The following is a 72,089-nucleotide window of genomic DNA, read 5'->3' as shown; positions in this document are numbered from 1 at the left end:
TTCTCACGATTAATCTTTTTAACACGGTTTTCAAAATTGCGGATATCCTGCATTCTTGAATAAAACGTATTGAAATTTGTCGCAATGATGGCAATAGGCATTGTAAATATTACAACTCCACAAACGGCACAACATGCTCCAACACATTTGCCAAGTACTGACTTCGGGTAATGATCTCCATAACCAACTGGTGTCATAGTAATAACAGACCACCATATTCCCTCAAAAGATGACGGAAAGGTTTTTGACTCGGACATTTCAGCGAAAAATATTATGTTAGCGAAAAACATTGCTAACATTAAAAAAATGTAAAGAATAACACAACCAATTCTTTGATGCTCTCTCTGATGGTCGTAAGTAGTATTTTCAGTCCATCAAATTGCTTCGAAAGACGTGTTATTCCAAACATACGGAATGATATTGACGCAAAACATAATTGGTTTATTGCAAGTAGTGTGTTATTTTTATTTAATAAAATTGTAAAACCAAACTGTCGGACGACGAATCTAAACCACTTTGAAACATCCAATACGACATCCAGTATATTAAACCCTTTCTTTAGAAATGTTAGTTTTGACGGAGAAGCTGCAAATCTTGTACAAAATTCGAGTGTGAAAAAAAACGAGCAGGCAGTCATCAATTATATACCACCAAAGTTCAACTTCTGTCGTTAGAAAACATACAGCCTTTGGGTTATTCATATCTCACAAGAGTCCAATATTATGCACCAAGGTAACATTGTTCGTGCTTTCCAAGGGAATTATAAAATATGGACGGGTGAACAGTAGTTCCATAAAAACAGATAGGATCACGAGACAGTAAGCAAAATTGTACCACTGAAAATTAAACCGGAGTAATGCTTAAAATAGCATGTATGAAATAAAAAAAATCAATTAAACTTAAGGACCAATCAATCAATCGTTCTTACTCATCTGAACTGAATGTTCATCTTCCTCCCAATTTGTCTTTATGCTTATTCAAATTCATAAAGACCACCAGTGGTTGTTGTGGATTATCATATGTACTGTAAATAAAATAGGATTGAATCGTACAACAAGGTGTTTTACAACCACTGGGTCGATTCCACTGCTGGTGGAGATTTATTTTCCTGGGGGTATCACCAGCCCAGTAGTCAGTACTTTAAGGCTTTTCTACCTCAGACATGATTACCTTAGATGTATTTGGCAAAACTTTTAGTGATTTTGGTCCTCAATGGTCATCAACTTCGTACTTTATTTGGCCTTTTTAACTTTTTTGGAATCGAGCGTCACTGATGAGTCTTTTGTAGACAAACGCGCGTCTATATACCAAATTTAGTCCGGGTACCTATGATGAGTTTATTTATACCACATTCAAAATGATTTTTTGAAATCTTTTACTTTAAACATACACGATATCAGTCTATATGTATTACATATTAATAAATTATTAAAATATATATTTAAAATACACCTTTTACTTGCATCCCACACCATTTGCACAAACTAGTAATTCATGAATGAGACAGAAACCCACTGACACATTTAAAAAAATGACTCACAGTAGTGTATCCTCCCGGAATACTTGAGTTCAACTTCGATTGTTCAGAGAACCATGTTGATAAATCTTTAGTGTTCTGTGTTTTGGGTTCTGTTGTTTGTCTCTATCTTCCTTTTAAAAGTATTTTATTTTGAGAAACAATTAATAGATATAGGAAGATGTAATGAGTGCCAATGAGACAAGTCTCCATTCAAATAACAATTTATTCCAGTAAAAAAATGTAGGTCAAGGTACGACCTTCAACACAGAGCCTTGGCTCACAGCGAACAACAAGCTATAAAGAGCTCCCAAATTACTAGGTTTAAAACCATTCAAACGGGGAAAAACACGGTCTAAACCATATAAAAAACTACTTGACAGGTGCAAACATTTGCAGCGGGATTAAACGTTTTAATGGTTCCAAACCTTCTCCCTTTTATGAAACAATAGTATTACATCACAACATAGAAAAACACACTCTTAAATATCAATTGGAAGGCTTAACTCCATCAATTAAGTCTAGATAAAAAAAAGTTTTTATGCAATGCAGAACTACGAAAGACGAAAAGTCCTCTTTTGATCGAAGATCTAAGGAACATATAATATCGGATGGAATAAGAAAAACAAATTAGTACAGTAACTGTTGTTTTTTTTTTTCCGACAGCGAAAGGTATCAATAACCAAAAATAGACCCCGAAAGATAACAAAATGCAGTTTTATTGACGGATCAAACAGGCTTTTAGTCTTCGTAAAATAGAAGTTGAATGAAAGCCATGCACATCAAATAAGAGGACAGTTAAGGCAGAACACCAAGTAGCCATTTATCTGTATATAGACAAACAAAAATAAAATGGATAAGTTAAAAAAAAAATTGATGTTATATGACGTGTTTTCCTCAAATGTTGGAACTACATCAGGAATATTTCAAGAAGGTTATCAAAGTACCGTAAAAACTAGATGTATCAGAATTGAAAGTTCATGTACGCTCACAAAGGGAATGAAAAATATATTAATGGAAGATATTTTTTAAGCAACACATTACTGGTCTACTTCATTTAAAATCAAGCCTTATATTGGAATGAAGCATGCAGTGATCTAACTTATCAAATAATGAGTTCAAATGTTGTTACTCCCGAGTAATTAGTAGGTTTTTGTGGTACGATTTTGGCTTATCGAATTTCGAAACTCAAATAAGAAGATATATGGCCGTAGAAATGCAACAGTATCACATCAAGTCAAAAACAACAAAGACATGATGTTTATCCAAACTGCTCAATCAGAGTTTAACAACAAGACCTTACATATTTTGAAACAGGGCATATAGAAATAGATTAATAACCGAAAATGCTAAAGAATATAGCATTTTTCCTCATGCCGGTCTGTCACATATTATGGGTTTTGCAAGATTGTCTCTGATCACCTAAACAAATTATGATTTAGGAATGTACTGTTTCAGTAGTTTAGTAAGCCTTCCTATACTCACAAAGGATGAGAAAATTTACCGAATAATGTACCATGCTTATTTCTTTTTTTATCAACCGTTGTAGACAAAAGTACTATATATTAGTTGGGTGTATTCGTTAAACTCAACCAAAACATTCTACCTTAGAAATGTTGCGAGAAGCCTTGCACGATGGGTGTGTAGACAGATTGTATATTCAGTTGATAAAAAGTGGGACTATTGTTTATTGAAGAAGTGAATATAGATTTCTTCACGGAAGAGGATTCTGATATCAGATCTTTCAAAAAAAATTATATATATTATGTAGCAAATAGTATCTTACAGACAGTGATGAGTGAGTTGGAAGAATAACTGTACGAAAGTTATTTGAAAATTACCTAGACACAAGAGATATTCCGCTGTTCTGGTGGATAAGATACACAAATTATACACATCTAAAATAAGTGACTTACTAAACTCACTACTTATAGACCTGACAAGAAATTACAAGAATAAATCTAGGGAACTGTAATATTGGATGGAATAAAAAAAGCAGATACAATGCTTTGTATATATTTTTCGATGGAACAAGGTCACGAAGGTGTTCATAGTCAAATCAAACAAACAAAAGAGATCGTATCCGAGATGAAGAAGAATGCAAGTTTGAAGATTGGATTAACAATTACAAGTAGTACAGTCTTTTAATATTTGTGAAACACAAGATAACCAAACCAATATACGTGGTCAGTTAAGACAGAGAACCAGATAGGATTTACTATATATATGAAAACACATGCAAACATAACCCACATAAGTTTAAAGTATAATCACTTGATATTAAAATGACTACACGTTTTTTTACTTCTAATTATGGAAACACAACATGAACATTTCAACAAATTTCAAGACAATCAAGAAAAAACTAATAAAAGCAGAATTGGAAAGTTTATGTATGCTCGCAAAGGATATAAAAGATAAACTATAGGAGGAAATGATTTCAGGCCACATTGAAAGTCTACAATATTTCAAAATCAAACAATATATATTCGGATAAAATATGCCGTATTCTAAGTATGATGGGTTTATTTATCAAAAAGTGTCCTAAGAGTTCAAAACTTTATTTCGAGTAATTAAAACGGTTTTGTGGTAAAATTTTGGCTTTTTGCGCATATCAAATAAGAAGATATATGGCCGTGCAAATGTATCTACACCAAATTAAGTAAACAGCGACATGAGCATGGTGTTCATCCAATCAGAGCTTAACAACAAAAGTCTTACACATATCTTGCATATAGATCTGGACAAGTAACCGGTGCTGCTGAAGATAATGGAAATTTTCCTCATTCCATCCGTCACATAGTTTGGGTTAATGTCGCAAGATTGTTTATGATTACTTCAAACAAATTATGATTTTGGAATGTACTGTTTCAGTATTTTGGTAAATTTTGCTACACTCACAAATGTAGTGAACAGATTACGAATAAGGTACCATATGCATGAACCATGTGTATCACTTTCTCTCATCCACCGTTGTCGACAAAAACTGCTAAATTAAATGAAGTTCATTGATAACATTCAACCAAACAACTGTACTCTTGAAACAGACAGTACATCATGTGTTTCTAGACAGCTTGTATAAAGTTGATAAGAAAGTAGTAGAATTGTTTTATGAAACAATAAACCCCGAATTTTTGAGATAAACGGATTTTGATGTCAGATCTTTAAAATATTTTTTTGTAGCAAATAATATCTAACATACAATGGAGGCGAGTTTGAATAATCATAGTTATTTGAAAATTGACATAGAAACAAAAAATATTCACCCGTTCTTGTAAATACACAAGTTATACATACATGTATCTCCAATACCGTTATGAATAAACTTACTACTTGGAGACGTGGCAAGAACAATGGAGAAATGAAAAGGCAAAGATTTATGTAAAATCGTATCCCTCATATGTTGCGTTAAATAAAAAAACTGAGATATGGAATACGATTGCAAGACATGGCAAGACTACTTAGCATTTGAACAAAATATTGGAACAACTTTAAATCATATAATTGCTGTTCAAGAACTTGCCGCTTTTGGCATATATTAAAAAACATATAAATAGATATAAATAGAAAAAAGTACAAACGATTTTAAAGAGAATGATTTTTTTTATTTAATTAAATGGGGTCTCATTAAAATGTAGCTGCTGGCATCATTGAAATATAAAAGGATTTTCACCATACGAGATTAACGACAAAACGTGCACAAGTATAATTACTCTGTCAAAGGAGGTGATATTCCACATGTTATAGTCAACTACGATTTTGAGATTTTTGGCACATTTGGTTGTATACATCTACATAAACGTTGGCTGCTTAAAGTGGATTCCCGCTTGTGTCTGGTCAAATGAAGTTTCAGTATTTGGTTTATTCAAGCACATTTTATAATTAGTGGGGTTTAAAATTGTGATCAATTGAAGTGGATGAACCATTAAGACCATATACATGTTAAAGCAGAAAACCAAGGATTACTGTTAGATCATAACAAATGTGTATTGATGTTCATTACCACGCTTAAACACACACATTATTAAAAGTATAACTGATAACTAAAAATATCTGCTACGAATGTCATATATCAAACACAGATACAATATTACGTAAAAAAATTACAAAAACCATGTTTGTTTAGTTTAGTTTTTTGTCATTATGTAAATGACGTATTGAAAGCGTGTCGCAATTATTGTAATTCTGTATTTAGGTCAACATTCGGTTGGCCTTACTGATTTTTCTATGTGGAAATCACCACAATACTCGATTTGTATATTTACCATTTGATAAATTGTTGACTAAGTAAATATGAAATGCAGTATCATCAAACAACTTCTATTATAAAATGCAATACCTGGAAACCATTTTACCTGTTTTATCTTTCATTTGTTTATTCTCAGTCATTAAAAATACATCCCAGAACTAAGACTGAAAACTCTAATGGGAAACTCATTCTGAGGTCATCATTTTCTATTTGTGGATTTAATCAAAAATGTTATTAGTAGGTCCCTTTAGATGATATTATCAATACATTCCAGTTTGTTTTAAGTGTGAGAACACTTTAAAAAACTGGAGGGATTTGAAAGGATATAATGACATTTTATAACAGTCTGACATTTGTTTTAAATCGGATGTGTAAAGGTATGTGACACTTTTTTCATTAGTTTTAATATACTATTGTTATTCACCTTCCAAGCTTCTATAAATATAATGTAAACTATACATTCCCGTTGTTGTACCTTTTAATACGTAAAGGTTCTATGGATAAAAGGAAAGAAATGGACCAAAATGACAATCCTGCCATGTAACAGTCAAATTTGATGTCGCGGCCATAGGTCCTATAGTAATTTTTCAATTATTTCATTTAAATTTTGGTATGTACCATTGTCAATTTTTTTAATAATTTCGCGCTCTTAAATATGTACAATCGCGCCACATTTTGCAAGTTCCTGTACTTTTAGGCAGGAGCTTGTAATCTCATTGGTTATTGTCTGTCAAAACTGACTTTATTTCGATTGTCGTATCTATAATACTAAAATTACGAGGTCCAATTTGTCAGCCGTCATCACGTAAAAACGACGAATCAAAGAATTCAACTTTATATATAACTAATATAGTACAAAGATGTAGATTAAAAATTACACCACTCCAGTCCCTTTTGTTTTCCACATAATTAATATTGCCAATAATTAAGAAGTTCCGGGTCGAGTCCGATACCGATACCAATAGTATATTCACCTATTACCTTATCTGTACGTTCCGCACTTGACAGGCGCACCACCAAACGGTGTATTCAGGATTAATATGCTATATACACGGGTCATAATCACATTGACACTACTAAATTGTCAAATTGTTACCAACTGTAGTATTTTAATCAGTAATTTAGTAATTTCTAAGATAACAATACGAATAATCTGGACTTAAAATAAGGCGCATAGGTACAGTTTTCAATTTGTTAGCGGGAATGACATAACACAGCGAATCAAAGAATTCAACTTTATTTATAACTGATATAGGACAATGCTGTTGATTAAAAAATACTCCATTCCAGCTCCAGTTCGACGGGTTCAAACAGAAAGACTTGAAAACAGAGAAAACTGTGTATTCTTATAATCGGCATGACTTTATCAGATGACAATACTAATACTAAAATAAGGCTTGCACATAATTATATACTTTAATTCAGTCACGGACCCGCGATATCACGGGTATGTTCTAGTATATATATTAAATTCAGACCTTGCACCAAAAAATATAAATATTTTATAGCCGCTTTAAACCGGGTTGATATAAAGGATCAAATAACGGGGGAAATGATTTAAGGATTTCTCTAACACAAAGCAGAGCTACGACATGGTAAAAATAAGCATTATCATATAAGAATGAATATACTGTGTTCTAAATCACCGCAAAAATAAGTTTAAATAGCATTACTAGAAGATTGTTTGTTTTAATCCCTTTGCAGCAATCCAATATTTAAATGATTTCATTAATTGGTTTTCTACAATTTCGAAAGACCGATAAGAATATAAATGGTCGTGCAAATGCATCTGTACCACATCAATTCAACTGGAAAAAAAACAATGGCGTTTGTCCAAGCTCCTCACTCAATGTTTACAAACGAAAACCTTCACACAACTTGAAACAGGGTATATAGTTACATGTTATCCGTTGCTGCTAAAGACGATGGAATATTTCCTATTGTCGGTCTGTCACATGTTGTGTTTTATATTTTCACGACTTTCCATAAGAACAGATATATGATTTTGGACATTGCGGGATCCAGGTCCAACGGAACATTACAGACTGGTGTAAAATAAATTGCAACTTTTCGTATTTATTCCTTGGCAAGTTCTCACTGCAACGTTATTCTTTCAAATGGTATTATATGATTCATAGAGAAATAGATATATCAAATTATTTAACTGAACAACGGGTTACTTGATGATGCAGAGTTGATGGAAAACATGTATGCAGTGGTTTCTTTCTTTCGTATAAAGTTAAATAAATAATATACTAAACTTGATTATAAAATTAACAATATGGTAGGATTACTTAGATTATTTTCTCTTTTGTTCTCACATTGTTTCTGTACCTCGATAGAACTGTCATAAATGTTGCTGCTTTTACACACAAGCAGGCTTCCGAGAAGAGCCATATTTTTAATTCAGGTAAAACATAGTTATGTATATTTGATTTAAAACTCATTCATGTTTAATAAATAACTTCTCGCAAGTATTGGCAATTCAAGATTGAAACAAACTAGATTCAAGTAAACATTATTTCTGCATAACCTTATTGATTGTTAATGCGGTAATCGGCATAATATATATATATATTTGATTTGTATGTTTATCTTATAAATAATTAATGACGACAAAGTAAATGGTAAATGCAACAAGGTGGCAGAAACCAGTTATTTTACAATAAAACTTTAGAATTTCATGGATTTATGATTTTATTTTCTTGAAAATTCATTCAAGCCTATATACAAATAATATGTATGGTTTCAAGGAACTAAGGCGTGTGCGTGGTTATGTAAATATATAGAAAACCTTTATATCTGGGTGTCTCTCCAGCATGGAGATTTAAAAATTTATAATTGCATTGCAAATAAGGCAAAACATATGATGCTCTGATACCAATCTAATGCTCACCTGCAGAATCCTGCAAAAAGCCGACAAGAATTTTAGGCAAAATTCAAGAGATATTTAGTGAATTAGAGCCTTGTCCGAACCTATCCTTACCATCAAAATTTTGTTTACAAAAAAATGAATGTTTTCCCCACTTTGATTGGATGCCGTCAAGTGAGGAGACCACAATTTTGACATCTGATTGGACCCATGTGTGAAGGAAATCCCCAACCTGTGTATGCAACTACTTACTTGTGTAGTACACTAGCCTAGGACTTACATTTCATTTTTTTAGTCCACATGATGCAATTTTATACCTCAATGCTTTACTATAACAAAATTTCTGCGTGGGACACATGTTCTGGTACACCAAAACTGGTACCTGCCACCTAATCATAAAACAGTTTATATAGGGGAATGTACTACCTGAAATCCATTGTGTGTATTTTTTAATGATGTGTTTCATCTGCGTCATTATAAATAAATTCCAAAAATAATACTGCACCTCTAAAAACTCCGAAGGGAATGTTATTTTGACATCGTTAATTTTAGTTTAATAGGAAATAATTGAAATGTACTTTAGGATAATAGTATCGCTTTCGATTTCATCATCAATTTTATTCAACTAAAAACTTAAAACATGTTAAAAAGAGGGATTCGAAAACATACATTGGAAGATTATAAAAATGGGTGAACATTGATTTTTTACCGATTTTTTTGGGAAGTGATAGATTTACTAGTATTTTTGCCGCAAGTACGTTTTTATATACTATTACTATGTTGTATGATGTTTGCATATTTGCATGTGGCACCCGTTGACGTCCTATCACCGTGTTCTATTCCCTATGATTGGATCCTAATAGTGGAGCAGCGTAGATTTTAGAAATGTACATACTAATACCTAAATATCTTATGGAATTTTAATGTCGTTAATTGTCTCTCTAACTTTTCAGACAGGAAATGAGTTAATGTATAGATAACCGACTCCAATATATACTTGAAATATACCCATTTATTTCTGATAAAACTGTTGGCCGTACATTTCTTCTACTCGTCTGCACTATCTACGCCATTTGATGGAGATAGTTTTCACGGATTTGATGACAACTTCTCACCAACAACGTTTGGGATGTTTCAGCAGCTGTATCAGCTTCCAGTTGTTACTAGTAATTGAATGAATTTACACAAGCAATCGAGGGATAGAAATACGTTTTGAAAGCTCAAACAAAGAATTAATAGGTGGGTAAAGGAGCTGTTAAATAGTTTATAAATGCGTCACTGCAAATGCAGCATGAGCAATCAGAATGGACTTCATGTCATCAATGAGTACCATTCAGATGGTATATGTCAAAAACCGCGAATATCATTTTAAGATTTTATCATCTGAAAAAAGAACATTAAACGTTAATCATTGTTAATTGGTCTATCTCTTTATCAACCATTTTGTGAATTATACGTCAATTGATGTATACTGACCGTCTTTAGAAACGCAACACCTATTTTCTAAAAAAAAAAATCGAAAACAGTAAAAAAATATATGTTTTTTTGTTATTTACGCCCGTCATAACATTTATTTGGTTTGTAAAAATCAATCATTGTCTTACCTGAGCGAGCCAGGTAATTACGACCGGAGCATGAAATGCGTGACGCAGGACGGCGGGTAGCTGAATAAATTTTAAACCGGTTGTTCTTGTCTAAAATGTTCGTTACATTCTTTGCCTTCTTTTAACCAATTTTACTTCTTTGGATTTCGCAATGCCGCGACTCAATAATGGCAATCGTTAAGCTATCGGAATGTTACAGGCAGGAATGAGTCAATGTGCTATTTCAAGACATTTCAATGTAAGTAAATCAGTCGTTTATGTCAACGCCACAGATTAACAGGAACAGTAGAAAAATCGTCCGAGACCTGGCCAACCACAATTAACAACGTAACGCCAACAAAATGCCATCAGACTATGTCATTTGCGGAATCGATTAACGACGGCGACGTCAACTGCAAACGATTTAATTGGACGCCATGGCAGAGCAATAAATCCTAAAACAGTATCCCGTATCCTTAGACGTCGTCAAATTCAATGAAGGAGACCCTATAAAGGGATGATTTTGACTCAACGTCATTGATTAGATCGACAGCAATGGGCCAGGCAACAGCTACAGCAGCGGAGAAACTAGACTCACGTTGTGTTTTCCGATGAATCACGGTTCAATGTCAGTTTTGCAGACGAGAGAACAAGAATATACAGAAGAGAAAATGCAGATAACCCTGTGCTTGAACGTGACAGATTTGGTGGCGGAGGTGTAATGGTATGGGGCGCTATTAACAAAAAAATTCAGACGCGGTTGGTAATTGTCAATAGCACATTAACAGCTAGACGCTATATTGATGAAATTTTGCAGCCAGTTGTCGTTTCGAGCTACGACGTCATAGACAGTTAAATCAGTTGACTTTCCAACATGATAATGCACGTGCGCATACCGCTAGATTGATTTGAATGGAGTAGATGTTGTCGAATGGCCTGCTCTTTCACCAGACTTAAATCCCATTGAACACATGTGGGATGATTTGGGCAGACGCGTTCGTTCTCGTCCGAATCAGCCGACTACCCCGGCTGAACTTGGTATCGCATTACAACAGGAATGGCAAAACATCCCCCGCATAACAGTAAGACACCTTTGTCCATCAATGCGAACAAGATTAGAAGCTTTCCTACGGAACAACGATAGCCTCAACTGATATCGATTATTTAAAAACAGACTGTTAGTGTATACCTCATTACTTTGACACGAAACATTACGTCATTTGTTTCTCGATTGACAGTAAATTTTGTCTGTAACGTTGAAAGATTAATTTAATATTCGTATATACCATGAACGTGTGTAATATATCATTTATTTATATTTGTAAACGTCTGATTTATTTAGGTGTTGCGTTTCTAAAGTCTTTCAGTATATATATAATCCACCCATTGGTGGTTATTCCTGACCTGTTCAATACGGGTACAACGATATGTATGGAAACTTAATTTAAAATTCCTTCATGATTATCATTGATAATGTAGATTCCCTGTTCAAAACTTGTCCCAACTATTGCAATTCCAGATTTAGATAAACTGAATTTGAGTAAACATTATTTTTGCGTTACCTTATTGATTGTTAATGTGGTAATCGGCATAATATTTGATTTGTATATTTACCTTATAAATAATTACTGCTGAAGTAAATCGTAAATGCAATAATCATAAAACAGTTTATATAAGGAAATGTAATACCTGAAATCCATTGTGAGTATTTTTTAATGATGTGTTTCATCTGCGTCATTACAAATATATTCCAAAAGTAGTACAGCACCTCTGAATACTCCGAAGGGAATGTTATTTTGAAGTTATAAATTTCAGTTTAAAAAGAAATAATTGAAATATTGAAATTGATTAGGATAATCGTTTCGATTTCGATTTCATCATCAGTTCTATTTAATAAAAAGTGAGAACAATTAAAAAAAACAATAGTAAAGGAGGGACTCGAAAAAATTGTTTGATAGATTCTAAAATTATGTGACATGTGTAAAAGTGGGACTCAAAATCTAACATTGGCAGATTATAAAAATACGAGATATGACAATTGATTTTAAACCGAACGTGTAAAGGTAGGCTACATTTTGAGTGCATGTCTTTCTAACTAAAATTTTGTAAACTTAGTGTGGCGTTTGTTGCTGTTTTCTTGACGCTATAAAACTAGAAACAAATACATCGGTTAAAAAGTCTTCACTGACCCTGTTTGTACTTTCAATAATGCATGCACATGTTGTTGGTAAACAGACTTTTTACAAACGTAGAAAAATATATCGTTTAATCAGGTTGAATATATAAACATGTAGCGTTTTTACTATAAAAAAAAAACGATGATCGAAAAACTGAATACGCACCAGTAGCGAGTGCATAGTTTGTCAAAGTGTATGTAATAAAATCAACGGTACCAATTTTGTTGCACCAGATGCGCATTTCGACAATACATGTCTCTTCAGTGATGCTCGTGGCCAAAATATTTGAAATCCAAAGCATATATAAAAGATGAAGAGCTATAATCCAAAAGGTCCAAAAAGTATTACCAAATTCGTGAAAGGAATCAGAGCTTTGCGTGAGGGAGATACATTCCTTAATTTATAATAATTTTATATATTTTGTAACAGCAAATTTTAATAACACAAAAAATCCGTATTTTCATGCCAGTACCGAAGTAAACTTTGCAAACGTATGTTAGAAACAAATGATCAAACCATGTGCTCGCTTATCCGTTTGCATCGTTTGTGTTAGAAAAAGATGCACTCTTTATATTAGTTTTGGCATATTTTTGTAAAACAAGCTTACAGTGACTACATTTCAGTCCATTTATATTATAAATGAGTGGATCACAATGACAAAACTTAAATGTAACGAGTGGTATCAGTTGGTACCAGTCACTTTTTCGTAGCAATGGGACTACTAGCCTTTTTTTCAGTAACTGTTCGCATTTCTTATTTTCCCCATTCTCCTAGATATTGATAATTTAGCACTCAAAAAACATGAAATTGTAAAATTAAATTTCTGTTTTGAAATGCATGTTTAATTTGAACTTGACTTTCATTTAAAATGGAGATGTGGTATAGTTGGCAATGAGACCTCTCTCAACCAGAAAATAAATTACTTGGAATTTTGTTCCCGAAAATCAAATCGTTTCATTGCGTGTATGTGGTAAACTTTGTTGTAGTGTTTGAGCAAGACTATTACAAAATATGTTGGCATGTTAATACGAGGGGAATAGATAACAATCTCGCTGGTCATAATTTTCGCTTTGATACTGAGGTTCAATTGCTTAGATAAAATAACACGAGACGCATTATACATATGTTGAGTGGTTTAACAAAGTTGTTAATTAAAAAACCCACTAATGGCTTACTTTTTTTCTCTCTTAGGCTACAATGGATGATAAAATTTGTATAAACGTTGGTGGAACAGTTTTCACTGCAAAGATGTCGTCACTTCGAAAATATCCCAATACGCTTCTTGGATCAATTACCTTTGAATCCGATTGCTACATCAATGAGGATAAATCATTCTATTTTGACAGGAACCCAGAACTTTTTAATACAATGTTGGACTATTACAGAAATGGTTGTATTCATCTTCCAAAACACCTCTGTGGATGGTTATGGGAAGCTGAACTGAAATTTTGGAAAATACCTCTAACTGAAGTTTCCGAATGTTGTCATAAGACAATGTCATCATTTAAGAAAAGGCAAGACATTTCAAATGTGTTGCGTGCAGTGTTTTCAACACAGAACCAATCAGAATGCACTTCAACCTCGGTCATTGCAAAAATTTGTCAAAGACTATGGCTGTTCCTTGATGAACCGTCTTCGTCTATTTGGGCCAGAGTAAGTTATTTTGTAAAGTTTAAAGAAGATCTTTTCTAGAAAACAGTCCCTTACATTCATAGGACCATTGATAAAACTCTTTCATCACTCGTAAATATAAATCAACGGGCAGACATGTTTTACATTATTCACGTTCTATTTTTTTTTATATTGCGTTTCTTTACGGAACATTAAAATGCCGTCTTCAAATTCAAAGCACACAAAACTTTTCAAAAGACTTATTAATGGGTAAATAACTACGATACTGTTGTAAAGTCATTAAAAATGGGTTTTGTTTGTACCACTATTGATTCAACTTCAAGGTGTTTTCATCGGAAATAAATTTATTTCAAAACATGTTTGAATGATGCTTTGACTTTAACATGACTAAAGTTTGTTTATTCACGGTTTATTCAAACGTTTAGAATTATAGCTGATAACAATACAAAAAGTTTAAGGCGTATGAAAGAAAACCATGTTTGGTTAGAAATTCAAAATTTCAACGCCTTTGAGTGAGATCTGATTTGAAGGACAGAACTTTTTCCCGTATGAACTATATGTAACAAACAAATCTTAGAATTAAAAAGGGCATTGCTAGATTTTTTAAAGTATAAATATGTATGATATTTTGATTTTTGGAAGAAAGCATACAGTATCTTTGTGAAAATTTGATTTAAATGTTCTTTCGTTTTTGTATTTCTTTCAGGTTTTCAGTTTCGTATATTTAAGCATAGTTTTAATTTCTGCAAGTTTACCGTGCTTGATAACACATCCGGGAATTCGAATACAACACACAGACACCGATGCATTTTTGAAGAAGGCTGAGTTTATAAACTTGACATTTTGGATGAACACAGATAATCCAAAAGAGATGCATTTGGCAACCAGTGAACAGCCTAATTGGCTTCATAGAACGAATTTAGCTGTAAATTTCTTCTTTTCAATGGAGACAGTATTTCGCTTTCTGGCATGTCCCGTCAAGAAACGGTTTTTGAAAGAATGGCTCAATATTTTAGATATTTACTTGTTTGTTATTATGTGGATACGGTATGAAGTAATAGAAAACTATGATAAGGACTTGATAACTAACATACGTTTGGCTTACTTTCTTTGCTTTTGTGAAGTAGTATCTGTGTTGCGTCTCTTTAGATTTTTTCGACTGGCAAAACAATACAGTAGCCTACGGATATTGTTTATAACAATAAAAGACAGTGTCAAGGAGCTGTTGTTGCTTCTGATTACATTTTTGGTCTTTGGTTGGATGTTTGCAAACTTGATATATTACACAGAAATAAGAGAACCAGATTCGTTCCCAAATATGTTAGTCGGGTTTTGGTGGTCAGTTGTAACCATGACAACTGTCGGTTATGGAGATGTTTATCCTGTTGGTCCACTAGGAAAGGTAGTTGGAGTTTTATGTAGTTTGTGTGGATTATTAGTTCTTGCTATGCCTATAGCAATCATCGCGGGCAATTTTAATAACCTATGTAGGCAAAATGAAGAACGAGAGGCTTACGCTACTGTGCAAATGAGCAGGAAACAGAACATATCAAAAACTGCATGCAATATATCAAGTATAAACCCAGCTAATACATGATCAATGGATTTAGAAAAAAAAACATATTAATAAATGGCATACAAATATCCAGTTTAGGGTATTCAAATAATGTAACCATTTGCAAGGTGAAACTTTCGATGTTCTTTCATTCTGTGCATACATTTGTTATTATTGCATTGTGAATTATTTCAATAGTCTGAAGCAAGACGGATTATATTTCTTAAAAGTAAAAAAGTAAAAGAGCTACCATTTGAAGTTTATGAGGGGGTAGGTAGGGTCTAGGATTATGCTGATTTTTGTTTGCATGAACTGTCATCCTGACTGTTATTTAGTTAAGTTAGGGGACGACCATTTGATATTCTGGGGGGGGGGGGGGGCAGGAGGATTTTGAAAATAAATAACTCAGCCTTGATAATCACAAAAAATAAATGGTTTGTTCTGTGGTAGTTTGAAAATAAATAACCTGACTTGCAATGTATTGAAAATAAATAACTCGGCATGTCTATAGCTTCTTGGGCCCTCAGCGGTTCCAAAACCCTTCCAAAAATTTTTTGCATCGCTCCGCTCGGCAAAATATGTTGGACAATACTTTTCAAAGAGGCTAGGTAAAACTAGCTCAACTTTATTACTATGTATGTATGACATACATGTATATTGCTTGGGAACATAAATGATACATTATTTATTATGTGAAGAAAATTATAAAATACTTAAATAAAATCTAATTATACAATTGTCTTTTATAATATTATTATTACTATGTATTTGTTTCGTTCTTCCTGTATCGCTATGTATTATCGTAAAATGTTTGTATATTATATTGTCCTCTTCTACACATGCAAGTATGTGTCCGAGGTTATCATGGTTATGAATGATTTCTTGAGTCTTAAAATTCCTGCAGGGGATAATGATCTTTTCTGATTAAATGGTACATTATGACTTGACTATACATGTATTATTCATACATGTAACTAACAAATATATAAAAAAATGTATTTTTTCGAATAATTAATATTGTTGTGAAAATGAATAATCAGTCCCTTTCCTTAATGAAAATGAAAAATCTTGCTTCAATAGTGCAGAAAATGAATAATCTGTCCTCTCAGGTTACAAAAATAAATAACCGATCAAAAACAAATCCTCCTGGCCCCCCCCCCCCCCCCCCAGAATATCAAATGGTCGTCCCCTTATTCATCCTGCCTTGTTTCAAATTTCATCCTCTCCTCCCCATAAATATCAAATGGTAGCTCCCTAAATGGGTTAGTTTTTGAAAAAATCTTCATATATGATCTTGTACATCTCTTTAAAAATCGAAGCACACAATAAAATAAATAAAAAAACTTATTTATTTACAGAAGTGTATATAGTTAATAAAACAATCAATCCACTCTGTGGACTTCTAATCTACGTAGAAGAATACACAATTTTCAAGAAATTTTAAAACCTGCCTTCAAAATGATCCTTGTAAACTTTATTGTAGCTTGTTTAACTTGGCAATTTTTAAAGAGTCATTCTCTGTAAGCATCAAAGGATTTCAAAGAAAATGAGAAATGCATACTCATGGATATCCTTCATTTTCAGATCATGGGTTAGTAATGATGCACTGACAACAAAAATAATACTCATTTAAAAATTTGAAGTGTTGGTTGCCATGGAAACACGTTGCTCTGATTTTGGTTGAAAAACGCCAAAAATGCTCGATGAAAACTCTATTTTTACCCTTTTTACCGCTTTTTTTCCCAATACACTGGACACATCTATCCCCAATTTTTTTTTGCTATTCAGCTATTATATATTAGTGTTTTAAAATACATTTGAAAGTTTCGAAAGTTTTTTCATCTAAAGTAAAAAATTTGAAATTTAAAATTTGATGTTTTTCAAAAAATCAAGATTTGCAAAAAAACACAAAATAACCCAATTTTATGGCTTCAAAATTTTTTTTTCCAGATTTTTTGGCATAAACGAAGATGATCATTATAAAATATTGCATATGATGCATTCTTGACAAAAATATCTCAGAGGGTATATTTTTTAATTTTTTTAAAATTTTGTTTGAAAAAAGGTCACTTTTGAATTTTTGGATTTTTTAAAATTTATTTTAGGGAAAAAAATCCAGGCATAACTGTTATTATTGCAATCCTTATCATATCAGATGATTAGTTATGATCAAATAATAACATGAAAATAAACTACACACATTCTGATACCTTACATACATGTAGTCAATGAAAAAATTTAAAATGAGATATAAATATCATGTTTTTTATACGAAAAAGGACCAAAAAAATCCTTCTAATGATATTGTCTTAACTTTTTTCATACATTCCCTGATTAGACAATTGATATCTACATTTTGCATGCCATTTGTTGGAAACTGGTAACTTTATAATGAACGACTGAATTGCAAGCTTTCAATTATCTGCCTTTTCTTTTAACATAGTATGTGTCGCTATTGTTTTCATAACCATACTAAACTATTGCTATCAAAACTTATGTTTCGATAACTTGACGTGATTGAATTAACTTGCATTATTTAGTGTGCTATTGATCATGACAACTGATCTCTGTCAAATAATGCATACATTTGTTGATCCAAATACTATAATAGGTTTAAATCCAACATAGTAAGATTAAGCTATTGTAGTTTTTATTCAGAGAAATATTTTTAATTTCTACAAAATTAGTACAGCAATGATTATAGTAAGATAAAAAGTAAATGAAGCAAAGAATGAATAACGAGTAAGCTAAGTTGTTATAACGAGTGAAATTAGCTAAGTCGTTATAACAAGTAAGCTAAGTCGTTATAACAAGTAAGCTAAGTTGTTATAACGAGTGAAATTAGCTAAGTCGTTATAACAAGTAAGCTAAGTCGTTATAACAAGTAAGCTAAGTTGTTTAAACAAGTTAACTAAGTTGTTTAAACAAGTAAGCTAAGTCGTTAAAACAAGTTAGCTAAGTTGTTATAACCAGATAAATATGCTGAGTCGTTGAAACAACTTAGCTAAGTTGTTAAAACAAGTAAGCTAAGTAGTTAAAACAAGTTAGCTAAGTTGTTAAAACAAGATAAATATGCTTGTCCGTCATAACAACTTAGCTAAGTTGTTTAAACAAGTAAGCTAAGTCGTTAAACAAGTTAGCTAAGTTGTTATAACAAGATAAATATGCTAACTCATTATAACAACTTAGCTAAGTTGTTTAAACAAGTAAGCTAGGTCGTTAAAACAAGTTAGCTAAGTTGTTATAACAAGATAAATATGATAAGTAGTTATAACGACTTAGCTTACTTGTTTAAACGACTTAGCTTAGTTGTGATAACGACTTACCATATTTATCTTGTTATAACAACTTAGCCAACTCGTTTAAACAAGTTAGCTAAGTTGTTATAACAAGATAAATATGCTAAGTCGTTATAACAACTTAGCTAAGTCGTTTAAACAAGTTAGCTTAGTTTAAAAATAAAACTCTACCCTGACACTTACCGGCTTCCCTAGATTTGTTTACCCTAAATCAGACACATTTTCCCTCGGACACTAACTTCGGGGGAAACATGGTGAACAAACTAACATATCTCCCTTGGGCCAGGGAACCAATTGTAATTTGTATAATATTTAATGTTGATTCTGGTCGGTTGAGAACTAATATTCAGGACATCTAATTGCATCCAAAACATCTCGAAATATCACAATATTGCTGAAAGCGGCATACAAACCATCTATCATTGTTAACCTAGTTAATTTTATAATGCTTTAAATGAAAGATTGATCTTTCAACCTTTTCAAAAATTAACAGTGGGCAAATTATACATTTAATCTTCAGTAAAACTATAAATTAAATCTACAGATATGAATATAGAATACAAATTCATCACCGGGCTCCGTCCAAATATGGCGATTTTTAGGAAATTTTTTACCGCAAAGTGAAACATGAAAGCAATGGGTTTTTTCCGTTATTTAAATAAATTCCATTGGACACATATAATGACCTCGCTTGCATAAAGTTATAATAAGACATAATTCAGGGCAGTTGAAAGTGATGCAATGTGTACTTGGTCCGATTGTGTGGCAATAAGTATTGAGTATACAATTCATAACATTTTGTTTAGATCACTGAACTAGTATATATTTGTTTAGGGGCCAGCTGAAGGACGCCTCCGGGTGCGGGAATTTCTCGCTACATTGAAGACCTGTTGGTGACCTTCTGTTGTTGTGTTTTTCTATTTTGGTCGGGTTGTTGTCTCTTTGACACATTCCCCATTTCCATTCTCAATTTTATTTTTTACAGAGTTTGTCTTTAGTGCCGTGTGGAGGCAGTAGAGTGCCTCCCCGTGCTTCAGGTTTATGCTCTTATAATATACTAGATTATGGAGTGTGTGTCCGAGCGAGAACTGCTCTAGTTCATTACTTTAGGAATGTTTATCAAAAAGTAGTATTTCAATATTCAGCCCCATTCTACTAATTGGTCAGCCATCAGTCATACCCTTATATACACTATCTTTTTTCGGGTAATTAATACTGATAGCGTTCGACATTTTCAGCCGAACAAATTTATCACTTTTACTTAACTTAATTATTGTATGCTGGTTCATATTCTGGACGCCAATCTTTGCTCCTTTATTATGTAATTCACTAACAAACCAATTATGAAACTAAGAAACGGAAAAATACTAAATACTAAACTTGTTCAAAGGGTATCTACACGTCTCAATTTTCAAAATCGGTTATCTAAAAATACTACCATCGCTAACATTTTTAACAATAAAAATCGTGGTTACCCTTCTATCGATAAGTGTCATGCCAAAAAATGACTTACATGTCCCCGTCTTTCCACCAACAATACGGTAAGGTCCACGTTTAATGGTCGCACATTTTCTTTAAATTTTGAAACTGATATTACTTGAAAAACAAACAGTATTATTTATTTACTCACATGAAACAAACCGGGATGTGGTATTCAGTACGTAGGAGAAACTGGAAGATATTTATCAAAACGCACTCAAGAACATCTGTATCGTTTTAAAAGACCTAATAAATTCAAAAGTATCATTTACCAACACCTTAAGAAGCACAACCATCCTTTTAAATATTTAGCAGTTCAACCTTTAGAAGTAGTAAATAAGCAGCCTGGTGAATCGCATTCAAAGTTTGTACGATCACGGAAAATAATTGAATTAAATTGGATTAAAAAATTACAGACAGTTTACCCTCTCGGTCTAAATGATAATATCATGGGAATTGGTAATATATCTAGAACCAATTCCGTTAACATTTTGGATATTGTTTCTAAAACTGTTCGTAAAAACCGTTCTCACGGTTGTAGAACAAATCGCAATCAAAGAAAATTTCGGGCCAATCATACCAATATTTCGGACCTAATTTCTATTTCAAAAAACAACGGCAGACATTATCTGTTAACAAAACTCTGTTCGTTACCGGTTAATAAGTTAAATAAAATTTTGGAGGATTGCAACACAATTTCATATAGCAGTCCTAAGTATGAAATTGTTCAAATTATTATGGCATATTGTTATTCTAAATTATTTCCCAAAATTGATCGCCCTGAAGATCATAAAAAACATTTTATTAAAATTAAGTATGTCAATAAAGGCTTTGATTTTGTAAATATTGCCGGTATATTTAACGACCATTCTGTTAAAGAACACAAATTCCTGGATATTTTGACAATACTGAGCTACCTCTTATTTGTTATATTTACAAGAAATCTACCCGGAAATTTGTGTTTAATTATAGTCAATTGTGTAAAGATGTTAATATCAGTGAAAATACACCTACTTCATGTAATTGCAGTAATTCCGAATATATTTATGGACCCATTTCCCATGTTATAACAGGAGATCTTAACATCGTTCAAGACCGAGAGTTAAAATCATTTCTCAGTAAAGGACCTAAATATCGTCCCCCGTCAATTATTAATTGGAATGAGTGTCGTAATATCATCCACGACTCACTCCATACTTACTGTATGAAATGGATAAAACGGGAAAAAGCTGACAAAAAATCTTTGGACTCTTTTTTTAATTCAGTAATGAAGATAGTTGATATACGTATTCAACATTTTAAAGAACATTTTACTATTAACAATAACCACAATAAACCTATTTCTCGTATCAAACATAAACTAAAAGAACTAGCCAAGGAATTTGTTTTTGTCCGGGCGATAAAGCTGCTAATAATATTAATATTGTTTGACGTAAATTTTACATCGAGGTTCTGAAAAAGGAAATCACCAATTCACCAACATTCCAACTGACTCCATTTTCAGAAAACGAAATCTGTAACAAACATAAACTTTTAGCCTCCGCTTTACAAGCAGAGCCAAATACAATGAAAGTTCCAACTATGTATTGGCTTCCGAAGCTACACAAAACCCCTTACAAATATAGATTTATTTCGTCTTCAAGTCATTGTTCAACTACTAAATTGTCTATTATTCTTACCAGCACACTTGGTACAATTAAAAACCTTATAATAAATTGTTCAAATAAGGCCTTCGAAAATAGTGGAATAAATTACTTTTGGAGTGTCAAGAACTCGTTGGAAGTACTTGATAAATTGCATGCTTATATTGGTGATTTTGAATCTGTTCAAAGTTTTGATTTTTCTACCCTGTATACCACATTGCCTCACATTCTCATTAAGAAAAAATTCACACACCTAATTAAATGGGCATTCAAAAAATCAGAATGTGAATATATATGTTCAAACTCTTTTAGGTCATTTTTTAGTAGCAATAAACAAAAAACTATGTTAATTGGACATGCTTTGATACTATATATGCCCTTGAATTTTTACTAGATAACATTTTTGTTCGCTTTGGGGATTCCGTATATCGTCAGATTATCGGAATTCCAATGGGGACTAATTGTGCACCACTTATTGCGGACCTCTTTTTGTATTGTTACGAGTTACAATTTATGACAAAAATAAGCAAAGACCCATCAAAACAACATCTGATAAACAAATTTAATAATACTTTTAGATATTTGGATGATATTTTGGCTCTCAATAATGACGACTTCAGTATGTATATTAATGAAATTTATCCTGGTGAACTCACTTTAAATAAAGCTAATACTAACAATGACCACTGCCCTTTCCTCGATCTTGATATCTATATCACTAACGGAAAGCTGAATACTAAAATTTATGATAAAAGGGATGATTTTTCATTTCCTATCGTTAATTATCCGTTTTTAGATGGTGACGTTCCCTTGTCACCATCTTACGGTGTTTATATATCTCAACTTGTACGATTCGCTCGTGTATGTAACAATGTTTTAGATTTTAACGAGAGAAATTTATGTATTACTGAAAAATTATTACACCAGGGTTTTCGATATCACAAACTAGTCAAAACATTTACTAAATTTTATCATCGGTATAAAGACATCATTCGTAAATATAGCTCAACATGCAGACTTTTTATACGTTCAGGTATTTCATATCCAATTTTTTATGGAAATATTCTTTATAAAGCACAAAGGTGTCAGTATTCACCTCATAAACTTACAAAACCTTTGAATAGACTTATTAAGAAGGGATATAATTACGATACTGTTGTCAAGTCATTAAAGATTGCATATTTTGGCGTTAATATTGAGTCACTGATAAGGTCTTTGCGTCGGAACTAAACACATTTATTCTAAAAACAGTTGTTGGCATGACACGGGTTATGTTCTTCTCATATATGTTATGATGGTATGATACTAAACCCCTTACGGGAAGGATTGTGCCTGATGTTCATATGATGAAATCATAATCTTTCAGTCAGTTTAATTGAAGTCTGGAGCTGGCATGTCAGTTAACTGCTAGTAGTCTGTTGTTATTTATGTATTATTGTCATTTTGTTTATTTTCTTTGGTTACATCTTCTGACATCAGACTCGGACTTCTCTTGAACTGAATTTTAATGTGCGTATTGTTATGCTTTTACTTTTCTACACTGGTTAGAGGTATAGGGGGAGGGTTGAGATCTCACAAACATGTTTAACCCCGCCGCATTTTTGCGCCTGTCCCAAGTCAGGAGCCTCTGGCCTTTGTTAGTCTTGTATTATTTAAATTTTAGTTTCTTGTGTACAACTTGGAAATTAGTATGGCGTTCATTATCACTGAACTAGAATATATTTGTTTACGGGCCAGCTGAAGGACGCCTCCGGGTGCGGGAATTTCTCGCTACATTGAAGACCTGTTGGTGACCTTCTGTTGTTGTGTTTTTCTATTTTGGTCGGGTTGTTGTCTCTTTGACATATTCCCCATTTCCATTCTCAATTTTATTACATATAAGTTGGAGAACTAAATTGAAAAATTTAGAAATTCTTCTATATGTTAAAGGACATATAACTCGCAGTCTGTGCACTAAACTACAAGTAAAATTCTTCTTTTCCAACTAAACTTTTTAAATAATTATTCTTCCGGCTTGTAGTCGAAAAGGTTTAGCATACAGACAAACTCTTGAATAGTTAAAGTGACATCACAAAAATTCAAACTTGATCTGTATTTTGTAGTAATTATCATTTTGATTAAGTTTTATCACATTTGGTTGAGGTTAACTTTAGAGAATGGAAATACATGTCCTGACCACATGATACGCTCGTCACGTTTTCAAAGCATAAAGGTCAATAACAGCTGTTTAGTCAACAACAGAATTGTGCTACTTTTTATACGCCTGTTTACAGGATGTATTTTGGTATACTGCATTGTTCTTTGGTTTATGAGAATAAAGATACATATTGACGACCCATTGCTGGCCATCAGCTTTTGTCTACTCTATGGTTGGGTTGTTGTCTCTTTGACACATTTTCAGTCTCAATTTCATTGTCCGTCCGTCATCAACATTTGGGACATTTAACTCAAAAACGCTTTTATCAAGTACTATATATACCATGGTTTTTACGAGTTAACATATTTAAACAAACGAATCCGAAGGATGAGTTTGTTTAAATATGTTAATGAGTAAGACACATGGTATATAAAATTTGTAATATAAATAAAATGATTGACAGCTTCAAGACCTTCAACTAATATTGAAAACTGATTACTTACAGTTTTATCCAATGAAATGGAAGCTCGCGCAAGTCATCTTTGCGCCTCGTGTATGATCTTCTGTGTATTTCATGTAATAGTTCCCCTGATTTTGTAAAAATGGAGAGAAAATGTCGGATTTTCACGATTTTTATTTAGTTTTGTGCCCCGTGTATGAATGTTTGCGCAGGTAATTTCAAAATGTCATCAGATTGAGGTAAATAAAAATATTGGATTCCAGCGACAAGGATTAAATAATTATTCTAATGACAGTAAGAATTGTTTTGTTTGTTTGTTTTCAATGTATAATACAATTAAATTAATCATATTTTACAGAATTTTCATCTCATTGAAAAATGCATATTTACACATTTCTAGTTTTCTTACAAACTGCTTTTCTTCCGTTATTTTATTCATTCGATTATGAGTTTATTTTTAAAACACAAGTTTAATGATAACACACTGTATTTAAACAGTAGCGGATCCAGGGAGCGTAGAAAGTGTACGTTCCCCTAATTGATCGGGGGGGGGGGGGGGGGGGGGAATGTTTTTTTTTCACAGATATTTGTAGCCGATATTTATTCCCTTTTCTATAGGTACCCCCTTTTTTAAATCGAAATTTAATTGGATCTTTACAAAGGGAACGATAGTTTCACATTTCATTTTTTCACAACTTAAAGAAAAACATTTAGTAATTGTTTCAAAATTAGGGGAATTCGTAACAGTCCTATATAGTTTAAAAAAAGTTTCTTAAGATTTGGGTACACATAATTTTTTGCTTTTTGTTATGAAATGAAAACAAATGGAGATCTTGACCTTTTAGTACGTTTAACAGTTTCCTAAATATTCAAGAGGCGGATACATTTTAAACTGAAGAGGTGGAGCTTCAGCCATGGAATAACATGAACATGAATATGTTATACCATGGCTGGAGCTCCGCCTTTTTCCTTTTGAATTCTAGTTGAGTTGCATATTTAATTAGCAAAGTATGGTACAACATTAATTTGCATATAATATACCATGGTTTTCCCTCACCACACTTTTTAAGCAAATTATTTCATAAAAACATCAAAGGAAAAAATCCAATTTATGTTACAATTTGCATTAAACTTTGGTGAATTGTTTATATTTATTGACCTGAGCTCCCTTTTGTTTTTAAATTTTTTAGATTTTACCTTTCTAAGTTTATAGGGTTTTATTCATTAAAAAAGGATAATTTTCCAGTTTTCGGACAAAAATCAAAAATGCTTTAACCAACTTGCAAATAATTTTAGTGAATTGTTTATATCTTTTGACATGGACTCCTTTTTGTTTTTTAATTCTAGATTTTACATTTCCAGTATCATACCTGTTTAGGCTGTTAACTTTTCAAAATGCCCATGTCAGTTTAGCGTGCAATATTGCTTTTACAGTCTTACAAAACCTTCAAGGGGGCCTTAATATATATTTTAATGTTGTTTTTAGGCTTCTTCATTCTGTTACAATCCTATAGCCCTTGTAAAATCAAATGTTTTGTTTAAAATTGTGAACAAAATTGCTCTTTCAAAATTTCCATTTCGGAGCCTTCATGGGGGAAATCCCCCGCAAATAATGACAGTTGGCAGGTATGCAGTATACAGGATTTTATTCATAAAACTAGAGGCTCCAAAGAGCACGTGTCGCTCACCTTGGTATATGTGCATGTTAAACAAAGGACATAGATGAATTCATGACAAAATAGTGTTTTGGTGATGGTAACGTGTTTGTAGATCTTACGTTAATGAACATTATTGTTGCTTACAATTATCTCTATCTATAATGAACTTGGCCTAGTAGTTACAGTGGGAAATACTATTAAAATATTTTTAAAAAATGTATACAATTCATGAAAGTTATTTAAAAGTGAATATTAAGGGCAATAAATCCTTAAGGGGTCAATTGACCATCTTGGGTATGTTGACTTATTTTTAGGTCTTACTTTGCTGTTCATTATTGCTGATAACAGTTTATCTCTTTCTATAATAATATTCAAGATAATAACAAAAAGCTGTAAAATTTTCTTAAAATTACCAATTAAGGGGCTGCAACCCAACAACGGGTCGTCCAATTCATATGAAAATTTCAGTGTAGATAGAACTTGACCTGATTAACAATCCCCCCCTCCCAGGTCGATTTGCTCTAAATGCTTTGGTTTCAGAGATATAAGCAAAAATCTACAGTTTACCCCTATGTTGTATTTTTAGTCATGGCGGCCATCATGGTTGGCGGGCCGGGTCACCGGACACATTTTTTTTAAATTGATACCCCAATGATGATTGTGGACAAGTTTGGTAAAATTTGGCCCATTAGTTCAGAGGAGAAGATTTTTTTTTAAAGTTAACGACGGCAGGCGACGGACGCCGGACCAAAGTGATGAGGAATGCTCACTTGGCCCTTCGGGTCAGGTGAGTCAAAAACGGGGATTTTCCACTTTTCAGACAATATCTCAAAAATGCTTTCAGCAATTCTTATGAAACTTTGATGAATTATTTATATCTATTGATGTAAGCTTCCTTTATAATTTTACAAATTTTACAATTTACACTTCCAAGTCATAAGGTTTTATTCATAAGATAGGGGGATTTATAAGTGGTTTTTTTAATAATAACTCAAAAATGCTTTCGGCAATATCATCAAACTTTGGTGAATTGTTTATATCTATTGATGCAAGTTAACTTTTGATTTTCATACATTAGCTAATATGACATTGAGAAGTAATTGAACTTTATTCTTTGAAAATATGACGGACGTATCATGCACTCATGGCGCAGCTGTTTGATAGACAGGTAGATACTGCTATAAATGGTGATCTTGGCTTGAAGTCCCGTTCCTTGTACCAACCCCCACATCAATAATTTCATACAGTTAAAGATTTGATATTGTTTTAGTTACACAAGTATGTCTCTTTCTGGAAGAACATTTCCTCTTGTCATCAGATTCACGGCAATTCCTGCTAGCCCCAATCTCTTCTTTTTCTTGTCTACATGTTTGGTGTTTTCCAATTTCACTCAACACCAGGCACAGAGTTTTCCTTTTCCTTTCTCCATTAAATGGCATTTTGCATGAGCAATTGTTGGGAATGTGTTAAACATTACAAAAAAAACCATTTGTAAAATTTCAACTTAAATAATTTAGCACAATAACCAATTGATGGAATGATTTCATTTTCACAAGTTCAGTAAAGCACCAGGAATGTTTTCAACAGTCTTATTTGTGATTAAACCGAGAGCGGTAAACAAAACACATTCTATTGTGTTTATGATAGTACTTTAAATACATTTGTCATCGTCCTACAATTGGAATTGTTTTCTGTAGACAAACAAAAACGTTTGTATATAAAAAAAGAAGAAGATCTGGTATGATTGCCAATGAGACAACTATCCACAAAAGACCAAAATGTCACAAACATTAACAATTATAGGTCACCGTACGGCCTTCGACAATGAGCAAAGCCCATACCGCATATAGTCAGCTATAAAAGGCCCCGATAAGACAATGTAAAACAATTCAAGCGAGAAAACTAACAGCCTTATTTATATAAAAAAATTGAACGAAAAACAAATAGGTAACACATAAACAAACGACAACCACTGAATTACATGCTACTGACTTGGGACAGGCACATACATAAATAATGTGGCGAGGTTAAACATGTTAGCAGGATCCCAACCCTCCCCCTAACCTGGGACAGTGGTATAACAGTACAACATAAGAACGAACTATAAAAATCAGTAGAAAAAGGCTTAACTCATCAGATAGACAAACAATAAAAGTGTCTTCTTGTCTGAAGAGTGATTCAGGAGAAACTACTCCTGATACACAGGAATAACTAAAAGGGGCTTTAAGTTGAGCTTTTAGGGTTCAGCAGTTGTTATATTTAATTTTGATAACATGTATTTTTTCTGAGATCAAGATTATGTATTTGCAGACATTTAAAGCATTTTTGTCAATTTCAATATTATATTAATTTTGTAACAATATGAAAAACAGCAATTTCGAAAAACCATGTTTTCAAAAAATTGAATTTAGCAAAATTTTCAAATATACCCCTCCCAATTTTTTGTATTTTGATTAAGCAATGGTTAATCTATTCAAAAATTATTTTAACCATATTGGGAAAATCTGGGTTGAAAATTTTCGATGCTTTCAAAACAGGGTAAAATTGGATTTTCAATACACATGGAATTTGACCCTTTTTGGGGCTAGGTTCTTGAGATACATGCTTTTAAATATATTTTTTTAAATGCAATTTTTAAATATGTCGTTACCATACTTATTCATAATAGCAAACAAAATTTTCTTTTTTATTCTCTTGAAGGTCGTATTTAACTAACTAAAATTGCACATTTTTAGCCTTTTTTCCTTGCCAAAATTGACCAAAAAGTGTTCAAGCCGTTACCATAGCAACCACAAATTTGTTCACGAAACTGGTTGTATTTTTCAGTATATCTCAACTGTTAGATCATTTTTACAAATTTTGAACTAATTCTGTGACATGTCATTTCCACATGATTTTGATGCTTACAGAGAATGACTCAAAATATTTTGGCCATTTAGAAGAGATAATTCATAGATAAACATTATAAAAGTAAAGGTCCTAGTATGGAACCCTGCGGAACTCGTGACTGGACTTCTCTAAAATGAGATTCAATATACCATGATGAAATCTTCTCTTCTCTTTTAACTGTTGTAAGAATTACCCCTTATCACAAACGTATCAGCCTTTATATTATGTGATAGACGATCATATAGATATAGGAAGATGTGGTGTGAGTACCAATGAGACAACTCTCCATCAATATACACATATATTTTTATTTGAACTTTGCTTTATCCGAAATCATTCAAAGGAGATTATATGACAATTTAAAACATTAAAATGAAATGCCAGTCGCAGACAGTACCATCCATCTTCTCTACGACACATGTGTATGGCTTTCCAAATATATTAAACCTGACATAATTTGCCAAATTCTTATTACAGCAGGAGTTGAAATTTGAAGATGAAATACAAAAAAGGTTTTACACTAGTAATGTTGGTGCCCTTTACAGCTTGTTGTTCGGTGTGAGCCAAGGCTCCGTGTTGAAGGCCGTACATTAAAAAGCAATACATAACACATTGATTAAAACAAATTACACAATGTAAAAGCCATTCATATAGAATTATGAGAGACGATTATTTACACATTAGAAACAAATTTCACATTGCTTAAAACATTAAAAAAAAATAATATAAATTAATACATATATAATCGTGTGGTCTAGCAGGACGGCTGCAGTGCAGGCGATTTGGTGTCACGATATCACAGTAGCATGGGTTCGAATCCCGGCGAGGGAAGAACCAAAAGTTTGCAAAGGCAAATTTACAGATCTAACATTGTTGGGTTGATGTTTAGACGAGTTATATATAACTCGTCTAAACATCAACCCAACAATGTTAGATCTGTAAATTTGCTTTCGTATATATATATACATAAGTACGTCTGAGTCAGTGACAACTCTACAACAGATGTATCCATCGGATCGCCATCAATGATGGTGATACATGGCTGTGTACATAACCTTTGTAGCCTATGTACACAGCCATGTATCACCATCATTTTCTTTGACTGTATATATTACATTAATTTGTAGGATCCGTTACTATAGATAATTTAGCTGATCTGTAACAATAACATCTGCATGCCTTATATATCATGTACTGTAGTACGCCGCTAGATTAAAACTGACGTGAAAAGGTAACACATGGACAGCTAAAGCTCTTTTATTGAGAGCCCAGGTGGTCGTGTGGTCTACAGGGACGGCTGCAGTGCAGGCGATTTGGTGTCACGATATAACAGAAAATCAGCGAAAGCAAATTTACAGATCTAACATTGTTGGGTTGATGTATCGTAACACAAAATCGCCTGCACTGCAGCCGTCCCGCTAGACCACACGACCACCTGGGCTATATATATATATTAAAAAATTAAACTAAAAAAACCAAAACAAACCAGCAAATGCAAAACTATCTACATGTATATAAAAATCTGCGTCTCCTATCTAAAATGTCTGCAGGTTTTGGCACACACACGTAATGTTGTTTACACCACCTAGAATCATAGATAGCTTATATTGACTGCAAAAATTATCAAAAATATTTAAAGTTTTAATTTACACCACTGGGTCGATGCCACTGCTGGTGGACGTTTCGTCCCCGAGGGTATCACCAGCCCAGTAGTCAGCACTTCGGTGTTGACATGAATATCAATTATATGGTCATTTTTATAAATTTTCTGTTTACAAAACTTTGAATTTTTCGAAAAACTAAGGATTTTCTTACCCCAGGAGTAGATTACCTTAGCCGTATTTGGCACAACTTTTTGGAATTTTGGATCCTCAATGCTCTTCAACTTTGTATTTATTTGGCTTTTTAACTATTTCGATCTGAGCGTCACTGATGAGTCTTATGTAGACGAAACGCGCGTCTGGCGTATAACATTATAATCCTGGTACTTTTGATAACTATTAAAACAACTGTCTCATATCATCATACAGTGGGCAAAATAAATGTACATGTTCTTCATTTTCAATATTGGAGTCAGGACATCAAAAACAAGTTCGTTATGTGTCACGATTTTCCGTGACTGGCCAACTCACCTACCCTTCATCTGGATTATATACGACTTACTGGATAATTATGTTTCTTCATTTGTTCTCGTCTTAGTTGTAGGTGATTAATGTTGCCACTAAACTTCTTGACGTAAAACAAACAATCAATTCATTGCAAAGATTGATTCGGTTCAATATCCAGACCAGTCGGTTCCACGAAGACAAGGTACTTGTCCGCTTTATTGACCTTAGTTTTGTCACAGAATTAAACGATATGATTACGTTAGGCCATTTGTTTTGTTACATCATTAAGCGATATTTATACAATATTTATTTAAAAGTGTTTATTTAAATGGCTATTCAGAATTATGAAATTCCGGAAGCTTAAACTTATCATGTATAACTAAACCTTACATCAAATCACTGTATTTGTTTAATCAAATTTAACCTTAATGGTAGCAGACTCTTGTTATTTTTTTCAATGAAATGAAACACGAATTTTCCCATTATGATTAACTTTTTAGAACGTGGACCTTTATAGTGGTACAATAGTGATATTGATCATTGTAGTACATGCATAGCTATGATGACTCGCGGATGTTGTTAGAGACAGATAGCTATAAACCCAGGATAATTCCAATATTGTCTACGTAATGAAATGCCTATACCAAGTTAGAATATGAAAGAGTTTTCCATTCGTTTGTCCTTGAACTTCTGATTTGTCATTTGATAAAGAACTTTCTGTTTTTTTCTTCTAATCAAATATGACAGATGCTAGTGTCAATAAGACTGACTGATACAATGTATGTATTTCAGTATATTTAATTTTTATATATGTACGTTCATAACATAACTCTTTTTCTTTACTCTGACAGCTCATTAGTCCCAAGGTCCATTGGTCCGACAGACCAGTAATCCGCTAACCTATTATAGTAGGATGCCCAATCAACGAATATTATCGAGTTGCCTTAACGGAATAACATACAGCTATATTTTTAATCATTGGAAAGAGGAGAACAAGCCTCATCGAAATAGCTTTGTCTGCCGTGATCACGTCTTAAACATTGCATATTCGTCGTCATCAATGTTTCAACTGTTCCCAGATGAGTATTTACATTTTGACAAATTACATTTGCCTGATATGGGCTTACCATATTGGAAAACATCCAAATATATTTCTGTAGTAAAACTCTTAGTACATGTTGTTTAAAGGTAAAGTCACAGGACGAAAGTTTGGCAAGGGAGGAATTTTTAATTGTAGCTAATTTTACCCTCAATATGTTTATATGTATAGGTCACTATGATCAGTTCGCACTTGATATCATACAACCTAATAACAAGATTGCGAGCTGCAACTATAGATTCATCGATGTCACAATTCAAAAGGTTTGCCAAATCGGAGAAATCATCTGGGTTGTCCTTCAAGACTTTAAAAACAGTGCGCTTACCGATCCAAAACAGGGATGACGTTGTATCGCATCCTGTTATAGCATGTGCACCTGGTAGAAATTTACACATGATAGATCCAAGACTTTTACATATTTCATGGACAGGTATATAGTGGCTCAAATCTTATGTGCAAGTTATAGTGCCTGTTTGAAACCATAGCTCATGTGTATGCTGCATTGAGGTGAAGTAATGAACGCAAAACAAAAGTACATCTGTATCTGGTGACTTTATTATTATTTTTTCATTGGTTTCTATCACACCAAACACTTTTTCTGCATGAATAGCATGTACAATCATGCATGTATCCGCTTCTTCGACAGTACAAAATTAAAACAATTCATCAAATTTGAATACTGCTTATGGGCATATTTTCGTAACAGACATAGGGTCAGTGGCAGTGCCAGCTAGATAAATGACTTCCCCGTGTGTCATTTCAACGGTTGGTCTATTGTGATGCTGAACAATCGATTCGCCAAGAAATATATTCATTTTTCATTTTTTGCTTGTTTTCACCTACTCTAAGAAACTTTTTAACAGGTAGGAATATGACGACCGTTTATGACCTGAAACACTGTAACTGACGAAAAAGAATTTGATCTTCGGTCACATTCCGCTGATTTTATTGACTGTTCTAACTCATATCTAACGCAAATGACGACGAGACAACCTGTACAGAAACATAGGGATTTGATAAAGTCTAGTGCCAAATTACCAAAGGTTTTTAATTTTTTCACTTGCAGAGATTGAATCAAAGCCATACCGTTTCGTATTAATACAGTAAAGAATTTATCGGAATGTTCGAAGGACTTGACACTTGAAATTAAGCTTCCAGTTTATGGCCAAAATCGGCTTTGCATATTTTCCTCATAGTTCCATCATCATGAAAACGTGATGTTGGTATTGGCCCGATAGGAAATGACAAGACTTTTTCCACAATGACGACATCCCGACTATTTAAGCAACAATGCCCGACAAAAGATAAACTCGGGATTGATGTGACCTTCAATAATTTCACCTGACCTACATTTAAGTTTTGTCGTTCTGGTAAGATATTTGAACGTCTTTAATTTGAACGAGAAATCGGACTATAAAAGATACCCTGTTGGTCGTCTGCAAGAGCACCGTCAAAACATGATTTTGCCATTTTTACACCATCTTGTGCTGCATTGATGTCGAGATGTTGATTAGGGATTTTGGATGCAGTGAGACGTCAAAGGGATCTGTCATTCTTTGCTGCATATGATCTAAGAGAAGTTTCAGATGATCATTGTCTCTTCTCATAGATGTTGGTTTTGCCTCTTCATGAGACAACATCAACAGCAGTGAAACCAGATCCTTTTCTCATCTGAGAACTGAAATCGGTTAGAATGTAGCATTTAAGGGACCACCTTATCAAAGCGGGTTTCTGTCTTGTGATATTAACAATACTACCACATCCTTTGGAGTACTTAATGACAGTCTTGTCTGTTGCTATATGAATGTCACTCCATATCCAATTGAAGGCACTTGGCTTCTGTCTAATAAAAAAAATCGCCCGATTCAAACACTGGCTAAATATCTGGAGGTAAATTGAACATATCCTGTTGATAAACTGGCAATTATCTAGAATATATCATCCTGTTTGTGACGATATGAAAGGCAACATAGCCGACACTGACGACAAATGTAAACTCCAAAGTCCTCTTTCGAATCGACTGTTTTGCAACATTATTTCGACTGTCGTGAGAAACATGTCCTAAAATTTAAATGTTGGTGATACATTGCAACCCCATTGTCTGAAGTCTTTCAAGAGAGGAAGCATGAGACAATCAATGTCAGCAATTGCAAAATGAATCGATGATATTAAAGACTTCTGGATTTGAATTGAAGTTAGAAGCTATATATGACAAAGAAGACCAAAAACTGATATGAAATGACGTAATTGAGTCTTTTCGACGCACCATTAGAATGTGACCTACCGAATAAGACTTTACCGGATTTTGTTATCACAAAAGCAACCATAAGCAACACGACGGGTGCCACATGTGGAACAGGATCTGCTTACCCTTCCGGAGCACTTGAGATCACCCCTAGTTTTTGGTGGGGTTCGTGTTTATTCTTAAGTTTTTTATGTTGTGTCATATGATCTATTGTTTGTCTTTTTCATTTTTAGCCATGTCGTTGTCAGTTTGTTTTAGATTTATGAGTTTGACTGTCCATTTGGTTTCTTTTGTCCCTCTTTAAAGAAAGCAGACAATTATGATATATACAAAGCTTCAAATGCCAAAATCAAAGCTCTTACGGCTCGATTAAACTATTTTCTATTCAGCATCAGGTCTACTGTTCCAGAAGCTTAAACCGAAAAATGACTAACCAATCGTTTAAACCTCCATCACCACATAACTTTTTAATAGCTGCAATGAAGCAGGATTATGTATGGAAACCACCTAGGCGTATTATGTGATTTCGGAATGTCTCTGGCATAGTTCATGCGACTTGTTTTGCTATGGAGCATAGTTATTGGTCAAACGTTTGACTGAATACTTCTGGTCCATGGCTACTGTTATATCAACACACTTTCGCATCGTAGTGTTTACCGTTGCCATATCATTTGGCTTAGAATCGATAATAGGTGCATAGGACACTATAGAGAAATTGGGTTTAAAATTCTACAAACAGCTGTTATAGTCGGTCCAAAACGGTGTTTTCGAGCAGAGACTGTTGGGAATAATACAGGGATGTTTCTAGATTCTTTCTAGAGATCGACCGTAAAAGACCCCAAAATATTTCTGGTGTATTGGATAGTTTACTTGCACAGTCAGTTATGTTGCCGTATACATTTTTATTTCTACGAGGCGTTTCTCTTGTTTTTTGGTTTAACAAACGGTATACAGGCGGACAGTGAAAAAGCACTGTCATTGGTCTGCATTGACCTTTCTTTGGTTCTTTTCATTTTTGACTGATCTATGTTTGGTTCTTCGTTATAACATTGTATAATGTCGAATTTGGAAAACAGCCCTTGCCATTGAATGGAAGGTGTCTTTTCCATCTATGCTTTCCGTGTTAATATCGATATTACTATCACCTTCCTGAACCATCTGGAATAGGAATTATTCCATCTAGAACGTAAACACCGTTAGTGATTTTTTCTATTTCATGATTGGCAGTGCTGGTGATGTATCGCCTGATCTCTCCGTATGAAGCACATAAACCATGGGAATATAAGGTCTCTATGAGATCTTTCGAACCGAAATCGTGGTACAACTGCACAGCAAGACCAAGGTAGATCGGAGTAAAGGTATCATTGGAAACCGAAACAATACACTCAGTTATTCCAATCATTTTCCTTATTTTGTCAAACGGTACATTACAGAGTTCAAACGCGTCCTTAGATGACTTGTTATCCACCAGCCAACAGACAAATTTTGTAAGCGATGAAGACATCCGCTCCATAGATACGGCTAAGGCAGCCTCGTTTTGTGTTGGGTATTCATCGGTAGAAACAGTATTATTTTCGATGTCATGTCATGGATTTTAGCCGCGGAATGTAATATTTGATCATCGTTGATATTGTCGGACCTTGCGATACGTCCTGTTCAATTTCATATGTCATTAACTTTGATTTCAACTTTCCCGCGGCTGTAACAACGTTACCTATTGATACGTTGCTACAAAGTTTGACTTCCCTTGACCGCGCTGTGGTTGCACAATAATTGCCTTGTCGTAATACCTTTCCAGTTTATCTTGTAGTTTAGTTACATGTACAGGGTATTCTTTGGCAGGTGATCGGGAAGATTAAAAATATACATTTGCAATATTTGCGACATGGGGTCTACCAACTAATAATTACATTATATGTATGTTTCATAATAATACGTTATTCTGCTTGGCTAATTGCACATCACCTGTTATTCCGTAAGCAATTGCATGAGACAATAACATTTCATTCATGATGACACGAGGTCCCACAATAAAGTGCACAGGTGGATTTAAAAATTAAACTTCATGAAAATCGTGTTTTTTATAATCCTAGCTAAAAAATGTAATTATAAGTATTAAATGCTTCTTTTTGTAACTTGATAGGGTTGTAAAAGCGTTGACCGTGTGTACATATTTAGAATGAAGCGCTTCCGCGCTTCATACAAAATGTACTTCGGTCAACGCTTTTACACCCCAATAAATTTACAAAAAGAAGCATTCAATTCTTAAATAATTTTTAGTGTATATTTGAAATTAGCAACCGAAAAGCGGTGTCGTGGTCTTGTATAGAAATAGCATTGTTTACGCTTTCAGACTTTATTGATGTAGCTTTACTTAAAACATATTTGGTAATACAACCTGAATGATAGACTGCATTGTCAAAAAATGCTTTGTTATCCACCATTCGAAAGATTCTTTGGTCATTCTTTTCAAATGCTGGTCTTCTTAAATTATCATTTCTGTCATTTGAACCTACTTTGCGGAGCTTTCTTTTTTCAATGTTTTATTTTCACACAAAAAAATTGTGAATATAAACGCAGAATATGAATTACGTTGTATACAGAAAAATATTTAGTTTTACACACATATAGCATATTTGCTACGGACCCCAGGACTATTTTTGCCTAAAACTATTCTATTTTACCGGAAAACTTTATATGTGTTGCCGAGTCCTACTGACCCCCGCCCCCTAAAAATAACTTTGGCGTATCCACTACATTATAAAAGTGGAATAATATTGTAGACCTTAATATGATCGATGGATTTAAAATCTGTACTCATATCTATAGAATGAATGTCATATCTATGTCCGATTGACCGTCATGGATAGTGCCTTTGACTGTACCCGAATTTCGTAGATTCATTTTTCTACACATGAAATTCATCAAACTGTGGGTGTCTTGGTATAAGCAGGAGTTGTTCATCTTTTCGTAGCATCTAGTTCGCCCTTTTTTTCATTTTTTATGGACCCTTTGTTTGGAAGTGTATTAACGAAATTAAGCTGCGTGATACAAATAAAATAGACAACTTTCGAGTGCGATGCATTTCCGTCAAAATATCTGGTTTTAGTGAACATCATTCGTGCATTAAGGGGATCGTCACTTCCATTTTAATGTTGAGAGAGTGGTCGGAAAATTACTGCACAGTTTATCCTACAAACTAAATTCTCATAATAGACAATTGGCACTGCTGTCAATAGAGAATTGTGATTGAGTACTTACCAATAAAAACATATTTCTAGTTTATCCTCCACAATGACGATCACTAAGAAGCTTGATGAACGTAAAAAGTACAGGGTTACAGGCGATCCCCTCTATCTGGTAAATTACGTCACAAAAGCGCGTCTTATTCATGAGTTGTTTCCGGTGACGGATGAACTCGAAAGTGGTCTATTGAGAATTGAATATGCAATATGTCAAAGAGACAACAACCCGATTAAAGAGCAGAAAACAGCCGACGGCCACCAATGGGTCTTCAATACAGCGAAACAAATCCCACTACCGTATGCCTGCTCCGTGTTAAGTAAGTTTGTAGATAATATATAAAAAAAAAAATTGATCCGATCAAAGAGTGCGGGTATGGTTATCATACACCGTATTTACTAAGTTTGTAGTTAATAAGTAATAACAATGGTGAAACCTCAAGCTCACGCCCTTGATATGAAATGGGGAAAACCGACGATCTAGTTAAAAGAAAAATCATTAGACAAACAAACGCTCAAATTATAAATTAATATTAAAAAAAACGGATTGTAAAACGAAAACTGCGCGAATGAGGATAAGCATTCAGTAGTTGCAGTTAACATGTGTTTTGTAATAAGCGATATTTTCGAGAACGGTGTGGTCTAAGACTTTTAGAGAACACTTACCTTTAAGCTTATGACAAATGCATTGTCGAAATCATGGGCTTTCGGACTAGCGAGATGTTACATATAACTCTTCCAACACTTGAGCATAAAACTTTATTCTGAATCGGTAGCATCAGGTTCTTAAAAGCCCACATACATATAAAGATATATTGAATATAAATTGTTTTTCAAATAAGAGGGAGATTCTTATTTGAGATGAAGTGTGTCTGAGAAACATCGTTGTTTTAATATGATTATCGCTATTAGAGCCTATGACGTGGTTGATGTTTACACTAAAAACTTCTGACGATAAATTTTTATCTCATGCGAGAAGAGTGAAATTCAAAATTATCACAAACAAAAGATCAAAGAAAAACCAAAAAATACCGATGAAACGTACACGGCAGGTACTCAATTCTGCGACAAATGACGACGACGGCTCAATGTGAAAAAGTGTCATCATTTACAGATATTAATGACTAAAAGTTGGAAATTAAAATTAATGATGATATTTTTATTATGTAAAAACCAATTCAAAATATTGACTGAATGTTTAAATATACAAACACATTAAAAAGGATTGATGCGTATTAATTGTATATCAATAAACTAATAAAAGGTTTATTCACTATTAATGGACTACAAGAATATTTTCGCTCAATGATGAGAAAGTCGATACATGTATACCTTTAGATACAAACAATTGTAGAAACAGTATCCGTACGTAGCCTAAGGAAATATCAAAACTTTTTTACGGAAAGGAATCAAAGTTCATCGATCTTTTTTCTGATTCTTGAACTAATAGATTGAAAATGTTCCTAACATGTTAGCTTGCAGTTTAAAAACAAGTAGTTTCATGTGTATCATTTTGAGTTTAGTAAGGCAGACATTGTCTCTGAACTAGTATATATATTTGTTAAGGGACCAGATGAAGGACGCCTCCGGGTGCGGGAATTTCTCGCTGCATTGAAGACCCATTGGTGACCTTCTGTTGTTGTCTGTTCTATGATCTGGTTGTTGTCTCTTTGACAAATTCCCCATTTCCATTCTCAATTATATATATTCTAAACTATATTCGTGCATATGAAAATTTCAAACGTGCGTAAATAGGGATTGGAACACGAGTATCGAAAATCTGTCCTACTGGTTCGTGTCGAAAATAGATAGATTGATTTTATCCTGCAATTTACAAATACGCTTACAATATAGTCGGCCACCTCCCAACAATACGCTTTGGTTTTTGATGCTATCAAGTCACATAAAATCATTAAAATAGGCACCAAATATCTCCAACTAGTTTACATTGTATATAATAAAAATAATGCACAATCCATGTTCATTTCTCACCTTTCTATGGACGGAAATGTTTTATTATTACTATCCAATTTTGACTTCTCGAACGGAACTATTTTATTATCTTTGGCAGTGATTGAATTAACTGATTGTTTTCTTTCTGTTCCCTTCTCTTTTTGAATCTCGTTATAGCTTTCTCGTTCATTGTTTTTCTTGTACAGATCATCAAAGTTTCCAGCAATGACAGCTATTGGCATAGCTATAACAAGTAATCCACACATAGCACACGTGGCTCCAATAATGCGACCCAAAGCTCCTGTTGGGTACATATCACCGTACCCTACAGTAGTCATGGTAACCACTGCCCACCATAGTCCATCCAACATATTTGGAAATGTATCTGGTTCTTTAAGTTCTGCATAGTAAATCAAATTTGAAAATACCCAAGCAACTATTAGAAACGTCAGCAGAAGTAAACCCAATTCCTTGACACTTGCTTTTACCGCCAAAAATAATACTCGCAAACTGTTGTACTGTTTCGCAACTCTGAAAAACTTAAGTAAGCGCAATACGGAAGCAGCAGAACAAAAACTGTAAAAGTACATTAAGCTTTCAAACTTTTTCTCTAGTACAGCATCAACGTTCGCAAACATATCAACCATAAAGCGTGACCACATTGTTATGTTTAAAAACGTATCTAGAATGTTCAACCATTCCAAGAAAAATCGGCATTTCGATGGACACGTCATAAACCGTACTAAAGATTCAAGTGTGAAGAAAACGATAATACACACGTTTAATTCAAATAGCCAACTCGGTTCAAGCGTAGTGGTAAACATGATTTCTTTCGGATTATCAGTATTGACCCATGTGTCAGGATTGAACAGGAAAAACCAGTATATCTGTGTATCATTGTACAGATGTATCCGGAGGTTTGGATGTGTTTCCAGGCATGGTATAGTTGCTGACACAATAACTATTATTAGGTATATGATGCTGAACACCTACAAAATTAGATAATACATGTACATGTATATATACTACTAATGTTTTATATTAAAATTAGAAAAATATCAAAAAATAAATGATTAGAATCTGAAAAGTTCAGTATGATAAAACTACTAAAAGTATACTATTGTATGGTCACTGCATGACTATTGAATATTTTCCGAATAAAAATTTCGTGTAAAATGTTTTTAACTTCTACATCTTACAACATTGGATGTTTTAATTGTTTCACTCTAGTCATATTTATAATTTTTTTTCGTTAGGAATGAGACTATGCAATAGGTTAAGCTTATTTAATACTTAACATGTTATATTACGATACATACATGTATTTATATAAATAAGATGTCGTATGAGTGTCAATGAGACAACTCTCCATCCAAATAACAATTTAAAAAGTAAACCATTATAGGTTTAAGTACGGCCTTCAACACGGAGCATGCATTTAAATAAGATGTCGTGTAAGTGTCAATGAGATAACTCCATCCACGTCACAATGTATATCTCATAGCAATTTACGAAAATTTGCAAATTCTGTTAAAAAAAGGTCCAGTTGAGTCATGATATGCATACTGTAAACCAACTTATTTTTGCGAGCGATTTATTTTCGCGACTTTCGCGAGTAGAAAAATAACGCGAATATAAATCGTCGCGAATATGTCAATCTTTGATCTTTCCTTAATTAACTTCATCAGGTAAATCAGATAATCGCGAAGTGGTCAAGAAAGGGTAAAACGCGAAATAAAGTATCTGCGAAAATAAGTTGGTTTACAGTATAGACATTGATTGATATCTATAGAGTTATGAGTGGCCATTGTATAGAGTTATGAGTGACCGACCAGTGTTGAAATTCGACAAACATCAGTGCAAGCGAAACACTCTGTGTTAGCTTTCATAACAACTTAAAATGTAAAATCACAAATATACTAAACTCGAAGGAAAATTCAAAACAGAATGTCCCTAATCACATTGCAAAATCAAATGACAAAACATATCAAACGAACAGATAACAACTGTCATATTCCTAACTTGAAACATGCATTTTCAAATGTAGAAAATGGTGGATTGAACCTGGTTTTAACGCGCTAACAATCTCACTTGTATAAGATGTATGTATATTTACTATACAACCTAAACATATTTTACCTACTCTAGCATATGTAGATGAGGTAGGTTCGTCGATTAACATCCACACTTTCTGTCGAATTTTATTTATTGGAGTCAGTAAGTGTGTCATTGCTATTGGCTTTTTCGCAAATATTTCTCTTAGTTTTGCAGCTGTAGCTTCTTTTTCTTCATATTTGATGTAAGTTTGGAAACAACATTCCGAAATATTTGTTAAAGGAATTCTCCAAAAATCCAATTCAGACTTCCATAACCATCCGCACAAATGTGTTGGAAGATGGATAACACCGTTTCTATAATAGTCCAATATTGTATTAAAAAGTTCTGGATTTCTATCAAAGTAAAAGTATTTATTTTCTTCATTGTAAAATTCTGATGTAATTGTTATAGATCCTAACAATGTTTCAGGAAATCTTTGAAGAGTAGATAATTTCGTGTGAAACAATGTCCCACCAACGTTAATGTGGATAATCGCCATTTTAAAAATCGTCGATCAATCACAAATATTTTTAAGATTTAACAAATTAACATTAAAATTTTTATTTTTCGATCAGTTGTTTTTTAAATCCACTTTACGACTATTATAATAGTTTAAATTTAACTTTTTTCTTTCAAAAACTCGCAGTCCAGATCGATTTTTTGATAATAGTGATATCACAATGATTCCATTTAATTGCTGGTCTTCAACATGTATACTAAAGCGAGGCGGATCTTCAGTTCCATGTTTTTCTGAATCAATTTCAAATGTACGAATCAGATCTCACTTTTTGAAATCTGAATTTATAAAATTATATCCTTCAGTACAACATCTTTATACAAGTAAAGATTTGGTAACAACAAAATGTTCCTTAATGTAACTACATAATACAAACCGAAATCTTATATACGTATCACTAATGTACTTAATCCAAATTAATCCCATCATGAATGTTGTTTTAATACTTTAATAAGGTTTATTGATCGTTAATAGGACATTTAAAAATTTAATGTAAATGTACAATGACATACACTATTGTTACATTAATAGGTATTGAAAAACAAATTGGTTAACTCTCTGATGGAAAGACCAGAACACAATACAAGTTTCTTTTCAATTGTAGCAGGAACAATTCTGCTGGAGATTCACGGATGCGGACCACAGCTAATTCTAGTTTGTAACTGATGTGAACGGAAACGACTGATGCCAAATGTGATGCGCTATAATATATCTAAGTAAATGAAAACCAAAAATTGAAAACAATATATGATTTAATCAACAAAGTACAACTTTTATTATGATATGCCAAAAGTATGTAGAAATGGAGCATTCAATGACTTTAATTTAACCGTACTATGGAGGCATGTTGCAAATGCACTAACCTAAACGATGGATGGAAAGCTTGGCTTTCCTTGGTTGGACTGAAAGTCAGTCCTCAGAGCATTCTATATAATAATCTCAAACCAGTTAGTATGTAAAATATATAAGTTACTCGCAGAAGGTAATCAAAGGTTTTGCGACGACGCAAATATTAAACTTTATTATATAAATAAATATCTTTAACTAATGAATTTAAATAGCAAAAATGTTATGTAAATTTGTAAATATAGAAATATAAAATTTATAGTTTAAACAAGGGAAATAATAATGACATAATAATCCTTACTGCCACACAATGACAAGATACATGAAATAACAACTTAAAAGATTATAAGGTATTTTCACCTGAAGCGTTTTTTTATTTTTATAAGGAACGCTAAAATCTAAACATTAAAAAGCCGGAGTTCATATAATTGTGATGAGCGTTACAACCAAACATGGCTTGTACAGAATAGCCAAATTCATTATGTGTTGACCTGTTTGGTATATCATATTCTCCAACGTTTGGCTGGTGCGTGGAACTAATATTTCCAGCAGTTAAACCCACACTAACAAGGGGAATTTGTTTCGAGTGTTTACAATTTGTATACGATAAAAAGAAAAATACATGTCATTTTTCATATCAGACACCTATCAGTCCATGTATAAAATTATCCCTAGAGCCTGTTGGCTCTCGGGCTAGTATTATGACATAGGGCTGATCATTGGGTCTGATATGAACAAATTCAATGTTATAATATATGTATTGGACCGTTGGTTTTCCCGTTTGAAAGGTTTTACACTAGTAAATGTGGGGCCCTTTATAGCTTGTTGTTCGGTGTGAGCCAAGGCTCCGTGTTGAAGGCCGTACTTTAACCTATAATGATTTAATTTTTAAATTGTTATTTGGATGGAGAGTTGTCTCATTGGCACTCACACCACATCTTCCTATATCTATATATGGTATAAAAGCTTGCTAATTAACTTCGTATTTTGCGTTTTTGTCAATATTTGCATGCTTGTCTTGGTGACAATCCAATATTTGAATTCTACACATTCAAATAAATTATTTTATTTTATTTTATTTTACTCAATCAATATTCTGTTGATGGACTAAATGGAAGTATGTACTTGATTTGTGAAATTATTCCAATACAGTTTGACAATGTAAATATTTTAAACAGTGATTATTAAACCACTTCTATTAGGAAATGAAAAACAAGGAACCCATTTGAAATCGTCTTTTGTATTCTCTGTTTGATCGAACCCTAGATAAATATGAAAATTATCCTTGATGTAATGTTAAGTTTTTGAAAAAGCCGAATACAATGCCATTTGAAATTCATAATTAGTAATATTTGGTTTAGTATAATAAAATTTAACTTCGTGACTTTGTGACGTATTCCAGTCGTCTGTATCATCACACATATTCAGTAGGGTGAGATCACTAATTTAAGTTGCAAAGGATAAATTTTGTTTGTTCTGGAATCAACATTGCAGTTCGTGGAACTTTAAACGGTAGGTGTAAATTACGGTGCTTCCACATGTTATGTATTGTTTTAGAATGTAATAGTTTATGAACATATACAGTACATGTATTTAGTTTTTTTCAGGGAATAACATTTTAATTTAAATTGGGGATGTACATGTATGCTTCGAATGACTAATTTCTTATTTCAAAGTGGAGAAAATGAATAATCTGTCGCACCATAAGAGTTCATGTCGCCCATTATTTTTTGGAAAGTTTGCTATAGCTTGCTATTGCTACTTTCCATAGCCGTCGGCCTCAAACTTATGGTGACAGATTATCGCCATTTATTCTGATCCGAGATAATTTAGTACTAGTACTAGTGTTTGAATTCTGATTCTTGGAAGGTTCTTTTAAAATTTTGAGTAACTTCTCATTTGACTGAAAAGATAACAGCTTTAATAAAAAAAAGAATTGAATGTTCAACAACGATTCAGATGAATTTAACTTCATTTTGAAAATGAGTATCGCAAACACTACTTCGCGGATCCGCCATACGTTGAAGAGAAAATCACAAGAAATCTACGCCAGATTGCGTCAGTTTCATTCATGAAAATTTAATGAATGAACATTTTCCGCTCTACTTTTACCTGTTTACTATGAACGTACGTAAACGTGGTAAAAGCCCGAGAGAATCGAAAAAAATCGGGAATGAGGTGACGAAGCCGTCGGATAATTGACAAGTGATAATGGTTTGTTACAACAAAACACAGGTGATAGAATATAAAATACTCGATTATTATATGTCTAATGTCTCAGTTATGGACGAGTACAGGTAAATACGGTACCGGCTTTCATAAAAAAATTCTATTTAAACATCGATCGATAGGTTTTTGATGCAAAAAAATCATTTGAAAACTTTTAATTCCGTTATTTAAATACATTCCAATGTGGATATAACAAGAGCCTTCACTCGTTCAGCATGCTCAAGTGGATCAAACTGACAACAGAAAAACATTGACCCAACGTCAATTCTTCTTCGGTCTTCTTCCAATAATTTACATCATACCACCTCTGGTGTATTATCGCAAATTCGTATCATATAGCATCCATATTAAAAGCAACCGAGTCAGCATCTTCTTCTTAGAATAACATAGGTCAGGGTATGAGCATTTTCACCTCAAAATTTATATAGATTACAGACAAACACGTGCATAGCATGCCCTATTTAAATAGAAATTCAATTGCTTTGTCATCCAAACACAGAGGCAATGATTACCATAATCAGAGACATATAATAATGTAGTATATGTCTCTGCCATAATATATCAAACGAATGGCTTACAACAAAAATTTTATGAATCTAGCGTATATAAACTTTTATTCCTGTGGTCATACTGCTGTTGTTATGCTCCCACCGTATTGAGTTTTATCCTTGTTCTTCTGTAAGTATGTACTACATTCTTCCCTTACTTATAAGTACCTCCGTATATATCCCAAAATTCGTTTCTGTTCTCTTACTTAGTTTGCCTGAACCAAATTGTATGAAACTGATACGCAATGCTTATAACCACAATTCACAAGTCAAGTTTGAATTTTAGTTGCGTAACTTTTACCATTCTAGTGTTTAATGCTACTTTACAAAAAGAAAAGTTGCTGTAAATTTAAGCTTCTGTTCTCTAAGTATAGTTTGTCTTAACCAAATGTTATGAAACTTATACACAATTCTCATTACCACAAACACTGATCAAGTTTGAATTTTGGTGGATTTAATTTTACTGCTCTAGGGTTGTGCCTTGTTACAAATGAAACCAGATGCTCTGCAGGGCACAGCTTTATACGACTGCAGAAGTCGAACCCTAAACAGTTGGGACAAGTATGGACACAACATTCAAGCTTGATACAGCTCTGAAATTGGATTGCGATCAAATTGTTGACATAACATATTGTTTTCTGACACAAAACAAATGTCAAGATCTTACAATTCTATTGCGCAATACTGTATAATTAGAATGAATACACAATGTTTATTAACCCATTAATCAGATCAAGTAAAAAATGTGGTAGTGTCACATTTACAGTTCTTGAGTTTATAACGTTAATTCTAGCGAGGGCATCATTTGAGTCCCATGGACATGTTCCCTATTTTTGATAAAAGCCTTTAATATAAATTCACTTTCTTTACAGTTGTAATGATTTAAATTACTGTAATTGTCTTATTTATAAGTAAGCATGCAGTATTTTTTTTGCAAAGAACCAATGCTATCCAAAAGAGTTCAAAGAATGAAAATGTATTGGCCACAATAAAGGTCGTCAATAATGAGAAATGTTTGTACCATATACATGTAGAAAGCTTAAAAAGACCCCGATATGAAACATGTGGAACAATTTAAAAAAAACTTACGTGTTAATTTACTAAAAACAAATATGAAGGCCCTAAACCAATAGAAAAATACTAATTCACAGGCCCTTGAAGTTGACATGGCATGGGTAATTTTAAAAAGAAATTAACGGAGCTTTCTGCATGTATATTTCATTAGTTTAGATCTACAGTTTAAGGTTTTAATCATGAGAAAATATCAAAACTTTTGATAAACATAAAAAAAGTGATTTTTGATAATTACTGACGAGACAATGGTTTAGTTTAAAACATCAAAGCTGTGATGAAATACATATTTTAAAATAATACACGTCTATAACCCTTTTGGAATAATACACAGCTACAGTTGCAAACTTTCCAGAGGTGCTATCCAGCACTTTGATTATGTTATGTTTTGTTGTGATGCATTTTGTTTGTCTTTTCTTCATGTATCGGTTGTACCTGCGTCGCTTTTGTTGAAAGTACATGTAAATGTTGGTCTAGTAACTGCTCCGTATCCCCGACCGTCCGAAAACCTTAGATAGAAAACTTCGGCATCTGAGATGGAATTATTTAATATTTGGTTTGCAGCTTGTTAATTTTCGTTGAGCTGTAGCAACCCATCTTCGCTAGCCAATGGTTACGATCCACTCCCGCTCTCTTCATGAAGAGAGCGGGAGTGGATCGTAACCCTTGGCTAGCGAAGAGAGCGGGAGTGGATCGTAACCCTTGGCTAGCGAAGATGTAGCAACCAAACATTTTTTACTTACGTTGTAGAGTCACTTCTTCATGTTCTTGTTTGCCGATATTTGAAATTTTACAATGATCGTATAACATAAATTTTTGTCGGTAGCTTGGTTATGTTAGTTGAAACTAGAAACTAATGCGAATTGGATAATTTGAATTAGCCAATTCGAATTAAAAACGAAGAGTTTGTGAACGCGATTAGCGAATTCGATTCGCATTCGATTCGAATTCATTTCGAATTAAATGTATGTGTGAATGAGGCATAATTAAGTTTTCCATTGGTCCTGAAACAACTTTCTATTACCTGAAATTTTGAATTTTTACAGCATGCATTGTACAAAGGATTTTTTTTTTTCAATTTCGTGACTTCAATGAATGGGAATGATCATTTATATTTTTCATTCAATTGCATGTAGCGACACAGGTCAAGACCCAGCGCTTGTCTTGTTTCCCAATGGCGTAATATTGTTTTTCTCACTTCGAAATTTTTTTCAATGACAGAGATTGTTGATGGGTTGCTGTGTCATAGGCATTCAATATTAGTATTCAAAGTCAAGCATAATAATGAACAATAACATGATACAAGAACTAAGATAAAGAGAAACAAATGAATTACTATTTTTCTAGGAAAGACATGCGCAGTGTTATTATCTAAAATTTCAACTTGTTATATACATGTACTAGCGATTTATCTGGATATATATAAAATTATCTTCAATTTACATTAAAATGTATATCGTGCCAAAGTTTCATAAGCGAAAGCATACAATATTAGCCTAAGACACATCTGTTTTCAGGCTAACTCTGTTGTTGTGATTGGCTTTATTCTAGCTTTCAGTAACTGCAAATAAACTCAGATCTGTACCTTGTGTTTTCAGCTCGAAGGGCCAAGTGATCTTATCTCATTATGTGTTAAATGTTTCGTGCATACATTGTACATATGTCTATTAGTTTTCTCGTTAATTGTATTACGTTTGCCATTTTGAAACCTTCTACAGCTTAATATGCAATATGGGTTTTGCTCAGTGTTGTAGGCCATACGGTGACATATGATGGATATCTTCTATGTTGTTTAGTCTCTTGTTAAGAGTTGTCTCATTGGCTAGCATAGCACATCTTCTTATTTTTACAAAGACTAGAACACACCCGCGAAATCGCGGGCATTCAGAGCGTAGTTTAAAGTAAATGTATGTAAAGTGTTGTTGGAAGAATTTTGTAAAATATTGAATGACCTGAGAATTTCAGCAAAAGTATCATAAGTCGTAGGTTATTGGGGACAGGAAAATGCTTTTTTTATTCCTCCTCCTTTATTTAAAAATTCCCAATTTTTGGTTTTCTATCAATTTCAATATGAACATACATTTAGTATGTTATGAACATTTAAGTAAGGAGTCTGTAATTCAATGGTTGTCGTTTGTTTATGTGTTACATATTTGTTTTTATTTCATTTTTTTGTACATTAATTATGACAAAAGATATTGATTCAAAGTTATTTTTTATCATGGTTAACATATTAAAGGCACCTATAAGTGTTACACCAACATGCAGCTTTATAAAAAAGAAGATGTGGGATTTATTTGTAAATAAAGTAAAATTGTCACGAAAGATATATAGTAGAAACAACAAAAAATTGGGAGATAAACAACTAATACAAAGTAAGGTGTTCCGTTAAGCAGAGTCAATATTAAAAGACCATGAACTGTTCGATATCATATATCAAAGATCATAACACTATTTTGCGAAAGTAAAGTACAGTGTTAAAAAAAGATTGAAACAAAAACGGAACAATATAAAACCAAAAGATAGAATTTAGTTTGAAATTTAGAAAATATTGTTCTTCTGCATTGCATTTGTTAATGATAAATAAAATGTTAATGAATATTTTAGTTGTTTTTAGTTTTTTTTTTTTTAGACTTACAATGGACGACGACACAATTTGTATAAACGTAGGTGGAACAATATTTACAACAAAACTATCAACACTTCAAAAGTATCCTGACACACTTCTTGGGTCACTTTCTATCAAATTAGACTGTTATAGCAAGGAAGACAAATCATTCTACTTCGACCGGAATCCTGAACTGTTCAACACAATTCTGGACTACTACAGAAATGGTGTTCTTCATCTTCCACATCATCTCTGTGGTTGGTTATGGAAAACTGAATTGGAATTTTGGAAGATCCCTTTAACTGACATATCCGAATGTTGTCATAAAACTTTATCAAGTCACAATAAAAGGGTAGACGTAAGCAATATGTTAAAGTCAGTGTTTTCTCCTCTGAACCAATCAGAATACGCTTCACCGTCTGGAATCGGGAAATTACGCCATAGACTTTGGCTATTCCTGGATGAACCAGCATCGTCCACTTGGGCTAAAGTAAGCAATTACGTTATGGTTTTATCTTTTACACAAATATGTGTAAGCATTCTTTGAATACTGCGTTCTATCTTGTTTAATTTGTCTAATTCATATAATCTCAGAACTATACAAAAGTCATGTAGTTCATGTAAAGCCGTCAATTAGAGGCTCTCATAGATAGTCAACCGAAGGTAGTTGGACGCCTCCTAATTACTTCAACAAATTGTTTTATGTGTATATCATTTTTTTTATTTCATTTAGATACAGAATAACAATATGTAAGCGTTATGGAACATACGTCAATAAAACAGCAATCTCACAACAAAATCTATCATAAGAAGTTTATAGCACGCAATAAGTCGTAAAAAAAATTGACACCTGTGTAATAAACCGACTTGTATCTATCATAGTTGTCATAGAACAAAAGAGAAACAATCAATGAACTGCTGTTAAGACTAACTTCTTCAAATAAACACAAGTTATGACATAAGCTTTAAGACAACCACGAACGAATTTTCCGACTTGTTTTTGCAATAACCTTAGAATTCGCAGACATCTTTTCAAGCAGTAAAGCAATGTATACTTAATAAAAGGATAGTCGTGTAGCAATGATATAGAACATTTGTTGATCATACATTGTTTAACGTTATGCATAGTACATGTAACAATTACCACTAAAATATCACGTGGTACAAGTATATAAGTTCATAAATCAAATTGCTATTTCAAATTATCCTTTAGAGAAATCGAGGCTAACTATAATTGTTCATTGGTTTTTTTTAAGGTTTTCAGTTTCATATACTTGAGCATAGTTTTACTTTCTTCAAGTTTACCATGCTTGATAACACATCCGGGGATTCGAATACAAACATCAAATGCCACTACAATATTCGCGCTAGCAGCGCATAACAACGTACACATGTGGATAAACAAAGATAATCCCAAAGAAATGCAGTTGGCAACAACCAAGGAACCTGATTGGTTGTATTATTGGAGTTTAGTAATAAGCATTTTCTTTTCTGTAGAAACAATACTCCGTCTTGTAATATGTTCTACCAAAAACAAGTTTGTAAAAGAGTGGCTCAATATTTTGGATATTATATTGTTCGTCATAATGTGGATATGTTATGGTATTAAACATGGCTATGAGAAGAAGCTGCTTTCAAATAAACATTTGGCCTACTTCCTTTGTTTTTGTGAAGCAGTATCTGTGTTGCGTCTCTTTAGATTTTTCCGACTTGCTAAACAGTACAGTAGCCTGCGGATATTGTTTATAGCTGTGCAATCGAGCGCGAGAGAGTTGTTGCTACTACTGATCACATTTTTTGTCTTCGGTTGGATGTTTGCAAACTTGATTTATTACACAGAAATTTTAGAGTCAGAATCGTTCCCAAATATGTTAGTCGGATTTTGGTGGTCAGTTGTAACCATGACAACTGTCGGTTATGGAGATGTTTATCCTATTGGTCCATTAGGGAGAGTAGTTGGGGTTTTATGTAGTTTATGTGGATTGCTGGTGTTGGCCATGCCAATAGCGATCATTGCGGGTAATTTTGATAGTCTTTGCAGACACAATGAAGAACGTGAGGCGTATGCTGAATTACAAAGTAAGCAGACATCGAACATTCCTAAAGCATGGGAGACATCAAAGATTGATCCAAATTATCCAAGCAAGTTACTTAAAAATCACACGTGACTATACACCTCGAATCAAAGTCAGTTTCACGGAGAGTGGAATCTTAAACTTGAGGACGTATACTAACTACCGTGATATACATTTGTAGTCTGATTACAGCAACTTGTATCAGATTGACGAAAACGCATAGCACAGTGACATCTGTACATATATTAAATTAAACTTGAAATTAAAAACTACGGATATTATAATTACATGTAGATTGCTGTACAATTAGGGACTGGCGTGTTTCATACATTGTATATTGTACAGTTCTTTTTTTTCTATTTTTTTTTTATTGTAGATATACTTTAGAATAAAGTCACTTTTTTCAATATCATGCAACATTTAAAAGTGATATTTTAAATTAAATGTCAGTATCTAAAATTTGCTTGAATGATTTCATGGTTGCGAAATTTAGTTGTCGTTCTTTTACTTTTATGTTACTCCAATCATGTTGAAACTGACGGATCTATGAAAGTATTCCCAACGTTTAAAAGTTTTCATATCATTCCTCGTTCAAAATCAAATGTATAATTTCTTTGTAAGCTACCACATCTTCGTATGTTAGCTCTGTAAAAAATGTCATCAAAACTAAACTAAGCTGCAATCATGTTTGGGTAATTTGGTTGATACATTGTGTCCGATGATCCCGTCACTTGACAAACATGGTCGCAGAGATTAAAATAGAACACATAGTCTTGATCAAATGCAAGAATTGTCTTCAAAGGTAAGTAAAACAATTTATATAACAGAAATCAGATAACAGAAAAAAGGTTAGAAATATCAATAGTCTACTGTCCATATCAAAACGGACACATATAAATACATCAGGGGCAGATCCAGAAGAAAGGGGGGTCTTGGCGTTTGAACCCCCTTTTTATTGAGGATCAAAGCATTTTAATATAATAGTGACATATAGTAGGACCCTCCTTTTATCCTAGATTGGGACCCCTTTGAAATAGCTGGATCTGCTCCTGTACATCTTGTTGCCCAATCATTATCATAACTACAATAAAGCAATAAAGTATAATAGCTTGCATCAATTATTTCTATTTTAATCGGACAATTAACTTAAAGGTAATTTCTATGTCCGATGAGTATTAGTGTAGGGCGTTTAGAAAGGCTCTTCCATGAAGCTCCCGTTTCTGCTTGTAAACACAAACAAATGACTGGCAATGTAATTTTCTAGAGGGGAGAACTTTTGAACAGCCAGCATGAACGGTTGTCGTATCTAGGTCGAATATGTCAATTTCGAATTGCAACACATTACAGTCATAATAAATTTATCAGAAACAGCATGTGCATCATTTAAGAGCTTGAAAGTGTTTTAAGTTAATAAAATATATTAAATGCATAGTCTATAGTAGTCAATATACGCATGTGCAAACAAATTTAATTGGATTTAGAGCATGGGTGTATTCCCTAGCGAAAGAAGCACGACATACTAGAAGTACAGTTTTAAACCATGTAATACTGTATCATCATACATCATAATTAGTTTGACAAATCTATCCACCATCTAAGCGAAACAGCCTTCTGTGAGTTGTCAGATTTTTTCAAATTGTTATCCTTTACCACTTTTTTGTCTAAATGAATATATTTGTTCATGACAAGCTAACTATATGTACGACATTGAAATAAACACTTATACATGTATGTGCCTGTCCCAAGTCAGAAGTATGCATGTAATTCAGTGGTAATCGTTGTTGATGACTTACAATGTACATATTTGTTTTTCGTTCATTTTTTGCACATGAAGTAGGCCGTTAGTTTTCTCGTATGAATTGTTTCATAATTGTCATTATGGGGCATTTTATAGCTGACTATGCGGTATGGGCTTTGCTAATTGTTGAAGGCCGCACTGTACCTTTAGTTGGTAATATCCGTGTCATTTGCTCTCTGATGGAGATTTATCTCATTGTCAATCATACCACATCTTTTATGTTATACTTATATTAGTCAGTTAAAGAGAGCACAGTCGTCTGTTTGTCTTCGTTCTTTAAACAGTAATGTTGATATGATGGAAGTACTTCCTACTGAAATTAGGATTTTTTTAAATGTGAGCCTAATCCTTAATTTATACATTTAACTAAAAGCCTATTGTTGTCTTAATTTTTCGCTTTGTTTTATATTGCTATGCATGCAATTTTAGAGTTTTTGATTTTGTTATATTATTAGTGTCTTTTAATATTTGACAGTATTGCTGTAAATCTGCTCTAAGTACATGTACATGTACAAATGTAGGATAACTAGTGTATACACATGTACAACTGCACTGCAAAGCAATGATTCCTTTCACGGATTTGGCTATACTTTTTGGACCTTTTGGATTATAGCTCTTCATCTTTTGTATAAGCTTTGGATTTCAAAAATTTTGGCCACGAGCATTACTGAAGAGACATGTATTGTCGAAATGCGCATCTGGTGCAAGGAAATTGGTACCGTTAATTTTATTACTACTACTGGGTCGATGCCTCTGCTGGTGGACTATTAGTTCCTGAGGGTATCACCAGCCCAGTAGCCAGTACTTCGGTACTGGCATGAAAATTCGGATTTTTTGGTGTTATTAAAATTTGGTGTTACAAAATATTAAAATAGTTATAAATTAAGTAATGTATCTCCCTCATGCAAAGCTCTGATTCCTTTCACGGATTTGGCTATACTTTTTGGACCTTTTGGATTATAGCTCTTCATCTTTTATATAAGCTTTGGATTTCAAATATTTTGGCCACGAGCATCACTAAGAGACATGTATTGTCGAAATGCGCATCTGGTGCAAGAAAATTGCTACCGTTAATTGTATTATTACATGTAATTGACTCGACAGTTGAAAGAGTACACCTACTGTACATATGATGGCTTTTTCGTTTAAAAAAGGGAGAAGTGATACCAAGGGCATAATCAAATTCAATAAGTCGGAAATTGAGACCGTTAATAGTCTGCAAATCATTACATAGAACGCTAATAGTTTACAGAAAGCACAATAGGCAAAACCTTTTTTTTACGAGATGCATTGTTCCAGAGTGCAGATTCTTCATGGGATATGACATTAGAGCAATGCTATTTATTAATATTAGTTCAAATTTAAAGCTGTATCGTCATTGCATTATATAAGTATCAAACATTAAAAAAAACATAAAAAAAACGACAATATCAATGAACCTGTTTGAATAAAACTAAAAATAAACAAAATATATATTAAAGAAGATGTGGTGATGTTAAATCAATGAAACAACAACCTATTAACTAAAACAAAAAAACATCTAGAGGCCAACATATGGACTCGTTTTTCATAGACAAGTGTCGGTCTTTGCCAAATGTCAAGCTTTAAATATTCTTACTATATTTGGGATCCCGCTAGCATGTTTAACCCCCACCGAATTCTCTATGTAAATGTATGTGCCTGTCCCAAGTCAGGAGCCTGTAATTCAGTGACTGTCGTTTGTTTATGTGTTGCATAATTGTTTTTTGTGCATCAATTCAAAAATACCAAATATAGCTTTTTTACCTTCTCCAACAGAGAGTTCTCCATTTTTTGGTTTAATATCAAATGGATATCAGCCTGCTCTATGACTGTTGAAAGTTCTAAAAAAAAAAGGTGATGCATGTTTATCTTTTAGGTATGCCCAGTTAATAGTCAAATCACTTGTAACGCATTCAGTCTTTCAATGATCTTTTAAGATCACGGCCGACACTCGGCTAACCGAGAGATAGGTCGGTTAATCTATATTGAGTATGCGGCTATATTGGCGGTGGGTCTGTTAATTGGGTTGGTTATACGTCTGTTAAGAGTAAAACTCACAATTTAATGTTAAACTAGTATGTTAAATTATTATGAGAATCACATCAAAAAAAGAAAAGTTTCTGACAAAATGATATCTATCATAGAACATTTTCCACCATTAAAAAAAATTGCATAGCCTGCGCAATTTTAAGTAAAACGAAAAGGCGTCGCGCAAGTATGTGGTTTTTATCCTTGTACGCATAGCAATATTTTAGATAAAAGGCCAAAAACCATTTTTAGATATGATTTAAAGGACACAAAGTAGTACTTTGGTTCTAAAAAATCAATTGTCGTTGATAAATATTTCATAATTGTCATATAAGTTGAGTTATACCACATTTTAATAAACATTAGGGGAATACAGTCTGTTAATGGGTTGAACAATATAAATCGTGTCAGTTAAGAGTTATTTAGCCACGACAATAGTCTTACTACCTTGAGTTTATATTTTCACATTGAAAAAAATCAAATGTACTTGTGACGGAAAAATTACAATACGGTACAACAGTATCCTTATAGAAAGAGCACTTTTATTTTATTTTTTTTCTCTGCATTTCATTAAAAGGGTGTGTCACTTCAAATTAGCGTTATATGAACTGGATGGCCACTCGAATTCGCATGAATTTATTATTTACGCCAAGTTATCAATCAGCCTTATTTTTTTGTCTGATCAATATCTGTAACATCTATGAATCTGTCAATGTTGTCTGTTGCAATGCAGCTGGTTAAATTCCATGCGTTTTCTTTGGAATACTAAGGCTTTTCTACCTTAGGAATAGACATTATGCCGGCGTCACACATTGGCGGATAGACGGGCGTGCACCAAAAGTACAGAGAAAACTGACAGAGTCGGTATACATAAGTTGCACGCCATAAGAACGCTTAGCAATCCTTCAAAGCGCGTTGCAATAGTTTGAAGTAGTACTACGTCGAAATACAATGGTAAAGTTAATAAAGGAAATGGGGAATGTGTCAAAGCGACAACAACCCGACCATAGAACAGACAACAGACAAAGGCCACCAATGATCTTTAATGTTGAGAAAAACTCCCGCACCCGTAGGCGTCCTTCAGCTGGCCCCTTAAAAACCTGTATACTCAGTACAGTAATAATGGACGTCACAATAAACTCACAATAATAATACACAAGAAACTAAGATTAAAAATCATATAAGACTAACAAAGGCAGAGGCTCCTGACTTGGGACAGCCGCAAAATTGCGGAGGGGATAAACATGTTTATGAGATATCAACCCTCCCTTTATACCTCTAGCCACTGAAGGAAAGTAAATACGCTTGATGAACGCTACAACCCGAGGAATTTTTTATTTAGCATAAAGAAACATACAACATACGCCAACATACGTTTCTTGAACGCCAGATAAACGCTTAGCCTTAGGTACGCTTCTATAGTACGCACAACACACGCATAAAGCATATTGGCAGCGTAAATGATTTTTAACACGCCGGAGCTATACGCTGATGTGTGACGCCGGTATTAGTTGCATTTCCTCAATGCTTTTCAACTTTGTTTTTGGCCTTTTAAACATTTTTTTTCGAGCGTCACTGATGAGTTTTTCGTAGACGAAACGTGTTTGGCGCAAATATCAAATTTCAATCCTGGTATCTATGAGGAGTTTATTTCCGGTATGTATTTTCCTTTGTACCGAGTCATCATTCTTATTGTCTGCCGCTTAAGGAAATGTCTGTTGCAATTAAGTTCTAAACCGTGGTTCGAAACAAGAAATATACATTAATAAGGTTTTTTTTATATTAGTGTTGGGTGCTGATTTAAAGTGTAACAACAAGACAATTTTATATTCCTGAAAATCACAATAAATGTAAAATATTAATTTTATTTTTCGAGTAATGATGTATTCCTATGATATCGTAAGTCATTTAGCCGACTCGCCGAGTCCGCAAACGTGCTTGTTTTTCTATCGAGTGACATTCAAGGTGGTGTAGAGAAAGGTTGATGTTGAAAGGTTTGTGTTTGCATTATAAACATATTTCAATTCATTTGATAAAAAAAAAATCAAAACATTACAAACTTTTTCTCTGATTTATGTACTTGTTAACTATGTAAATGACAAATTGGTGCCATGCATATCAATGAAACAGAATCCACATGATATATGCGACCATTCTTTGATGAAATTAATATTACTTTGATTTTCACTTTTTAAAGTCATTCCAACAATTTTCAGATTCCATTGCCTAAACTTATGTTTCATTGTTATTGTTTTGTTTCCATTTATTCTAGCCACTAATCTTGAGCCTATCCCTTTATTCAGATAACACCCCATATAACAATCAAATTATACTAGTAATGGCATTCATAACTCTTAACAGACCAATTAACAGACAAAATTTTATACATCCGACCCATTAACCACCGGTGCATTAACAGACCATATTTTTATCAAAAATTGATTTATGTCACCAAAATAAAGTTTTTCGTATAGATTTTTAACATATTGATGTTAATATGGTAAACAAACATAATGCCAGTCTTTTTTCGATGTTCAAAAGATTGCATACAAGTAAACTCAACCAACTTGTCATTTTTGTGTACATTTTGTGTGTGTAAAATGTGTATAAATTTACTGATGAGTAACTCGCCTTTTCATTTTATAGATCGTTTATTGAAGCTAGAAAAAAAGGATTACACCACTGGATTCAGTACTCCAAATCATTTTGTCAGACATGAATAGTTTTTATGATATAAATATAATTAAAAAGTTATACAATGAAACATAATGACCTTGCACGGATTTTCACGATAACACCTGATTAACAGATTTTAGCCAACCCGATTAACAAACCCACCGCCGATATAGCCGCATACTCAATATAGATTAACCGACCTATCTCTCGGTTAGCCGAGTGTCGGCCGTGAAGAATAACTAGAACAAATCCGCGACATATTTTTCGTCTAGATTTTAAGTATTCGTATAGTGATCTGATAAAGTCATGCTCATAATACGTTCAACATAAAGTATTTTTGACAAATTTGACTTTAAAGAATGATTGTACAGTATTTAAAAAAAACCCATTAATGCTGTATAACTTCTTACAATTGAAGAAGTAACTGCATGTTAAATACAATCACGCCCACTTTCCCCGAATGTGATCTACCGAATAGATATATCACCTGGTTTGTACTTACATGATCAACAGGACGGGTGCCACATTTAGAGCAGGATCTGTTTATCCTTCCAGAGCACCATCTATCACCCCACATTTTGATGGAGTTCGTGTTACTCAGTCTTAAGTGTTGTATTGTGTGTACTGTTGTTTGTCTATTTCTTTTTTAGCCATGTCGTTGTCAGATTATTTTCGACTTATAAATGAGTTTGTACATGTATGTGACTTTGGTATCTTTCGCCTCTCTTTAAAACATGTTAAGAAAGAAATATAACATTTTACCCAATTGTCATTTTGTTTTTGGTGTGGGCTTTACTAATCAATTGATTAGAATATTTTATTATATAATCGTACCTTAAGGCAAAACATTTTTTCATATAAAAAAGTTTATTGAAAATTGAACTGAAGTCATAACAGAATTTGTACTTTCATCAAAACAGAAATAGAGTAGATGAAATGTACAAGTCATTGAGACAGTAACCCAACAACATGAAAAAAATGAATTACAGTGTGTCAAATTATAAATCGATCGTAGTGTAAATATTTTATAATAGAGATTGAACAAAATGGTATCTTTGACTACGACATACATTGTTATGTGTTTTTATCCATTACATTAATGGTCTATTGAGTACATGTATAATGGGACTGCTTTCAAAATCATAATTCTTAGTAATTCATACATTCAATTTGACCTCAAACGTTTAACTTAATATAAATAATGAGCCATTTATTTAAACATGTTGAAATGGTAATTTATTACATTTTGATAGTTAGAAAATTTTCCGTATTATTTTCTTCTTTTGACTTCATGAATGGAACAATTTTGTTCTCTTTGGAAAGTGCTGAATTAATTGATTCTTTTCTTTCTGTTTCCTTCTCTTTCTGAATCCTGTTATAACTTTCTCGTTCATTGTTTGTCTTATGGAGATCATCAAAATTCCCTGCAATGACTGCTATTGGCATAGCTATAACAAGTATGCCAATCATCGCACACGTGGCTCCAACGACACGCCCCAATGGCCCTTTCGGATACATATCACCGTAACCTACTGTAGTCATGGTAACCATTGACCACCACAATCCATCTAACATGTTAGGGAACGTGTCTGGCTGTCTGATTTCAGCATAGTAAATTATGTTTGAAAAGACCCATGCAATTATCATAAATGTCAGCAAAAGTAATCCTAACTGCTTAAAACTTGCTCTAACTGCTAAAAATAATATTCGCAAACTATTGTACTGTTTTGCAACCCTAAAAAACTTAAGTAAGCGCAATACAGAGGCTGCGGAACAAAAACTGATAAAATGCACTAGTATTACATGTTGTGACTCAGCTATGACATCTGAAATGCTCAGGGCGATGATAAAGCGGGACCACATTACTATGTTTAAGAAAAGATCTAAAACATTTAACCATTCCAAGAAAAACCTGCATTTCGATGGGCACGACACGAAACGTACAATAGATTCCAATGTGAAGAAAACTATGGTAAACAAGTTCAAATTATAAAGCCAAGACGGCTCATATGTAGACAGTAATAGGACTTCCTTGTGATTATCAGGATTAACCCATGTGTCAGGATTAAGCAGGATATATTGGTCTATCGTTGTTTCGTTGAAGCGTTGTATCCGGACGTTTGGGTGTGTTTGTAGACATGGTATAATTGCTGAAACAACCACCGTGACGAGAAAAATGATGCTAAATACCTGAAAAAAAATGTAGATGTTTACACATTGCTTGTTATAAACACATAAAAAGAACAGTAAAATTAATATTTCTTGTTTTCAGTCCTACGTGAATTATTATACGAATCGAATTTAGAAGCAGCTACTGAAGTTGAAAATAAGTTTTGGTCGAGCTTTGATTAAGTGGTTGTACTGTAACTATGCCTTTTTATGATAGTTTTGGGCATAGTACAGAACTGATGAGTCAAGTCCTATTCAATTGAAGTTAACAGTGTTTCCGTATGTTGTGTTTTAGCACAACTGTTACAGACTAAGGAGTGGGTTGAGCGCGCTCACAACCATGTTTAACATCATGTTCAGCTCTTCGTCGTTTGTTGCTGTGGTTCATACGTGTTTCTCGTTTTTTTTTAATAGATCAGACCGTTGGTTTTCCGGTTTAAATGGTTTTATACTAGTAATTCAACAAAAAAGAAATAATATTCTTATTTTTATTCAAACTAAAAAAAAATCAAACGAAAATTGAATTAATTTAATATAAAGTTGTTGAGTTTAAAGAATTAAGTTTATTGTTGGTACAATGTATGGCATCGTTATATTTTCTGACTCGATTATTAAAAAAATACATATGAGATTTGGTAGATTACTATGAAGACAAGGTAACTATTATGAAACGAGTGTAAAAGACCTCAAATTAGGGTTGCTTATATTACATTTGGCTTTTATTTCGATCGTGGTTAATAGTGATACTTTTGCAATGTAGATATGTATTTATGTATGTTCTGTATCTCCCTCCTTTAGTAGGAGCACCACCATGAGTTATGGCGTAAAACGGATATTACAATCTCTAGTTTTACTTACCCTAGCATACGTGGATGAAGCCGGTTCATCAATGAACTGCCATATTCTGTGTCGAATTTTATTAAATGGAGAAGGTGAGTAGGAATTTTCAAATGACGCTGTCGCAAACATTTCTCTTAGCTTTGTCGCTGTAGTCTCTTTCTCGTCGTATTTGACGTAAGTTTGGAAACAACACTCTGAGATGTGTGCTAAAGGAATTTTCCAAAACTCTAATTCAGACTTCCATAACCATCCGCATAAATGTGTTGGAAGATGAATAACATCATTTCTATAATAGTCCAACACAGTATTAAAAAGTTCTGGATTTCTATCAAAGTAAAACTGTTCATGTTCCTTATTATAAAATTCGGATAAATTTGTTATTGAACCCAACAGTGTATCAGGGTATTTCTGAAGAGTTGAGAGTTTCGTCTGAAACAATGTCCCACCGACGTTAATGTATACACACTCCATGCCGCAAAACAAAAAGTCTCAAAGTTGAATTCCTTAATATTTAATTTTCTTCCAGTGGTGAACTTGATCCATTCGGCTGAGTTTCATATGTTCTGAATGTTTTAAACAATTATTGCTAATATGTTAATATAATTTCAAAGAAAATGTTGTCCTGGTTTCTATTCTTAATTCACTTAGAATAAAAGTCACTATGACATGTTCCAGGCCAATAAATCCAATTGATAAATATTAGTTTCTTACGAGATCTACAAGATCTAAATGCATTGGACTGTTCAAACTGAAGTTTTCTTTTAAAAAATACAACACTTGAACTACTCCATTTAACGTACACATAGATGATTTTGCTGTCGAAACATGTTTGGAAATTCGTGGGTTACTGTCTTATATATAAACAAACAACGGCTTACAAAGTCACTTAGTTATTCATTAAAAATGAATATATAATTGTTCTTTATATTAATATAAATAGTATCATTGTCTGATCTTATGTAATATTATTAATTGGATTAGTGTCCTCAGGCCAATCTTCGTTAATTAGGAAATTGCCTTTTTTGATGTTAAAGAGTTATAATATATAATACAATACAATATATGTACATGTATTGTTATGAACGTCTCACCTTTTACAAAACAGTACATAACACATAGATTGAAACAAATTACAAATATTTTTTTTATGTAAAAGTCATACTTTTTTCAACATAATTTCCAATTGATATTAATAATACTGATGATCTTTTTATTTCTAATATTTGACCATATTAATTATTATTGCGGAGATTTTGGCGAGTCAGCTTTAATTCGAGCATTTATATATAGCAGAACTCGCTAATAATATGGTACATGTAACGTCACTTTTTGGTAATTTTAGCCGAATATTACAGTTTCCGACAGAAAGGCTAATTGTTATAAGTTTTACAAGAACAGATGTAATACAAATTAGTATGTCCAAAGTTATATAATAAATATTGAACTGCTTGTGATGTTGATTAGATTGATAAATCATTAGAGATTTGTTCTATCAAGAATTGTAAATACTTCATTTCTAAAAATCTTTTAATGAGAAGATAAATATGTGAGCAGATATCTTAAATAATAATGACAAGACAAGATGAGCTTCCGAAATCGTAGCATTATAGAAAACATTAATGAAAACGCCGTTTTTGAAAAAAAAAAGAATTTGAAATTATCGATTGACTAATTTTGAACTCAAAATATTATATGACTATCGAAATTTATCTATCCTGTCTGTCATACTGCGATCTGTCAAATTTAAAAATTGGAAGAGTTACTGTTCACAAGCTGTAACATCCCAGGGGTGATCTGAGTCGGATCATCATTACCAGATCACCCCGGTGTGAGTTTATTTTTTTTTCGAGACATTTTGGCGGGAATGCCATACCCACATTAAAACCTAGAATTATTTATTGAGAGAAGACACACGTTCATAATTCATGTAGAAAAAAATCCACTTTCTATGCTGAGATTCGAACTAAAGACGTTTCGTATATCAACCCACAGCACATACCTCTACACCATGACGACTAGATACCAACTCTCAGTAGTTAAACATATTTAAAGGAAGCAAGACGTTTTCATAAGTGGGTCGAGTTGGCAGACCTTAAATGAGTTTATTCAGTGAAATTTTAACCCTTTTCATAAATAAGTGAGTTGTCAGACTGATTGTTCAATGTGATTTTATCCTTTTTCATAAGTGGGGCGAGTTGTTAAACACGAGTGGGGCGATTTTTTAGAAACTGTCGATTTAGTGTGGGCCGATATGAAGTGGGGTTGCGAGTTGACATGGCTTCTTATTTAAACATCGTGTTCGGGGATCAAAAAGGGTATGTATTATATAGTAATATATAACTTATATAACAATGGTTGTGAGGCGTTCTAAACTATATTTTATGAATTGTATTTTTGTTTGTCTAATCGAAACAGCTGGAATGTAAAATATTTATCCCATTGGGTCTTGGTGTTTCAGTGTTAGATCAACCTCTGTCCTCCGGCCATCGTGTGATCTTTTATACACTGATACACCGCGTCCTCGTGGAATACATTGTAACAATAACTGGTCCTCAATAATTGAAAGCAATATTAAAGATGTCCGCTGTGGTGGTATAAAAGCTCGTTTAATCACAGGTACATGTACATACATGTAAATCTAATCATCATGAAGTCAGCGTTGTCTGTCCACTTAATCAATATAAACGCCAGACTGGTGTTAAATTTCATCTACAAAAGACTTATCAGTGACGCTCGAATCAAAATACAGGCATACATATATGAATAAGACAGTATATTTAGTAATTCAAATACGTGTTCAAGGAAGATACTAGCCGGTGATTATTGGCTATGCACACAATGGATTCTGAATTCAATTGTTTGATCAAGGACTTATATATACGTCCCTGGTTTGATGAAACAGAATAATGTATGTTATCATGCAGTGAATCATTTTCACAAAAATAGAGGACTACTCAAGTAAAATTCTTTTCTCTGCAGTTTGGAAGGACATAATGCAGAGATAACAATGGTGTACATGATTTCTTTAGGCCAGAATTTAGATTTTATCCTTTATTTTTATGTAAATATAATTTATTGATGATACTAATGTGACTATACATTTGAACTCGTGGACATTTACATACTTTAAAGTTTTGGGTGCACCGATAAAGTGTCGGATATTACACACCAAAGAAGAAAACAGAAGAAATACCAAACCTTCCGTTGTACATGTAGTATGGATACAACTTCCGGCACAAGGTTGTCAGCTCTTCGGATATTCCCGAAGTCCTGCGTTTGATTTCCGAGTTTATGAACTTCGGTCCTTGCTTGGTAGTTGGTATTGATATCTATAAAAGTGAAGTAATAGTTCTGACCTAGTTTGCTATAATGTTTCATCTGCAATTTATACATTTTCTCTTTTATCTTACTGCCTAATATTTTAAAGATCATGCATGGACAGGACTTGATACTTCAAAATATTAGGCAACAACGTCGTGTATTAATGAAGCAAGGTCAAATGCTCAAGTCCATCTGCATCAATTTATCAATGAAATGCATGCGACGTCATTGATACAACCAAACAACTATCCAAATGTTCTGTACGCGTAAAAGTAGATTTTAGTTCATTTATATGTTTTGGAGTTAATTATGAAGTCCATTATCACCGAACTAGTACACATGTTTATTTAGAGGCCAGCTGAGGCCCACCTCCGGATGCAGGATTTTACTCGCTGCGTTGAAGACCCACTGGTGGACTTTGGCTGTCATCTGCTCTCTGGTCGGGTTGTTGTCTATTTGACATATTCCCTGTTTCCATTCTCAATTTTATTACTGACTGTATCAATTAACTAAAAAAAAACAAAAAAAACAACATATAAGACAAGTTGCTGATAAAAAGATTTTTTTTGAATACACGTCTAGTAACTTTATCAGCTCGCTTTAGCAGGATTGCTAGATATTCCTACTGATAAAGACATGATAAGAACAAAATGCCATTCTTCTGTTTATCTATCAAATATTTTGTCACAATTCTTAGAAAAGTTCCTAAACATTCTTTTACTCGGTAGTTTTCATCTTTTGCTCCCCGAAGTGCTCGTACTGAGCACAGTTAACTTCAATTCGTGTTTGTGTTTTAAAATGTTCTGCCATCTGTGGGTAGTTCCTTCTAAATCCGTCTATTGGTTGGTGACATTGGAACAAATTAAATACATCACGAACATTGAAAATGCACATGAACTATATCTAGGGAGGAATCAATATTGATCATCGGCCCGTTTACGATATAAAACAAGGATTAGACTATAAAAAGGTTTTTAGAACACAAACTCCAGACTGGTTAGAGTATTAGTTTTATTAATATATCTATAATATCAGAGAACAAATATTGCCATCGCTTAAGTATTAAGAAAAGGTAACAAACGCAACTAAGAGACAAAGACACTAAGGTAATAATCAAATTCAACAAGTCGAAAAATGACACGATGACCGCGAGAAACAAGACAAACCGAAACAATACAGTCTGCTAAACATTCCACAGAAAGAACAAAAGGCAAAACAAATGTGAACGCGACGTGTTGTTCCAGAGTACAGTGTCTAACGCTTGTACTTATTCATGAAGGGATTATCATTTAACTAGGTAAGATATGTTTGACCCGAATCTCGTGTCTGACTGATTAGAACAGTAACTAGTGGATATGTTCCAGACCGTATGATTATTTGGATCGTACGCGTACGGTCTGGACCGTATACGTACTTTTTCAAAATACTCATACGGTCGGACCGTACACGTACGGTCTGACTAATATTAAAAAAAGATGGTCAGGTTTATTAGATACAAATGCATATTGCAGATCAACAAAACTTAACTATCAAATTACAATAAAAAAAGTTCAATTGTAATTGAAACAAAAACTTTATATATTTTTTTTAAATTCACGCTAATTAAACATGTTAATCTCTTGTATCTAGCATGTCGATCACTTATACATTAATTGAATTATGATCAATGAAATTGAAGATATCGGAAGTAAATGTCATGTGGGAGGTCAATTGTTTTGGAATATTTAGCAACTTTATAACAAAATGCAATGCAAAGATCATGCATGAACTGCATACATGAAAATGTAAAAAATATTACGTTACTAGAATTGTGTCACCTTGGGCGATAGTACCAAAATAAGATTCAGATATACAATTAAACAAATACTTAATTTCAATTGTTCGTTTGTTCATTTTATCTAATTGTAATAAATTATCAATAACAATTTGTAAAACTAAAATCACTAGTAAAATAAAGATTGTGACAAATGCTTGCTGCAATTTAATTTATTACCCACATGATCAAATTACATGTATGGTCAGCTCGTACCGGACCGTAAGCGTACGCGTACGGCCCAAATACCCTTATGATCTGGAACATATACATTATAATGCCTGGCTTTTAAAACGCAAGACTAGATAGTATTCTTTTTTTAATTTTAATTTTCAAATATGCATTTTTTTTAAATAAATGTTTAAACACCAATTTGGTTCAAACATTTGGTATGCGGAACCTAAGGTAACTCAGATACTGACTTATTTGTAATTTAGAACGAAGTATGGTGAACATGAAAAGTAGATATATTAAGATCAACTATGACTTGGCAAAACTATCACCATAAGGAGACTTAAAACAAACCTAAACGTCCGACACTTGGAACAGACGTCGTCACTGTATACTCACGTTTCTCTACCGGGTGGAGAGGGAGTTGGTATCAACTTACCCACAAGACTCAGTATTTGTCAAGAAGAGGCAAATCGAGATATAATATCCAAACAATTAACTGACTATGGATTTGCACAAAACAAAAGCCAGTGTTACAAAATTCTTCTTTGCAATATGAACAATATAAACATTCTTTGTGACAACAATTTTCCCGATTAACAAAGACTACTGGACAATCTCGTGTGTGCCAAGACAACTGAGAGCTTTTTAAACTTCGGTTGCTCTCAACTCCTTGGACTGATTACCCAACGCTTCTCTTCCGATGTCATGAATTCCATACACTGGCCCTGCAACCTACCTGTTCCGATTAATCAAAATATGTGTTGCGTTTTTAAGGCTCCTCAGTATATGTGTAAGCGATAACATGAACATGATTTGAAAATGATATGCACTAAACGTAACAATATATATCAATAATAGTATGAAGACAAATTTTGGGTTTTTGGACATTGATAAATTGTTGAAAATCACATGTACAGTAATACGGACCTTTTTTCACAACGCCTTCAGATAATGGGTTGATGTTTGGTTTGAAGTTAATCATGATGAGTCACAGTCTCACAGATCAAATTTATTATAAGTTTCGTTCCGCTCCGCTAATTTTTGCGGAAATTACGAGCTTTGGACTTTGATAAATTGTTGAAAATCGCAGTTATATGAACGTTTTCTCTAAACGCCTGCAGATATTGGGCTTATTTTTGGTATGCCAGTTAACTATGATGAGTTAGATCAAGAACTGTTTAGTGTCACGTGCACTCCGCTGATTTTTGATATGTGAGATTACCATCATGATTGTGTCCACATGTGTTGTTGAAATTGCAGATTTGTCAACTTTTTGAGACGAGGCCATTCGTGTCATTTCGACACATCTAGTTTTCAACTTTTATCTCTTACAAATGTATAAATTAAGAGCAAACCTTAAAACTTATGATAAGGCAGTATTGCATTTGCTCATTGTTGAAGATCGTCTGGTTACCTATAATTGATTTTTTGCTATGTCATTTGCCATGGTCTCTTTTGGATTTGTGAAGAGTTGTCTCATTGGCAATAGTTCCACATATGTTTTTTACATAAGAAAAGATGCATATCGCTCTTGATACTTCTGAAATTAAGGTTTCAACTTTTTTAGGCAAAGTTGGTTTTAGACGAATTTGGCTATTTGTTTGAGGCATTTTTGACATATACATGTAGCTCTTCAACGATTTTCGGTACTTATACATCTTCGGATTTCAAAAGTTTGGCTTTGAGCGTTCCCGATGAAGGTAAATTCAGAAAAGCGCTTCGGACGCAATAAATTATTAAGCGTGTTGTTTTCCATTTTTTTTTATAGAAAGGAGTGTCTTGAACTTTGAATTTCATATAACATACTGTCATGATATTAGAATCTGAAGACGAAATGGTGCATGACATCTAAATTAGTACATAAGGCCGATAATCTCACCGGAATAATGCAGTTTCTCTCCGTAATCGATTTTACTTACTAAAATAAAATGACTTAGTCTAGTCTAAGATACATGTATCATCCAGATCTTAAGGTACTGCTTGACAATTTTATTAATGACCCGTTGGATAATGCTATTGTTACAAAAGCTACGGTACCCCCAGATATAGATACCCCAGTAAGCGGTTGAAATAATAAATGGGTAGTTAGATTGTGTATTTTTTCTTCATTATTTTCTAAGCGTTTTGATGACAAGTAAACTTAATTCCTAAAAATGTAACTATATATTTATTCGACGTTTGCGTTTTTATAATAAACTAAGTTAAAAGCTATTACACTTATGAATTCGATCTATTTATTTTTATTTATTTCCATCAGATTTACCGGTAACTTAGATACCTGAAATTATATTAGAAAATGAATGATAGGTTTTTGCACTTCAATACCATGAACAATTACAAACGGAAACATATGAAATTCAAAATAATTCACAATGAAATCAACAGTACAAACTTCAACATGTTGTTCTATTATATTAACACGGAAGAAAGTTTAACCTTGCCAAAACGTATAGTTGACCTAAATTGTGTGTGTCGTATATCCGATAAATACGGTTTTCAAGCTTAATTTTCAGTATTTACTTTAAACATTGAGATTCTTATGAAAAGCTCAATTGCAACATAGTAATTTTTTGTTAGATTTTCATAAAAAATAGTTAAGTGTCTTTAAGGTCTTCAAATATAGAAATAGTCTATCTAATAAGAAAAACCGTTCCGACTATTTTTTATCTTATCCGGCCAATATCTTGTAACAAGTCGGGCAATCGTCCTGTAATTGGTATTACCCAGATATATCACCGATCACAATGCTTATAACCAAACATAAACACCTTAATATAATGAAATATCCACAGCATATAATAGAACATGCCACACAAGACAGTTTAAGCGTTCCGTAGATTGTCATACATGTTAGAGGATAATTAGCTAGCTGTTAAACCGGTTAAAACCACACCATTTTACTACATTAGAACATGTATGTACCATGTCAGTAATAAGTCAGTTGTTATCGATTCGTTTGGAGTGTTTCATTAGGGACTTTCCGGCTTGAATTTTCCTCGGAGTTTTTGTTATTTCTCTTTTTGTAGAAGGTCTTGTGCATTTCATTGACATAATCTATTTTGTGTGTGTTCTGTTTGATGTTTTGTTTTGATCCTTTTGTACCAATGTTTAACAAATGTGTCCTAACTGTCCAAATGAATTATTTAAATAATGGCATTTCTAATTTGCTTATTTCCGGGTGTTGTAGTGCACCTTTACAAGTAATCTTGTTGTAAGAGACCAGTTTGAGTGCATGTGAATGATGAGATACAGTTACTCTTGGAGAGACATCTTCTTAAATGAGCCGCAACAGAAATCCCAATATGAGATTTGCCTATAATATACATGTACATAATTGACTAAAACTAAGATGACGCATACTTTAGGTGAACAATTTACAGCAATACATCAATGGTTCTAGCACTAGGCAGATACATCTGCTAGTGGACAGTTAGTCCCATTTTGAATAATTAGCTCGAAAGTCAGGGATTTCGCTTTGACATGATGTAAAACTGGCCTTTTTTGTTGTCTTAAATCTTAATGTATATGTGACAACGGTAAACTGTAAGAGTTTCCTCAATAAAACTTCTGTATTTACTTATGTTGTATCATATGAATGATTGCGATAAAAATACATGCATGCTATACTGCTTTTCTCCTTTATTTTTAAAATGTCATTAACACATTGAAACATTTATGCATATATTTTTTTTTAATATATATTTTGCTATATACTATTCCGCAGCACACAAGAAGTAATAACATTACAAATGTTGTGTTAATGTGAGATCAAATTGTGTATTCATAAGCCTCAGTCTTTATTATCTTTTTACATGTTTGTTCCTGAACGGCTAATTGGAGCAGAATAACTTTCGAGATAATCCATTTCATTAGTATTTAACGGCATATACGGGTTTAAATAGTCATCTTGTTGAGTGCTGGTTCCATCATTTCCAGCTGAAGAATGAGTGCTGTTCGATGAATAGGAAGAATTCGTAGTTTCATGAAGAATTTTAAACGACTCCGCTAAATCTTCTGTGTCGTTTGATGCTTCTGTTGTAATTTGTAGGATTCCTACTTCTTGGGTTCGATCTGTTGGGAAAATTGTTTCATAATTCTGAAGTTTGGTTTCTGAAAGTTTTGTTAAGGTTGAATGACAACTAGGTATACAACCATGTACATGTTTGTCCTGCAGTTGATAACAAGTATCATCAATCACATCCAAGTAAGGACCTACTTGTAAAGCGAAATTCGGATCTTCCGCTTTTGAATTTTTGGAAGCGTCAAAATCATGATCTACGGCAGCGGAACATCCGTTCTTAATCATTTGCCTCTCATCAATATATTCGTATTCGGAGGAGCAAATTTCATATATAACCTCCTCATCAACGTCAAGTTCTTGCACTGGTTCATTAATATCATTATTGTGCATTTGGTTTTCATTTTTTTGTGGAGACATCTTCCCTTTATTGTTACGATTAATACATGCATTGCTTCCTACGGATATACTTAAAATAACTATAAGACCAATTGCAAGTAACATGTAGTACAAATGGTCGCGTAAAAACTCTAAAAAAGAATAAGTTATGCCACATAAACCATAAATACGATTATAAACAAATTTATCTTACCTCCTGTATATTTATAGAGATATGATTGGTTAAAGGACTACACGTGGTAACTATGTATATTTGATATAGGGTGTCCTAAAAAATATAGGGTTTAGCAACCATACATGGTTAATTACCATATTGGGTTTATTAGAAAGGAGCTACTTCCCTTTAAAAAAAAAAGACGCCACAACCCTTCATAAAAACAACACGGTGTTGAGGAAAAATCTGAAAGAATTCAACAGACGAAGAAATTGATGATGAAATGTTCAAACAGGTTCATAAAACATAATTAAAGCTAACAAGTTGTTATTGTTGGCGTAACGGAGTTACTTCCCTTTCAAAACAAAACAAAAAGAAATCTAAAAGGTTTCAACAGACGAAGCATATTAATACATGTAATGCAAGATTGAAATAAATTCATAAAACAAATTTAAAGCAAAAAAGTTGGCATTGTTGGCATTTGTTTTCTGTATAGACAAATGGAAGTAGGATATCTTTATACTAAGTATTGCAAACTTGATCACTTTGATAGGCCGCTAGTCACATGTGAAGATAGTCGGTAAGATAAATTCGTTACACGGTGTGCTGGTGACCTAATATACATGATATATATATAGGGTCAGTAAATTCCATATGGGGTGAGCGGAGCTCTCACCCCATATGGAATTTACTGACCCCATATACATTGTACATCGTATTAGGTCACTAACACACCATGTAACTAATAATATATTAATTTGAATGTTTTCTTCAGACCTGAACTTAAATCAATAAAACAGACATGCACACATGTAGAAGGTGCAATTCAAGTACAATTGTAATTAAAATTTTCAACAATGACATATTAATATATCATTCTTGATTTTCTAA

The 72,089-nt window shown here is 33.2% G+C and overlaps 4 protein-coding genes across 4 annotated transcripts; 2 read left to right on the top strand and 2 right to left on the bottom strand.

Annotated features, from left to right (window-relative positions):
* Positions 1-13,616: 13,616 nt before the first annotated feature.
* Positions 13,617-15,845, top strand: LOC134702135 (potassium voltage-gated channel subfamily C member 3-like). Its single transcript, XM_063563227.1, has 2 exons — positions 13,617-14,050; positions 14,736-15,845. The coding sequence occupies exons 1-2, from the start codon at positions 13,646-13,648 to the stop codon at positions 15,624-15,626; spliced, it is 1,296 nt and encodes a 431-aa protein (XP_063419297.1). The 5' UTR covers positions 13,617-13,645; the 3' UTR covers positions 15,627-15,845.
* A 23,649-nt stretch (positions 15,846-39,494) lies between these two features.
* Positions 39,495-42,756, bottom strand: LOC134702119 (potassium voltage-gated channel subfamily C member 3-like). The gene is made up of 2 exons (XM_063563213.1): positions 41,940-42,756; positions 39,495-40,785 (listed from the first exon to the last, which is right to left on the bottom strand). The coding sequence occupies exons 1-2, from the start codon at positions 42,390-42,392 to the stop codon at positions 39,832-39,834; spliced, it is 1,407 nt and encodes a 468-aa protein (XP_063419283.1). The 5' UTR covers positions 42,393-42,756; the 3' UTR covers positions 39,495-39,831.
* Positions 42,757-44,644: 1,888 nt separating this feature from the next.
* LOC134702134 (potassium voltage-gated channel subfamily C member 1-like) lies at positions 44,645-52,098 on the top strand. The gene is made up of 3 exons (XM_063563226.1): positions 44,645-44,768; positions 49,737-50,202; positions 50,969-52,098. The coding sequence occupies exons 2-3, from the start codon at positions 49,744-49,746 to the stop codon at positions 51,878-51,880; spliced, it is 1,371 nt and encodes a 456-aa protein (XP_063419296.1). The 5' UTR covers positions 44,645-44,768; positions 49,737-49,743; the 3' UTR covers positions 51,881-52,098.
* Positions 52,099-59,505: 7,407 nt separating this feature from the next.
* LOC134702113 (potassium voltage-gated channel protein Shaw-like) lies at positions 59,506-61,861 on the bottom strand. The gene is made up of 2 exons (XM_063563208.1): positions 61,338-61,861; positions 59,506-60,500 (listed from the first exon to the last, which is right to left on the bottom strand). Exons 1-2 carry the CDS (start codon positions 61,788-61,790, stop codon positions 59,550-59,552), a joined length of 1,404 nt encoding a protein of 467 aa, XP_063419278.1. The 5' UTR covers positions 61,791-61,861; the 3' UTR covers positions 59,506-59,549.
* Positions 61,862-72,089: the final 10,228 nt, after the last annotated feature.

Source organism: Mytilus trossulus, unplaced genomic scaffold, assembly GCF_036588685.1.
Source record: "Mytilus trossulus isolate FHL-02 unplaced genomic scaffold, PNRI_Mtr1.1.1.hap1 h1tg000398l__unscaffolded, whole genome shotgun sequence".
Taxonomy (NCBI): domain Eukaryota; kingdom Metazoa; phylum Mollusca; class Bivalvia; order Mytilida; family Mytilidae; genus Mytilus; species Mytilus trossulus.
Note: the sequence above shows the minus strand (reverse complement) of the source record. Positions and strands in the feature narration are given on the sequence as shown.

What these genes read in the sequence shown, in the direction of transcription:
- LOC134702113 (XM_063563208.1), bottom strand. Translation starts at nt 61,790, where the DNA reads ATGGAGTGTGTATACATTAACGTCGGTGGGACATTGTTTCAGACGAAA. An exon ending in CTTCATCCACGTATGCTAGG is followed by an intron (nt 60,501 to 61,337) that starts GTAAGTAAAACT and finishes ATTTTTTTTCAG; the next exon opens with GTATTTAGCATCATTTTTCT.
- LOC134702134 (XM_063563226.1), top strand. Translation starts at nt 49,744, where the DNA reads ATGGACGACGACACAATTTGTATAAACGTAGGTGGAACAATATTTACA. An exon ending in CATCGTCCACTTGGGCTAAA is followed by an intron (nt 50,203 to 50,968) that starts GTAAGCAATTAC and finishes GTTTTTTTTAAG; the next exon opens with GTTTTCAGTTTCATATACTT.
- LOC134702119 (XM_063563213.1), bottom strand. Translation starts at nt 42,392, where the DNA reads ATGGCGATTATCCACATTAACGTTGGTGGGACATTGTTTCACACGAAA. An exon ending in CCTCATCTACATATGCTAGA is followed by an intron (nt 40,786 to 41,939) that starts GTAGGTAAAATA and finishes CTAATTTTGTAG; the next exon opens with GTGTTCAGCATCATATACCT.
- LOC134702135 (XM_063563227.1), top strand. Translation starts at nt 13,646, where the DNA reads ATGTCGTCACTTCGAAAATATCCCAATACGCTTCTTGGATCAATTACC. An exon ending in CTTCGTCTATTTGGGCCAGA is followed by an intron (nt 14,051 to 14,735) that starts GTAAGTTATTTT and finishes TATTTCTTTCAG; the next exon opens with GTTTTCAGTTTCGTATATTT.